The sequence below is a fragment of the Peromyscus eremicus genome, chromosome 13, assembly GCF_949786415.1.
Source record: "Peromyscus eremicus chromosome 13, PerEre_H2_v1, whole genome shotgun sequence".
In the NCBI taxonomy this organism is placed as follows: domain Eukaryota; kingdom Metazoa; phylum Chordata; class Mammalia; order Rodentia; family Cricetidae; genus Peromyscus; species Peromyscus eremicus.
The window spans coordinates 36,638,506-36,705,166 of NC_081429.1; the positions used below are offsets into that span (position 1 = coordinate 36,638,506).

Genomic DNA, 66,661 nt, shown 5'->3' on the forward strand with positions numbered 1-66,661 from the left:
CCAGAGAGGTCCTGAGTTCAATTCCCAGCAATCTCATGGTGGCTCACAACCATCTGTAATGAGATCTGGCGCCCTCTTCTGGCCTGCTGGCAGAACACTGCATACATAATAAATAAAATCTTTTTTAAAAAATAAATAAATATAGATCATGAGATCTACATGAACAGCCTGGACAGGAGTGGGGGTAGTGAAGGGCGAGGGTCGAGGGAAAGAGAGCTTGGGGGAGTGGGAGATCCCAGCTGGATCAAAAACAGAGAGGGAGAACAAGGAATAGGAGACCATGGTAAATGAAGACCACATGAGAATAGGAAGAAACAAAGTGCTAGAGAGGCCCACAGAAATCCACAAAGATACCCCCACAACAGACTGCTGGCAGTGGTCGAGAGACAGCCCGAACTGACCTACTCTGGTGATGGGATGGCCAAACACCCTAATTGTCGTGCTAGAAACCTCATCCAACTACTGAGGGATCTGGATGCAGAGATCCATGACTAGGCCCCGGGTGGATCTCTGGGAGTCCAATTAGCGAGAACTGTTGAGACCAAGGTTGGATAAAGCACAGGGACAAATAGCCAAGCGAACGGAAACACATGAAATATGAACCAATGGCTGAGGGGTCACCAACTGGATCAGGCCCTCTGAGTGGGTGAGACAGTTGATTGGCCTGATCTGTTTGGGAGGCATCCAGGCAGTGGGACCGGGTCCTGTGCTCATTGCATGAGTCGGCTGTTTGAAACCTGGGGCCTATGCAGGGTCCCTTGGCTCAGCATGGGAGGAGGGGACTGGACCTACCTGGACTGAGTCCACCAGGTTGATCTCAGTCTGTGGGGAAGGCTTTGCCCTGGAGGAGATTGGAATGGGGGGCGGGCTGGGGGGAAGGTGAGGGGGGCGGGAGGGGGGAGAACAAGGGAATCTGTGGCTGATATGTAGAACTGAATTGTATTGCAAAATAAAAATTAAAAAAAAAAAAAAAAGAAAAGAAAAAATAAATAAATAAATAAATAAAAACAAAGAGAAAGATGGAACCAGGACTTGAGCTTAAAAATTTTAAGATGAAGTAGCATGAGGTTTTTTGCCCCTTTCCTTTACTCTTGGCTCCGTGGCTTTCTACTCCGTGGCAGTTTAGAGGATCGGTGGAGGAAGAAGGCCGTCTAGGAGGGGTGAGGTTTGTCTAGGGAAGTTGGACTCCCACGGGTTGGCCCTAAACAGGTCGAAGCCCTTTCCTCTGAGCTCTCTTGTCACATGACAGCTGTAATGGTTAATCTTCACTGTCAGCATGACTGATTCCTCTGGGGGGACACACCTCTGGGCATGACTATGAGGGTGTTTACAGAGAGATTAACTCAGTAGGAAGGACTTACCCTGCATGTGGGTGGCATCGCCCCGCGAGCCGGAGGCCCAGCCTGAATAAAAGGGGGAAAAGAAGAAACCCAGAAGAGTGTAGTGCTAGCCCTCTTCTTTCTTTGCTTGCTGATGTATCAAGATGTGAGGAGTCCCGGACGCGTGCTCCCACCGCCATGAACTCCGCCATGCCTTCCCCACCATGCTGGACAATACCCTCTCGAATCTCAAGCCCAAACCAGTCCTTCCTCCTTTAAATCGCTTCTACTAGGTATTCAGTAACAATGGTGAAAAATGTAATGAATACATTGGCCTCCAGCCCCTTCAGTTCTGGAAGGGTGGCCCTTTCATCTATAGGTGCTGGGTGGACTTGTCGACTGGTCAGCAGAGCATCCCCCAGCACTTAGGTACCCTCCTGTTTAGCTTTCTCTATCTCAGCACAGCAAAACAGCCTCTGTCCTGGAGAAACAGAGGAGGGGAATATGGAAAGGGGAAAATGCACTGCACAGAGGCCAAGGCTGGCAGAGAGGGAAGGTGAGGCCAGGCATGGTGGTGCATGCCTTTAATTCCTGCACTCAGGAGGTAGAGGCAGGCAGATCTCTGGGTTCGAGGCCAGTCTGGACTGCAGACTGAGTGCCAGGACAACAAAGGCTGTTACATAGAGAAACTCTGTCTCAAAAAATGAAAACCTAAACAAAAACATAAAGAAAGAAAGGAAGGAACGAAGAGGAAGGAAGGGAGAGAAAGAAAGAGAGAGAAGAAGGAAGAGAGAAAGGAAGAAAGAAAGAAAAAGAGAGAGGAAGAGAGAGAGAGAGAGAGAGAGAGAGAGAGAGAGAGAGAGAGAGGAGAGAAAGGGAAGGTGTGCAGAAAGCTGGGTGGCTTATTTATGGAGATCAGAGGGGCGGGGAGAAAGTGTTTTTTATCTTCACACTGTGTTTTGGAAGTTAATCAACAAAGCCTTTGTGTCAAATGCCTAGAACCCTGGAAGCTGATGCAGGGGAATTTCAAGTGTGAGGCAGGCCTGGTCTACGAAATGAGAACCTGTATCTACAAACACACGAAAGAGAAAACAACTGCCCACAACAAATAGATAAGGAAGTTGAGGCTCAGAGAGATCACGTGACTTTTTCAAAGTCTTAACAGCCAGAAGATAACAAAGGTTAATCCCAGGCCTGTCTGATTTCCCAGCCAGGATCCAAGGGGAGAAGGTGAGAAGACACTTGGAAAGGATACTTAGCACGAATATTTTGTATGTGGTGAAGCCCAAATTGCTAATTGTGCTTTGGCCTCCAGCCCCAGGTTTCCCCCACATCCTTCCTTTTTTCTAACGTGTTGGTCCTTATCAGTTTCCTGAACCATCATTCACTTTCACTAACAACCTTGAAAAGAACAGAACCTGTGTCTGCGGGCCTGGGGAGGATGTGACCACCGGGATCCAACACCTATTATCTTCCAGAGAATCTCAGCTCCTGAGAAGGGGACTTCCAAGGCCAGTCCAGCTTCCTCTTCCCTCCACTCACACCCAGCACCCAACCATACCTTTCCAGGTTATTCACCTTGCTGGGCAAAGTCCAGTAGGCGGGGGCCTCTCCTTGGGAGTCCCCACATCAGTTGAGGTCACTCCATCGAGCTTCCAGGAGGCCGTTAAAATTCCATAGAAACACGGGGTATGATGGTGAAAGGGACTGTGTCCTTTCTTCATCCCAGCTCAGAATCCGCCAAGTTATAAACAGACGGGATTCTGGGAAGAAGTTTCTCATGAATGGAGACTGAAGGACACATCGTTCCGAAAAAGTCTGACTTCGTCATCAGCTTTTTCTTATTGGGGTCCCTAAGGTCCCCACCAAGTCTCGCTTCAAGGGTCAACGCTCTCTCCACTTCTTTCTGGCATAAGTATGAAAAGGTTCCCCCCCGTAAAGTTCAGCAGAGTCAGGCTGATTAAAAAAGAACTTGAGGAAAAACAAGAAAGAAATCATTATAGGAACTCCGAGCAGTATAAACGACATCATGTCCAAAGTGCAGGCTTTTGATTCTGAGAGTCTCGTTCAAACCAGTGAAGCACTCACTGAGTCCCACATCCTTTAATCCCCAGAAAACTCCAGGCTTCCTCGGACTGGCATGACTTAACTGACCTCCTGGCCTGCCCTTCCAGCACTCCTGCTTTCCGCTGGTCCCATGATCTCCCAGGCCAACTCAGGTCGCTTTGTCACTTTGGCCCACCTTACGCAAGTGAACCCCGAGCCTCCAAACTGCTGGTTTATTTTCTGGGTTTGCCCCCAGCTCTCTAAGCTCTCCCTCTATAACCATACCACACCCTTTTCATTCTGAGAAGAAATGGGTTCACGGCTCAGGCAGTAAAACATATTTAATTGCCAAAGAATGAACTTTGAGATTCTCAGCCCTGTCTATGCAGTGAGACCTTTCTCCCGACATGCACACCAATGCACAGACAACAGGGCTTCCCAAAATCCCTATTAGATGTAAGAATTTCCTCATACACTAACTTTTTTTTTTTAAGCTGAGGACCGAACCCAGGGCCTTGCACTTGCTAGGCAAGCACTCTACCACTGAGCTAAATCCCCAACACCACTAACTTTTGACTCTATTCAAATGAGTTAATTCACCTTGATCTTGGGCCAGAAGACACCCTGGAAGAAAATGCCAAAGACATTCTCTTTCACCAGCAGAAGGAACACATTTACAAATCGCTGTGTATAAGAAATAACCAGGGGCTGTTTTCAATTGAATAGTTGTGATCATAAGGAATGATGCGCGGAGCTGAGATCAACAATGTCTACCCCAAGAGATTAGGAATGACTCCCATTCAGGTACTGAGCCCAGCAACAGTATATGAATATGGTTGTCTACTAAAGTAATGACTGCCAGGATGCCCTAAAAATTAGGGAGACCATGTTTACTTTGTGGGGACTGGAAGAAGATCACAGTAGCTGCTACAGTAGGGAAAGTCTGGGAGTCAAGACTGAACGTCAGGACTTAGTGATTAATTGATCCTCACCAAAAGAAGCAGAAACAGGAAGAGGAGAGGAGAGGGAGGAGAAGGAGAAGAGGAAGAGGAGGAGGAGGAGAAAGAGGAGGAGGAGAAGAGGAGGGGGAGGAGAAGGAGGAGGAGGAGGAGGAGGAGGGGGGGGGGAGGAGGAGGAGGAGGAGGAGGAGGAGGAGGAGGAGAAGAAGAAGAAGAAGAAGAAGAAGAAGAAGAAGAAGAAGAAGAAGAAGAAGAAGAAGAAGAAGAAGAAGAAGAAAAGAGAAGAAGAAAAGAAAAAAGAGAAAATGAAGAAAATAAATGAAAAGGGGGGAAGTGCTCATTCGCTTTCTCTGAACTTTGGCTCTTTGGGGTTGCCGTCGTTGCCCTGGGATACCAAGAGACACTGTGTCCCTCGCGTCCTGTATCTATGGAGACGTCAGTATGGCGGCAGTATGAGTTCTGAACGTTGGAGCCCAGCGAGAGAAGTAAGTGTCAAGGAAGGTGTCTGTACCGAGACCCCTTCCTCCAGGAAATCTTGGCGGGTCTTCAGAGAGCCCTTTCGTCGTGGGTGGGATTAATCAGACGCGGGATCAGGGAGACCTGGAGGAGCCCTCTAAGTATAATTTGTTCCCTTCGTTTTACCCGTTTTCTCCTCGACTATACATGGCAACACCCACTCCTCCCACCCCCGTTTTTCCACCGGTTATTTTGGAAAATTTTAAGATCGGAAATTAGGCAAATAAAAGGAGCTGGTGGTATCTTTTTTTCCCCACCTTGAAACTAGAAAATTGGTTTAAAACAAAACCAAAAGGCAAGGCAACAAAATCCCCACAGCTGCACCGTCTTTTCACCGCGAAACGTTGGAAATGACCCCATTTGTCCCTAGTAGGCTCCGTGCTCACTGCCCTAAGACCGGGTTGGACCGCTCCTCTACCCTATTTCGTTTCCTCTCTTCTCTGACCTTTCAGAGATAGATTGATGTGTTGTGTGGGGGCTTTCAGAGCGGTGAGGCAGGAACTGTCTGTCGAATCCCCCGATATCTGAGAGATCAGGGAATAGGGGCAGGACTGCAAAGCTATCCAAAGACAGAGAAGTAACGACTCTTCTCCCCATCCCCAGCTTGCATTTCTTGGATCCCGTCTGGATCACCCACTTTACGGTTGAAGGTAGGAACCTTACTTGTCTTGTCCCATGTCTAGCAGAGTGCAGGCTGGGTAGTAAGTGTTCAGCAAACGCTCTGTGAATGAATGGATGGGATGAAGGCACGAACGGAGACGGTTCCCTCCAGTGGTTGGAGAACCCTCTAGGAAGAAATGAGTCAACAGAGGCTTTCTCTGCTTGGTGAAGAGGGAATGAGTGTGTCTGCAGGAAGTGTGTAAACTCCCACAGGTGATCATGAGACTGTTGAATCTGAATGCACGGAGAACTCAACCACCAACTTGAAAAGGGAGATTTTTAGGTTAAATAAAAGGCAAGTCACAGTCAGTCAGTGATGCATACCTTTAATCCCAGCAGTTGGGAGGCAGAGGCAGGCAGATCTCTGTGAGCCAAGGCCAGCCTGGTCTACAAAGCAAGTTCCTGGCTAGCCAGGACTATATAGTGAGGCTATGTCTAAATAGCAAGCTGAGTAAACCATGGAGAGCAAGCCAGTAAAAAGTGTTCCTGCTTCAGTTCCTTCTTCCAGGTTCCTGCCTTGACTTTCCTGGGAGTTGGAAGACAAACATGAACCCTTTCCTTTCTAAGTTATTTTTGGTCATGGCGTCTATTGCAGCAGTAGGAAGCAAACTAATGTCATGTGTGACCATGGAAGAACATGGTTGCATGGACTTTATGTGTGGTTTCCTGAGTGGCACTCAGGCCACTGAGCCAAAGCTCTGGAGCTTGTGTTCAACCTCGTTTCTCACGGGGCCACCTCAGAGCACTGTCAGAATAGGGAGCATACCTCTCCTCCATCTCAATAATGGTGAGTTTCCTCCATCAACTCTCTTCTTCATGTTCCTCCTCTGCTTCCCTCCCAGTTCCAGACTCCTGTGTGGATCTGGTAGGAATTTCTGACTTGGCTAGATGCTCATCGCACACTCATGCCACACTACGAGGCCCAGGGAGAGCGGAGACTGCACCGTGAATACCGTGAACGATGGATCATGCCTGAGCGCCAGCACATTGGCAAGTAGCAGTGTCACTACCCAGGTGAGGATCTGGTCAGGATGGTGGATCAAGCGTGGCAAGACCGTGAAGGGGTGTTGTGACAGTACAACGTGGTGAGAATCTGAGGGACTGACTCCCCCATCTACACTCTGGCACTTACCCTCCCTAGATGGAGCCCTGGGCAGATATGAGTACAGGTGGGTGCTGGGAATGGACTTGGTCCTCTGCCAGAGCAGCAAGGGCTATTGACTTCTGAGCTCTCTCTCCAATTATGCTGGGCATTTATTGATGTTGATAATCTGTAGGGTTTTTTTCCCTCTGTCTTTGACTGTGTATTGTACTACTTGGTAGTGTGTGTGTGTGTGTGTGTGTGTGTGTGTGTGTGTGTGTGTGTGTGATGTGGTGTGTACTTGTCTATATGGGCATGTTTGGAATCCAGAAATTACTATCAGGTATCTTTCTCTCTCACTCTCCACCTTACATTTTGAGAGAGCCTCTCACTGAAGCTAGGGCTTGTCATTTTGGCTAGACTATCTGTCTAGCAAGTCCCTGGGATCTGCCTGTCTCCAACTCTCTGGCCCTCACCACTGCCCAGGGCTAGGGTTACAGGCACATGCCACTGCAATCAACTTTTACATGGGTGCTGGTGATCTGAACTCAGTTCCTCACCTTTGCCCAGGAAGCACCCCACCCCCTGAGCCTGAGACCCCTGACTGAGCACTAGAGCGGCTTCTTACTTCCTGGTTGGATCTTGACAGATGCACTAACTGATTTTGATGATGGATTCCCCTCCATCATCTGTACCCCCTTTCCTCCATAGGCAATCAGGGAAAGAAAGTATACTGGCCATCCAAGGCTCTTAGGAAACACTGAAACGGAGAATGTAATCTCCAGAGAGAAGGGATTCATGTCTTCTTCACCATCATAGCCCGAGTGCCTCGTACAGTGCCTGGCACATGGCAGTCAACAGATATTTGCTGACTGGTTGACTCCATCTTGTGTTATGGGACAACAGACAAGCAATAACTGGTCAAAGATAAAAAGGCAGTGAGTTGAGTGTCCACGGCAATGGTCATGGCAGGAAGAGGTGTCCAGTTTACCCGTCCTCCATCTTACTGCCTAAGAGGTTTCGGCCTCTTCTCTTCTCAGCTAGATAAGTGATATGGATCAATGGAAGAAGTGGTTGGTTGGTTTGTTTCTGTTATAGTCAGGGAAACACTGGCACACTAAATCTTAAGCAGCGTGTGACCTGGCCTGGGAGGGCATGGTGAGAGTTGGTCACAGGCAACTTGGCTCCTTCCTCTGCTCCAACAGCCAGCTGATGGTCAGGTGAAGGAACTGTGGGATGTCCTGCATTCTGGGGAAATGCCTGTGGTAGATCATTCCAGCTAGGAGAGGCTTCTGGGGAGCAGGGCAGGTTGAGAAAGAGCAGGAGGCAAAGGTTCCTCAGGAAGAGGTGCCTGGGGATGCCCAAGGGACAGAACCCAGCAGCCAGGACCTCCGTCTGCAAACCTGGTGGAGGAGTTGGATAGGGCAGCTCAGGTAAGACCTCATTGCTGGGCCTTTTATGAGCAAACCATTGCAGTGACTTTGGATGTGATGATGCTGGACTCCATTTTCTCTCTAGTCCACACCCCAGGGTGAGGGACGTCATCATCCCTGAAGCGATGAAAGCAGGATGGAGATGGGGGCATCTTCACCTGTTTTCTGAGTCTTAGCATCCTATTCCCGCTGATATTTGCTTCTTCTCTTTATCCTGATGCCTGAACAGCTTTCAAGTCCCCTGGACAGGAAAATATGTGTTGCCAAGAAGCAAAACGAAGTGAAGAAGAGGGTGGTCTGGGGCATCGAGGTCACCGAGGAGCTTCACTGGAAAGGCTGGGAGCTGGGCAAGGAGATCACGAGGAACCTGGTTCTGAAAAACCTCTCCTTGAAGATCCAGAAGATAAAGTACAGGTACCAGAACGAGGGGCCCAGAACCTGAGCTGCAAGCCCCTGAAGTGAGTTCTCTTTAAAAAGAAAACAAAACAACCTTTAAAAACCCATCAATCCAGAAGAACGTTCAAAACACACGCAGTGTGAAAATCCTAGAAATAATAACTGGAGCCCACAGCATGGGACCTTCCTCCCCACAGAGAACCATCCCGCCTCCAGCTTTAACAACTTCCTTGCTGTTTCCAAATGGATTTGCCATATGTGTTGGCCTTAAATAATAGAGTTTAATTTGCCTCATGAACTTTGAATGAAAGAATATGATACGCTTTTGTAACATTAAAAAAAACAACAACTTGATTTGCCTTTCTGTATACACCTCCAGGTCATGAAGATATTTCCCTAGAGTATTTTTCCAAAGAGACTTTCGAATTGTTCTTTTACCTATACGGAATTGCTGTTTGTGAATGGTTTGATAATACACTTCCTCAACTGAACGTTCGGTTTTCTCAGCATCATTTATGAAAGCTGACACACTCCACTTGATGGTGTCTCTGCCACTGACACACATCAACTGTTGATGTGTTGATTCATAGCTGGGAGCCGCTCTGTGCTCCTGACTGACTAGTGTGATCCTGGGCTTAGTCGTTGCAGCCTGAATTAATTAGTTGAATTTACAGTAAACTTGATATCTGGTTGTGTGAGGCCCTCCACCTCTTCAAGATGACCTGTTGTTCTTCTCCTTTTGAACTTCCTTAAAAACTTAAAATCAGCTCAATCAAATCAGGTATTACACACCTACTTTTTGTGTGTGATAATGGGGTTTGACTGAATATATAGACAATTTGGGGATTACACATTACAGTACTGAGTCCCCTTACATCTGGTTCTCAAGTTCTGGAATTATAGACATGTGTCACTGTGCCCAGCTATATGTGATATGCTTAAAGTTGTTTTTGTTTTTTGTTGGTTGATAGTTTTTTGAAGGCTGTCAATTTTTTGTTTGTTTTGAGACAGGATCTTACTATATAGCCCTGCCTGACCAAGAACTCATTATATAAACCAGGCTGGCCTCGAACTTGTGGCAATCCTCCCAGGTGATGGAATTACAATTATGAACCACCGACTGGCTAGGTTTTCTAACATTTTTAAAAGTTGTTTTTAAAATTTATTTTTATTTATATGCATATGTGTGTGTCTGCATATGTGTACATGCATATGTGTTTGGATGACCTTGAGGCCAGAAGAGGGTGTTGGATCTCCTAGATCTGAAGGTAGAGGCAGTTGTGAGTTACCGTGTGGGCTCTGGGAACCAAACTTGGGTCCTGTGAAGGAGCAGCAAGTAATCTTAACCATTGAGCCATCTCTCCAGCCCCTAACATCTTTTAATTGAGATATCATTTTTTTCCTATTTTTTATATGTCGATTATATCAACTGACTTTCTGAATTATTTCTGGATAATTTGAACATTATTATGTTCCTTTTTACTAATATTTTGTTTCTGAGATTAGTCTGTAGTTTTCTTTCTGCCTCTGTCAGGTTTTAGCAATGACATATGGTTGTTTCAAAGACTACATTGGGACTGTTTCTATATTATCCAGAAGAGCTTAAAATTGGAATTATCGGGCTGGAGAGATGGGTCAGCGGTTAAGAACACTGGCTGCTCTTTCAGAGGTCCTGAGTTCAATTCCCATCAACCACATGGTGGCTCACAACCATCTGTAATCGGATCTGATGCCCTCTTCTGGCATGCAGTCATACATGCACACAGAGCACTCATACATTAAAAACAAAACAAACAGAAAACTGGACTTGTCTTCCCTCTAATGCTAGGTGGGACTTGCTTGTGAATCCATCTATTCTAGAACTTTCTCTATAGGAACATTATGCCTACCCTTTCCACTTCTTTAATGGTTTGGGGCAGAGTGACCATAAAGTTCACTGTATAATTCTCGAGTTGGTTTTGTAAGTTACATTTTCCTGTGGATATGATTGTCCTACCTACACTTACCTGACCGTTGCTGGAGTCCTTATCAACATCATGTTCTTCCTAACACTCTGAAAGTCTGATGCTCCCGTGCTACCCTGCTGGGTCCCTGTTAAATCAGGATAGCCTATTCATATCTCTCCATGACCATCATCTTCATCAGACACAGATCTTGATACGAAGGACTGTAGGAGTCAGGTATGGGGACACATACCTGCAGGATCAGGAGGAGTTCAAGGCTCCATGTAGTGAGTTTGAGGTCAGCCTTGCTACACAAGACCCTATCTCAAAAAAAAAAAAATAAGATAAAATAAAAGGAGAAGGACTTGCAATCCGGCCCCCTATTGAGTTTTCTCAGTCCTCTGACTTTGGCTTCCTCTGGTGGTTCTGAGCCCAGCTCCGACATGCTCATCACCTGGCTCTTCTCTGCAGGCCTCCCAAGACCAAGTTCTTCTTCACCATGGTTCCTCAGCCCATCTTCCTGAGCCCAGGCATAACCCTCACACTTCCCATCATCTTCCGACCTCTGGAAGAGGTAAGGTCTGCCAGAGAAGCAATGAAGTATAGGGAAGGGCAAAAGAACAGAGACCTCAGACTAGGAGGATTGTCCAAGCAGCAGGGATTTCCCCACACACCTGTACATCCTGCATTTGAGAAGCAGAATTTCTCTGAGTTTAAGGCTATCCTGGTCTACATAACAAGTTGAATGAAGCCAGTCAAGGCTACAAAATGAGATCCCGTCTCAGGAAAAAAAAAAAATCAACCAATCAAACAAACAAAAAGATATACAGCTTAGAAAGACTCAAAAAAAAAAAAAAAAGGCTCAGACTTTGATCTCATTCAATAGAGGGGTGTTCCCCACTGGGTATGGGGTCATAAAGGCTGTGATTATCACCAGAAAGCTCTAGATTCCTTAGCCTTTTGATCCCTGCAAACTTCTCAGATTTGTGTCTCTCTCCTCTCTCTCTCTCTCTCTCTCTCTCTCTCTCTCTCTCTCTCTCTCCTCCTCTCTCTCTCTCTCTCTCTCTCTCTCTCTCTCTCTCTCTCTCTCTCTCTCTCTCTCTGTGTGTGTGTGTGTGTGTGTGTGTGTGTGAAACTTTTTGTCTTTGAGGATCATTATGTTGAGTCATAGTCTCACTATGTGGCCCAGGTTATCCTGAAACCTCTAGGTTTGTGTGATCCTCCTGCATCCACTTCCCGAATAGCTGCAATTGCAGGGGTATGCCATTGTATCTGGCTTCTTGGAATTCCTTGATTCCCACAGAAGTGGCCCTTTTCTCAGAGGCCAAGACAATATAAGAGTTCAGAAAAAGCCGGGCGGTGGTGGCGCACGCCTTTAATCCCAGCACTCGGGAGGCAGAGCCAGGCGGATCTCTGTGAGTTCGAGGCCAGCCTGGGCTACCAAGTGAGTTCCAGGAAAGGCGCAAAGCTACACAGAGAAACCCTGTCTCGAAAAACAAAAACAAAAACAAAAAAAAAAAAAAAAAAAGAGTTCAGAAAGTTCTAACATGATGGGCTACAACCAAGCCCGCCTGCCAGGGATTTATTGAAGGGATGGCTTAGCAGAGGTGGGATGTATGAGCCCGAGTTTTACCTGGGTACCACTCACTGGTGACTGCCTCTTCCTCTGCCTTCTGTCCTGCAGAAGGAATACACGGACCAGCTGTGGTTTGAGAAAGAAGAAGGGGTATTCTACGTGTCCCTGAAGGCCACCTTGCCTTGCCACATGCTAGACTGCCCATCATCCCTGCAACTGCCCATATGTGCCATTGGAGACACAGTGGAGACTTGGTTCTGTCTGAACAATGTGGGGTGAGAAGAAAGGGCTAACTAAGGTCCTGGAAGGGCGATAGCAGCCCCTGGGAGGAGAGCCCTAGGGAGCGGAGGAGACAAGTTTATGCCAGAGGACAGCAGAACCCGAGGACCTGACCTACCCCCTTACTCGTAGGGACCTGCCCACCTTCTTCACCTGGGAAGTCCCAACCCCGTTCCAGATACTTCCCACTACGGGGATGCTGGAGCCAGGCCTGGGTTGTAAGATCAAGGTGACCTTTGAGCCCCGCATAGCAGTCATCCATGATGTCGAGGCATTGTGCTGGTATGGAAAGGGAGCCAGACAGAAGAACAGCATCCAGATACAGGCTGCAGGTAGACCTGCCTTCCCATCTGTCCCCAGAGACCTTGCACCCTCCCTGGTTTTAGACCTCAGTGTGCCCCTCCCCCCGCAGGACCCTCCTTGTCTTTTCACCTGCTTTATTGTCTATCAAGTCACAGACGATCCCTCCCGGTGGTGGGCAGGGGACAATGACATATGCCTTCTCGGGACTGTTCAGCTGGGGCTATAGAGGTCCTGCTAGGTTCCCCTCAAGCCCCCACCCCATCTCTGCCCCAGCTAAATGTACGCAGCTGCTGGTGAGCATAAAGCACAAGCAGCCGAAGGACCAGGACACGGAGGGCTTCCAGAAGGTGTTACACTTCGGCTCGGTCGCCGTGGGCTGCACCATGGAGCGGCAGATCAGGCTGTACAATCCGTCTGTGGTGTGCATGTACTGGGAAGGGATGGGCAAGAGGGAAGGGGCAGGACTCAGGGACCCCAAGACTCGGTATGCTTATGACCCACCCTTATAACCCCTCCTCCCTCCTCTCCACCCTCAGACCCAAAGCCTTGTACACTAGTGACTGTTGATACAAACACAGGACACACACATGTGTGTGTGTATGTGTGTATGTGTGTGTGTGTGTGTGTGTGTGTGTGTGTCAACAGCCATCATCAGGTGTTCCTCTCTCCCTGTCAGCTGAGGCTGGGTTCAGGTGCCCTTAGCCCCCTGAGTGTCCTGACCCCAGGTCTGAGGCTAGCTCTTATACTACCTTTGGGAGAAGAAAACGATGCCCCCACTTTGGGCAGCCTTGAGGTGGGACACACAGCGTGGCTCCTTTCTCCCTGTGTTACCCGATACTCACATAGGCCAGACTGCATACGAGTTGTCCCTGACCCCTCATGTGACTTCCTCAGTATGAGAAAGACTTCCACAGACTGCCTGAACTTGTGACTAGAACTTTTCCTCCCTGTGACCCCTGACCCGACAGGTTAACGCCCCCTTCAAGATTGAAATGTCTGAGGACATGCTGACCAAAGACCATACCTTCTCATGCTCCATAAGCCAAGGTATCGTGCCCGCAGGAGAGAAGAAATGCCTGTCAGTGTTCTTCCACCCCAAGACCTTGGACAGCAGAGCCATAGACTACTTCTCCATTGTGCCTTCTGGCTGTGCCTCCCAAACTCTGCTCCAAGTCGTTGGTTTCTGTAAAGGTAATGGCCATCCCAGGAGGCTGTACTCCCCAGAACATAAGCATCCCACTAGGGAGTCATTCCCTTGAGCTCTTTGTCTACTCCAGAGAGACCTCTGCTTCCTGGTCCCTCAGCCTAGGTGTCTGCTGTCCCCTGGTGGCCGTGTAGGGAAGCATTCTGGATACCTGGTGATCCTGTCTTTCCAGATAGTGATGGAGGAACTCAGAATTTTGTAGGGGGCCTGGGCCTTATCCAGACTGGCCATCTAGCTCTAGGGCGCTCCTCATCCCAGCAGTGGGACCTCTTATGAGATCTCCTTTGAGGCTGGCACCCCAGCCAACACAAGGAGACAGAGCCCTCTCACGAGGACCCATCTCCTCTGCCTAGGTCCTGATGTATCCCTGCAGCATTACTGCATCAACTTCAGCTGGGTCCGGCTCGGGGAGCGCTCGGAGCAGACCCTGTGGATCGAGAACAAGTCGGACTGCATAGCTCACTTCCAGTTTGACATTGACTGCCAGGAGAGCGTCTTCAGCATCAGGCCCACCTTTGGAACCCTGGCAGGCAAGGCCCGTATGACCCTGCGCTGCGCCTACCAGCCCACACATCCTATCATCTGCTTCCGGAGGGTGGCCTGTCTCATCCACCACCAGGTGAGTGATGGAGAAGAGACCAAGATGGGGATAAACAGGCCATTCTGTTTAGTGAGAGGCCATGAGACTCAGAGATGAAAGCAAGGCTTGGTGGGTTCTCCCCTCTTTTCAGAACATCTAAGGCTGTCTGCCTAGGTCATCTTTAGACTCTCTGCCATGGCTTTAGGGGCAGAGTTTGGCCAGGGGTGCATGAAAGCTCACTAATCCAGGTGGGCATGCCAAGTTTGCCGTAGGCTCTGCTGCTTCCAGGACCACTGGTATTGTTGTCAGCGAGCTGGGAAGGGGAGCTTTGGACATCAGCCCACACCGCACAAGCAGGGTGGGGACTCTGAAGCTAGAGCCCAAACCCAGCCCCTTGGGCAAATGTGATGTGCAGTATCTGGACACCATGACAAAGTTTAGGCTGAGATGTAGCCTGTCCTCATCAACTGGGCTCTGGGCTACACCCCTCTACCTAGGGAAGGGTTTCTTTGCCCGATTCTCACAAATGAAGCATGAGCTCCTGGAGGCCTTGAAGTGAAAGGGTAGAACAGCCTTGGTTTCCACCATCCCCCCTCCATGGGCAGGGCTAAATGCTAGTCTGGTAGGCTCCTGATTGGCCCTGATACACAGGAGAATGCCCAGGACCCATGGGAAGTGGGGGAAAGGCAGGCAATAACTGAGCATCCTATCTCCAGGTGGAGGCTGCTCCTCTTGACTTGTTCTGGAGTCCCACTATCTCCTCAACTAGAGGGCGGCTCTCAGGATGCTCCCCTGACCCTTCAGCCTCTGCTTCCCATCTGTCCTCTGTCCAGCCCCTACATCCCCTTGCCTCACCACCTACCCCATGCTCTGTCTCACACCGACAAATGTCACCATGTGATGCGGACTTTGGTGTCACAGGACCCACTGTTTCTGGACCTGATTGGGACTTGCCACTCAGACAACACCAAGCCAGTCATCCTGAGGCCTCAGCACCTCACCTGGTACCGAACACACCTGGCTCGGGGCTTGACATTTTACTCTCCTGATATCCTGGCTGCCATGTTGAAAGAGAAGAAGCTGGAACAGGATGAGAACGGGGCCCTCATGTTGCCCATGGAGGTATGTGGGGTGCTAGATGTTCCAGCCCCCACAGAGGCAGGCTGCTCTCACCAGGACCCCGGTCCCTTCCCTAGTGGTCATTGAGTAGGCCTGTGTCCTACACCAGTGTAGCTGGAGATGACCCGCACGGAGAGCTTGCAGTCTTTCTGGAAAGGAGGGAGCTGAAGAAAGTCAGCAGCAAGATGAATGACGTTTGAACTCTGTCCCAGTCTCTCCCTGTGCAGGATCTGCAGGATGTGGAACTGCCAGCCACCAAGTACCCCCATATCCCCCCCATGACGGAGTACTTTTTTGATGGCACCAAGGACCTGGCCGTCTTCCCCCCGGCTGTCAGTCTAGAGCCTATTGATGTAGACTTTGGTGCCTGTCCTGGGCCTGAGGTCCCCAACCCTGTTCCCTTGTGCCTGAGGAACCATACCAAGGGCAAGATCACCGTGGTCTGGACTTGCAGATCTGACTGCCCTTTCTGGGTGACCCCAAACACTAGTGACGTGCGCCCACTCAAGTCCGTAGCCCTGCGCCTGCACTTCCAGCCGTCCGCCCCCAACAGCCTCTATGCTGTGGAGCTAGAAGCCTTCGCTGTTTATAAGGTGTGTGCATACAGACCAAACAAGTGGAGAGACTAAGGTCCCTCCCTGGAGCCTGAAGGGCAGAGTCTAGTTACAAGGACGCCAGGCGGCCACAGAGCCCATCCTCTCCACACAGGCTTCTCCTGTTTTTTCCTCAGCTGGACAGTGCCCTCTACTGGTTTGATCGGCCCAGGCTCATGGCCTGACTTGGTCCTTCTGATTCCCACTTCTGTGTGGTCTCCCTCCCTCCCCTCCCCTCAGGGAAGAACTCAGCTGGAATAAAGCACTTTGGGAAAACTTAGTACCCTAGGGAGGAGCTCTCTGGAGGTCTCAGATAGAGGGTCCCTGGTTTCTAGACCTTGAAGACCTAGTCCAAAGCAAAGTCATTGTTTTTATTTGTAGTTTGTGTTTTCTGTTGTTTATCATAGACAGGGTTCCTTTCACTATATAGTCGGGGCTGGCCTCAACTCATTTCAATCTTTCTGCCTCAGCCTCCAAGCTTGGTTGCGGTGTTCTGTTTTGTTTTGTTTTGTTTTTGTAGAGAAGATCTTGTCTAGTGCAGGCCAAGCCTTGAGTTTGCCATATAGCCAAGGATAGCCTCCATCTCCTGAGTACTGAAATTGCAGATATAAACTACCACACTCAGTTCATTTGGTGCTGGGGACCAAACCCAAGGCCCGATGCATGACAGGCAGGCACTCTACCAACTGAACGATACCCCCAGCGTCTTGTCTTGTCCTTCTTTCTTTTTTTATGAGACAAGGTCTCACTGTGTAGCCTCAGCTTGCCTGGAACTCCCTATGTAGACCAAGGCATGGGCCACCATGCCTATCCCTTTAACCGTCCCCATCCTCATGTATTAGCAGGGAAATGAGAGACGGGGGAATAGGATGCTAACTTCTGGCTGGCCAAAGCTGAGCATGTCAGGTTTCAGACCTGTGCTGGCAGGAAAGTCATACATGACCAGTGAACAACTCAGGTATGGTGGTCCAAGTAGAGATGCACCGTGAGTGTAAAATATACCCAAATTTCATAGGTTTAATATGAAAAGAATGTAAACTATCTCAGTAATAGCTTTTATAATGATTGCATGATACCGTTTACCAAGTTAAATAAATGTATTATTGAAATCAATTTCACTTTTTAAAAAATGTTTAAACAAACATGGAAACTTTTAAAATTGCATCATTTTCAGCCGGAATCTGTGGCTCGTGTTGTATTTCCATTGGCCAGCACTGCTCTGGGCCCATTCCTACAGAATGAATGCTGCGTCCACATCTCACCCCACTCTCCTCCCACAGAGTGTGCTGAGAGCCAGTCAGAGGCTCCAGCTGAAGGGACAGGGCACGGCTGGCCATCCTCTGCAGCCTCCCTCCAGCCTCCTTTCTTGCGCCCAATATAGGATGCCTACAGCATAGGACCAGGGAGGGAAGGTGACTGTCCTCTAGGGTCAGACTGAACTCTGAATTTCCTTGTGGCCTGTCCCCTGCAGGTCCTTCAGAGCTACAGCAATATTGAGGAGGACTGCACAGTGGTCCCATCCTGGTGTCTGAAAGTTCGGGCTCGAGGACACAGCTACTACCCTGCCTTAGAGCACCACATCCCCCAATATTCCCTGGATGTACCCAAGGTGAGCACGGCCCCAACCACAGTGGGAGCAGGATGAGAGACCCCCGCCTCTCTTTCTAAAGGCCTCAGTAATACACCCCCATGTCCTTCCTGGCCATTCGAGGGAGCGAGGCCAATGAATAGCATGCTCTTGGACCATGGTCCCTGCACAAGAACGGTCTAAAGACTGGGTACCAGTCCTTCTCCACTCCATCTGGAACCTTTACCTGGTCCTCTATACTTTCCAACGCCTTCATTTGTCCTGCTCACTGAGCACCTGCTGGCTCCCAAGCCCTAGGCTGGACCCTAGGGATAAACCAGCCCAAAGCATGAATTCCCAGACCTCTTCTCAGACAGACCTTGGAGGTATCGTCGGCCCTGGAGGCAGGATAGCACAGGGATGAAAAGTGCATGGCCTGGGGCCAAGTTCACAGACTCCAATTCTGCTGTCCCTTCCCAGCTTCTAGCTCTATGTCAATTTTTCACCGGTTTTTGTTACTGGGAAGGACACCTCTTTGAGACAATGGCATGAGACCATCCTGCTTTCTCCATCGTCTTCCCTTCTGTTCACCATCCCAAGCCTGTGCCTCCTTCATATCCACCTCGAGGCCGCTCCTCCCTCAAATAAAGCTCTCCCTGATGCTCCCTGATGCTTCACGGATGCCTTTGGTCCCTGGCCAGCTCCTCCCAGTGTGACTTGAGGCCTTTCCACAGTCTAGTGGCAGCCTGTGTTGCTTCTGTACTGACTCACATGAGCTTTTTGGCACAGCCAGATAGGAACTTAGCCCAGGGATTATGGGCCTTGGGTTGTGAAGCCTGTTTAGCGTTTAGCCTAGTCCTGGCCTTGTCCAAGATGGCTGAGAAGTGTTTAGGAGCTGGGACTATTGTGGTTGATCTCCCTCTGACACCTGAGTGAGAATCATCTAGAAAGAGCTAATGACCCCCGAGGATGGGTGGAAGTAAGTCTTCAAAGAGTAACTGGAAATCACTGCTAAAAACAACTCCTCCTCTACATTTGAGGACAGGCCTTAGAGACCTGACTTTCCCTGGGACCTGAGGCCACCACATCCCTATGTCTGGAGGTCTTTGGAGGACACAAGTATTCTTTGGTGGCAGGCTGTGACCTCCCTTAATTATCAGGAATTCTTCCTTGCTTGGGCTATGTGCAGAGATCTTGGATCTCCTTGGAGACAGCATCATCCAAACCTGAGTGTCCCTGAATGTGTATCTAGGGTGAAGACCTGAGGAAGGATCCCTTTCCCTCTTATTCTCCCCAACTCCCAGATGTTCCCAGCAGTGTCTTCTGGGGAGCCCTCCTACAGAAGCCTGCTTCTGGTCAACAAGGGCCCCATGCTGTTGACCTTCAGCCTGGCCCCCAACAGCAGCTCGGACATCACCCTGAGACCCTCCTCTGGCCTCGTAGCTCCCGAGGCCCACCAGGTCTTCCTTATCAGCACATGCCCCAAGGGCACCTCATGGAAGCAGCACATTTTCTACCTGCAATTCAACTTTTACCCCCAGTATCTCAAGGTAGGAGGCGAGGGAGAGGGAGACTGGGTCCTTAGGCCACATTTTTAGGGTCCCTGTCAAAGTAGCTGGTGGGAGAGGCTGGAGGCATTTCTCTAATAAAGAGAAATAGTAGGGAGAGAGCCCTGGGCTCCACCCGTGACAACTCTGTTGCTTCTCAGTGAGTTGTCTGATTCATGGAGTCTGGGGCCAGAGAAAAACTGCAGTAACCCCAGACTCCTACTGTAGGTGGTAGAGTGCTGTTTTCAGCCAGTGAAGGGGCAGGGCTAGAAAGCAGACCCACATCCAACCCCATGAAAAACTGATACATCCTTTCTGGGTCCCTGAGAGTTTGATGTTTGTGTTTTAAAGACAGTATATCACAGCCGGGCAGTGGTGGCACACACCTTTAATCCCAGCACTCGGCAGGCAGAGCCAGGCAGATCTCTGTGAGTTCGAGGCCAACCTGGTCTACAGAGGAAGTTTCAGGACAGGCTCCAAAGTTACAGGGAAAAACCCTATCTTTAAAAAAAAAAAAAAAAAAAAGACAGTATATCACTAAATAAGTCAGTCTGGTCTTAGACTCAAGGCAATCCTCCTGCCTCATCTACTCTAGTGCTGGGATTTCTGGAGTGATCTGCCACACCTAGCTCTGGATTCTTCTTAGTATGCTTTCGAGAGAAGCTGCTATGTTCAAGCAGGAAAGCAGCTTTGTCTATCCCCTTCCAAGGGTGACAATCTGCACAGCCATGCCTCCTCCTAAACATGTCGGGAGAGCCAAAAGTTCACAGCCTTGTCCTTCCTCCCTTCCTCTGGCTCAGGAGCTGAGCATTCAGAGCCGAGAGGAGCCCCTGCAGCTGAAGCTGGACACCTGCAAAAGCATCTTTTTCAAGCCCACTTGGGTGGGCTGTTCCTCTACCAGTGACCTCACCTTTCACAACCCCTCACGGCTGCCCCTGGAGTTCGAATGGAGAGTCTCCCAGCAGCACCAGAAGATGCTGGCTGTCCAGCCCTCCAAGGGCATCATCCATCCCCATGAGAATCTTGTGAGTGCCTGGGCCCCATTGCCAAGCGTAGATGAGAGGGTACCTGTCACGCTTACCTTTTCCGTCCCTTACTTGTGGTTCTCATGGCCTATCATGTACACCTACCTGAGCAATCCATAGTCACCTCCCCCAGCCTGAGGTTTAGAAGGTTTTAGTAACACCTTCCTCACCCTCATCTTACAGGAAATCGAGACTCAGGGGAAGAGTACTTAATTAAGATCAATATTAGGAGGGCAGAGTTGGGACTGAATGCGGCATTTGTGACGCCAGGGCCCCAGCAGGTCTAAATTTTATCATTCATCGTATCCAAGCAGCAAGATTCTTGGCAGGTAGCTTGAATTAGCTGGATATGGTCCAAATGGGTGACTCTCTCAGGAAGGGGTGTTCCAGATTAGTACAAAAGGGGGACCCAAATGGGCACCTAAAACAACAAACTTTGTCCCTAGTCTGAGGTAGGTCAGATGCAGAGCAGTAACTACCAATACTTGGTACCCATAAACACCCAGGGACAGGAAACAGGAGCCTGAGAAATCACACACATGTAGAAACCCACTTGAGTTCCTGCCCCAGCCTCCTGTCACCAGGTTTCTGACCCTGGTCCAGGAATTCCACTTCTCTGAAGCTCCAGTTTCCATCAAAATAAGTCTGCCCTGTCATGGGGATGTAGGATTGAGGGGCTTCAGAGACAAGATAATACCATGTGTGCAAAGTGCTCAGCGTTTGAATAAACAGGCAGATGGAAAATGGTGTCAAGCTTTGGTATTGAGATCTCCCCCAGCCAGGAGCCTGGGAGGGGGTGTCCTGGACACATGCATGCAAGAATGAATCATCTCTGTGACCCCAGACACTGACGTGGACCTTCAGCCCTTTGGAGGAGATCAAGTACCTGTTCCGAGTGGGGATGTGGGTCTGGGAAGCCAGACAGCCGCAAAAGACCAATCCCCGAGCCACCAAATACTACAGGATTCGGCTGGTGGGCATGGGCGTTACCGGATGCCTCTCTGTGAGTGGAGGCCCTGGTGGAGGCGGAGCCAGGACCTAGGAGGGAGGGAAAGTCCCAGGTACCCAGCCTTAAGAAGGCAGGGGACAAGATATGGATCCTTGCACACAACCTCAGGTCTGCCTTTCCTTGGGGAATGCTCTGAAGGCTAAGGGTTGGGGGAGCCCCCAACAGCTGGCTGACTGTGATCTCAGGCCAAGCCAAAGGAGCTGGACTTCGGGAACATACTGGTGAACAGCCGGGAGGTCAAGCCTTTGGTGCTCCTGAATGATGGCAACTGTACCCTCTATTACCGCCTGGTCCTGGAGCAGCACAGTCCCAAGGGCCTCAACAACGACCCCTGTGGTACTGGGGGCTGGGCTGGGTCTGGGGCCAGGGAGGAGTGTGTCTGTGTGTCCTTAAGACAGATGACCCAGCCGGGCGGTGGTGGCACATGCCTTTAATCCCAGCACTCGGGAGGCAGAGACAGGCGGATCTCTGTGAGTTCAAGGCCAGCCTGGGCTACCAAGGGAGTTCCAGGAAAGGTGCAAAGCGACACAGAGAAACACTGTCTCAAAAAAACCAAAAAAAAAAAAAAAAAAAAAAAAAAGACAGATGACCCACACCATGTGTGGGTCAGGCAAGACAGTGGAAAATGTAGCATTTCCACTTTGTAACTGGGGCAGACACGCGAATGACATCAAGATGCATAGTTCTTTCCACCCCAAGCCTGCTCTGCTCCCAGGGAGTGTCGTGGTGACCCAGGGGAGGGCATCTGAGGAGGAACATGAGAGGCCTCTGTCCAGTTGCCCACCGATGACCCCTGCACCGTCTCCCAGCAGCTCTAGAATTCAACCGCTTGGAGGGGACCATGCCGCCTCATTCCCAGGATACCATCTATCTGACTGCCTGTCCTAAGAGCCGTTCCCAGTATTTCTGGACCATTAGCTACTGTCTCCTGTCCCACAAAGGTACCTGGGCACTCAGTAGAGATTTGGGGCCCAGAAGGGGAGAAGGGAAGAGGTGAAGTGTGAGATGCAGCCCTAGAGGCATGCTCAGTTCAAGACAAGCTGGCCCAGCGGATGAGGGTGGGATGGACCACGCCTTTGGGATCTGATGTGCGTAACTGCGTCTGTCCCTGTGACACCCATACATGTGTCCCTGAGCTGTGGCGACATGAGAGTCAGCAAACGTGCTGCCTTCTGTTGAGATGACAGGCAAATCCTGAGTCAAGCTTCGGGGCTCTCTCCTCCATGAGATGGAGTTGTTACTGTTCCCCGTGCCCGCTGGAAGTTCCTGGAACTGTCATCGGAAGAACAGTCACCCAATGGGACTGGGTTCTGACTCTCCCACACTTACTGGCAGTATGGTGCTACCTGAATATGCCTCACCTTCCCCGTCAGTAAAAGGGAGGTGATCACAGACTGTAGGCCACAAAAAAGAATAAAGTGATAATGTAGGCCACCGCATTGATGGGCATTGAAAGCACGATGCTAAGTGAAAGAAGCCAGTCAGAAAAAAAAAAAAATCCCTGAATGATTCCATGTTTGAAACATGCAAAATAGATAAAATACACAGCCAGAGAATTGATTCGTGGTAGCTGGAGGTGGGGCAGGCCTAGAGGGGGAGTGTCGACTAGTTGGTACTGTGTTTTTTAAGGGGACAGTAGAAGCTCTCTAAAACTTAGTGGTGGTGGTTGCCTGCCTGTGAATATATAAAGCCTACTGAGGTTGTATGTGTCTGAGTGTAGTTTTTACAGTCTATGAATTATGCTCTGTTGCAACGAGTTTGACAATCAGTGGTGGTGCAAGCGAAGTGCCAGGGTGTGTGTTAAAACAAAGCAGTGCCTGGCACACAGAAAGTCTTAGACAAGAAGGGTCGGCTGCCATGGGAAACGTGCTCCAGACTGAAGGTCAGCCGCTGCTTCTGACCAGGGTTCTGCACCCACCCCCAGGGGGGCTAAGCCCTCTGCTCTTCCCCACGCTACCGCCCTCCCAGACAGCGTGGTTGGCGAAAGGCAGGAACTGTGCCACGTCTCTCTGGAAGCTGTGTTTCCTCTACTCTCCATCCTGGATATCTGCTCCATGGGCAGTGCCGAGGGCATCACCCGGAAGCACCTCTGGCACCTCTTCAACCTCGACGTGCTCAACAGTTACTTGACACGTGACCCCACCTTCAGCGAGCTCACCTACAAAGTGCCCACCCGGCACAGGTAAGACAGACTTAAGGACAGGCAGGAAATACCGGAGATGTCCACGGACCACCTACCAACACTCCGACACCAGGCCTTTCCCAGGAAGCTGAGAGGGGGTGAGGGTGGGGGAGCAAATTCTTGTCTATTCCTAGAGGGACCTGGGAAGGCAAGGACTAAGGAGCTACCTCCCTGGCCCTGAGTTCCAGACTTTTCGCTTTGTGCCTGGGGGTGGGACCCAAGGTCAGAGCCCTGACTTGTCTCCACCTCCTTGCACTGAGCCATTTCTCTGCCTCCCACAGCATGAGCCATACGCCTCCGGTCTTCACGCCTCTGAAACTGGACTTCAATTTTGGAGCAGCACCACTTAATGCCTCGCCGTCAGTGGTCCTGCTGGTGCTGAAGAACAGTGGACTGGTGTCCTTGGACTGGTATGGCTGGGCAGAGGGGCTCTGCTACAAGGGTCTGAGGACAGAGCTCTGTAGGCCCGGAGTAGGGAACAACCACTTTCTGGGGCTTCCTGGGAAAGCTGGGGTCGGCCAGTGGATCTCCCAGTGGCAGGGCAAGGGGGCCTGGAGGAGACTGCAGTTACCCACAGCACTTGGGGGGCGTCACTGGCTGCAGCTGGGCTCTGGGCAGTGTACAGTTCCTGGAAACTGGTTACAGCTCTATCGGTAACTGAAGGAATGCTACAGAACGGGCACCGTGTTTTTCCAGCCTTCCATCCTGGATCTTTATGGTCCTGTGAAAAAGACCTCTCCAGACTTGTTCAAAAGACAGGGCCTGAGGGCCAATGGAATAAGGACTCAGTCAAAGACCTCCAGCTGTTAGAGGCAGAGCCAGGTTCAAATCCAGATGTACCAACTCCAGGGCGCCTGCCGACCCCGGTTAGTCGGCAAGAAGGCTTCAAGTTGCTTCTGTACATCAGGACTGTCTAGGCCCCCGGCTGCCTGCCAGATCCCCAGTTCAGGGCTGGGGTCAGATGGAGGCAAATCTAGGTTAGCATAAAGGACAAGCATCTGCTGCCACAGAGGAGCCTGCCACTGGAGGGCACGACTGAGCAAAGTGGAGGCTGGCCACAAAACGGAGTCACCCCACCGGTCACCCGAAGCCAGGCTTAATGACCCGAGCCTGCCAAGCTCATTCTTCTGTTCTTCTGCTCTCTGGTCAGAGCCCAGAACTCATGCCCAGCAAGCTTCCTGTTTCCACGCCAGGCTTGTTCACATTCCTAGCATGAGTATGCTTAGATTTCTTAGTAAATGTCTATTTACAGACCTTCAGTTCTGGTTGCCAAATGAGAAGTATAAAAGAAGGGTCTTTATCTGAATCAGGCTGAGGGAGACGAGATCCAGCCTGAGGGTGCTGGGAAGGTGAATGAGGGAGAAGACGCAAGCCAGGGTGCCTGGTCAGAACCTGCTGGCCTGAGCAGAGGACGTCTTGGAAGTGGGGTGAGGGAAGGGGCTCTGTACTGATAGGCGTATAATGGTTACCCCTGAACTCTGACTGCCTCACACCTTCATGGTGTTGAGATGGGGAAGTTGGCTCACTAGGCGGCAACTGACAGGAAAAGGCAGGCTTGGGAGTAACTGGAAAGCTTGACGGTTGGGGAAGCCCAGAGCCTGCCTTGGGCTTCAGATTCGATACTGGCTGGGCCCCTCTAACCAGGCCAGGAGCCAGCATCTGTAGAGCTCAGGGCTTGCCCTGTGTCCTGGGATATTTGGGTGGACATGGGCATGTATGTGTAGGAGCAACTCAGCTCACACTCTCTGTGGAGAAGGTCCAGGAGGTTGGCAAGCGGGGCAGGAAAGACCCAGGTGGAGAGTTCACTGGACTGGATTCTCTCAGCAGGAGATCCAGAGTACAGGAAGCTGGCCTGCTTCTTCCAGAGTTCAAGTGGCCCGACTGTTCTGTGCTTTTTGTGCTGTGGTTCATTTCAGTGTCTCAGAAGATTCTTTTTGCAAACTCCAGCATTTCTCTGCTGAGCTCATAAAGGATAGATGGAATCTTCGATTCCTCCCAGGACCAATGGTGCAAGGAGAGTGTGGAGTTGGCCTGGAGGTGAGGGTAGGCAGGACAGAGAGAGACCCCGAGTTGGGAAGGAGGGTCAGAGAGCCATGAAGCTGCCTTTCCCCCTCAATCCTTTTCCTCCTGACACTTCTGCTGTGTTTGACTCTGGGGTATGGTTGCATAGTACCTTGTATCCAAGTGGACCGCCTCAAAGACGTCAAGTACGCAGCTTAACCTTTGTTCACGGTGTGCTTTTATTTCACCGGCTAAATTTGTCCCAGGTGCTTCCTAAAATTAAGCTTCAGGTCGGTCCTGAGAATGGAAATATGGACCAGGCCAGTCCCTGCCCTCTGAATGTAACAGGAACCCAGGGTAGAATGGCCTCCCAGGACCCCAGGATGGGGTAGTGTCCTGGGAAGGAGGAAGAAGTGACATTCACGGGGTCATTGCGCACATTTGGCAGGGTGGTGGTGAGATCTAAAGACTTTCAGGAGGGCTGAGTGTATAGCGGCTCAGTAGTGGAGTGCTTGCCTAGCCTGTACAGAGCCCTGGGTTCAATCCCTAGCATGATGAGGAGAAAGGAAGAAAAGGAGGAGGGGAGTGTTTTTAAGAAATTGAGAAGAGGAGGACCTTGAATGCAGCTGGAGGTACAGGCAGAGGCAGGACATGAAGGGCCTGGAATCTTCCTCTAGAGAGTTTGAACTTAAGTGACTGAGGAGATGGGAGCTGCAGAGCGGGGAAGATCCAGGGGAAGATCCAGAGGATGATGGATTAGTTGGGTGTGGCTCTCCTCCAGATGTGGGAGAAAGCATGCACATTAGAACAAGTTAGGGTGCCGGGTGGTAGTGGCCTACGCCTTTAATCCTGGCACTCGAGAGGCAGAGGCAGGTAGATCTCTGTGAGTTCGAGGCCAGCCCCATCTACTGAGCAAGTTCTAGGACAGCCAAGGCTACACAGAGAAAAGAAAAAAGAGAAACCATCTCTCGAAAAACCAAAAAAAAAAAAAAAAGAAAGAAAGAAAAAAAGAAAAAGAAAAAAAGAAGAAAAGAAGAAAAAGCCAGGGAAGAGGCTGTGAAATCATTTAATCAGGAGAGCAACTGAGTGACTGTGTGTAAAGGAGATGCAGAAACTTCCCAGAGCATCCTGAAATAGCCAGAGTTCCCACTCTGCCTCTGGTCAGCATCCCCCAAATAAAAGCACAGAAGCAGCACTCACCTGCAGTCAGACCTTCCTCCTCAGCCTCATGCCCATGCTGGGGTGGCCAGGGCTTGGGAGTGTGCTCTGCTCTCAGCCTTTGCACCACACGCAGACAGTTGGATGCTTTGCAGAGCGATTCTTTTGGTTTTGGTATAGTGAAGGCACAATACTATTCAGATTTCAGTCAGCATTCTATCAGCAATATCCCTTCCAGAATGTGCACTGTGAAGGAAGAACATACGTAGTAGAGTATATATAGATCTAGTATGTCCTTTTTTGTCAGTTGCATGATATTCTATAGTATAAAGGGACTTAAGTTATTGGCCACCCCTTTACTGGAAGATTTTGTTCCCAATAAAAGGATCCCAAAATGTTTTTCTCTTTTTGCCACCACGAAGAAAGTTTCATACATAAATATAAGTGTGTGGGACTGGGGAGATGGTTCAGTTGATGTACAAGCATGAAGTCCTGAGTTTGGAATCCCAGAACCCATGTAAGGCCAGGCACAGTAGCACATGTCTGTAACTCCCGTGTTCTTGTGTCAAGATGGGACGTGGAGACAGAACAGTCATTCCCAGGAGCTTGTGGGCCGCTAGTCTGACACCCATGATGGTAAACAAAGCCTGTCTCAAACAAGATGGAAGGCAAGGACTGATACCCAGAGTTGCCCTCTGACCAAATGCATGCTGTGGCAATGGGCACCCACACTCACACACATGTACACATATTACACACACACACACACACTTTTTAGATGTTCAGTATGTGTTGGTATATTTTCATGTTTGCATTTTAATCACACATGTGAATTCCTGAAAGCAGGACTTCTGGGTCAAATGTTCACACGTGTGTTTGATCTTAGTAGATGCTGCCCAAATGCTTTCCAAAAGGTAGCAGATCTTCTCTCTCACTCCACCTATGTTTGGGGATGTCTGCTCTTTCTGGACTTTACCAGCACTGCGTGCATCTGTTTTTCAAATTTCCCATGCGAGAGGAACCCGGACAGACCCCTCATGAGTTTGGAGTGTAGTTCCCTGACTCCTGTGGGACTTGTTGGCTCTTCTGCCTTCTATTTCTGGGTACTCTCTGTTCAATCCCTGGCCCAGTTTGCAGCTGGGGCCAGTTCTCTTCCATATCTCTGAGGGAGTCCTATCAAATGGTGGCCTTGGGACCCTTCGTCACCAGTTTTGCAGCTGGTTGGATGGCAATATCTACTTTGCTACAGCGTGAGGCCTTGCAGGGGAGTGGGCGGGTCTCTTCGCGCTCTTGTTTGCTTCCTGATTACCAGCTCTCTGGGAACCTGTTCTCTAGCCTGTGTCCAAGCTAACCTCAACACCCTCCTTCTCAGGGGCCCCTGGGTGGTACTGCCAGCGTTCCCAGGAGTTGCCAATGGCCCCTTCCTGAGACCTTATGTGTAGGCGGAGTTTTTCTGTCCCTGTTCCACCGGCTGGCTCCCCAAATAGCCACAAAGAGACTTATTATTAATATTATAAATGCTCGGCTGGTACCTCAGGCTTGTTACTAACTAGCTCTTACAACTTAAATTAACCCATATTCCTTATCTATGCACTAATGAGTGGCAGTACCTTTTATCAGCATGGCATGTTCATCTCCTGCTTCCTATGCATCTGGCTCCCCATGACTTCACCCTTCTTCCCCGTGCTCTCTTTTCACTCTCTTTTTGTCCGTGAGTCCCACCTAACCTCTACCTGCCTAGCTATTGGCCATTTAGCTCTTTATTAAACCAATGAGAACAACAAATATTCACAGAGTACAAAAAGATTGCTCCACAGCACTTATGGAAGAAGGACCAGTGGCCAGCCCTAAGTGGCTCACCTATACAAGTGACTCCCTTGGCTCCTGGTTCCCAAAGTGAGCGTCCCAGTCTTCACTTTTCTTTACTCATTCTGGCTCTGCTCCTGTCTCTAGTGTTTGTTTGTTTGTTTGTTTAAAGACAGTGTCTTAGTCACTATTCTATTGCTGTGATGAAGCACCATGTCCAAAGCAACTATTATAAAAAGAAGCATTTAATTGGGTGCTTGCTTACAATTTTAGAGAGTTAGTCCGTGATCGTTATGGCAGGGAGCAGACTGGCATGGTGCTGGAGAAGTAGCTAAGAACTCACATCCTGACCTGAAGGCAGCAGGCAGGGAAAGAGTAAGGCTGGGCCTGGCAAGGGCTTTTGAAACCTCCAAGCCCACCCCCAGTGACACACCTCCTCCAACATGGCCACACCTCCTCCAACATGGCCACACCTCTTAATCCTTCCCAAACAGTTCCACTAACAGGGGATCAAGCTCTCAAACATATGAGGAGCCATTCTCATTCTTCAACCCAGACTAGTCTGGAGCTCACTATGCAGCCCAAATTGACTTTGGTTTTCAGCCATCTTCCTGACCATTCACCCAAGTGCTAGTCCTACAGGTGGGAACCCCTGCTGGCTATTCCTAGGTTTGGGGACAGTTGTGAAAGGAGAATCCACCCAGCTACATTTGCTCACCAGAACCTGGGCCAGCGTATGAAATGGGGGGTGCAAGGTGCAGGAGGTGTGGTGAAAGCCCCTCTGTCTGCCTGTCTCTCTGACTGACCTACCCTTTGCATGGCTTCACTCCTCTCCAGGGCCTTCCTCTTTCCAAGTGACCAGCAGCTGGACCTGGATCTGTGGGTGGAGCAAGCAGAGCTTAACAGCGCTGAGCTCCACCAAATGCGTGCAGAGGATAACTGCCTCTTCTTCATCAGCCCCAAGTCAGGGAGCCTGAACCCCGGGCAGGAGCAGATGGTGGAGTTCAAATACAGGTGCTCCGCACCACACATCCTGCCCTTCCTTCCAGAAGATCCCTACCTCTGACTTTTCTCTGTATGACTCCAGGGGACCCTAGACAATCCCCCCCCCCAACCAGGAAGCCATCACCTTCAGTGAAAGTCCATGTCATTTCTGCCTCATCCCAACTGAGCGGTGGTTGACTGGCTCAAAGCCACACTTGTTTTCCCACTCAGAGAAGACTCCAGAACTCACTGCCCAACTTGTCTCCTCCTTTCAGCCACTTGTTCGTTGGCACTGACCGCCTCTCCGTGCTCTTCAAGGTGTCCCACGGACGGGAGATCCTGGTGAGACCCGACACCCTTGTCCTCCTGGGGACTGGCTATGGGAGCTCTTTGGACATCCAAGAGAGGAGCAGGGAGTGGTGCCCCCTGGGGACCTGGGGCCGATATCTCAGCTGGGCATGCCAGTTCTCGCAGGGCAGCATGCCACCCTTGGGCTCTTCATTTCCAGCTACACTTTATCGGTGTGACAGTGAGGCCGGAGCAGAAATACGTGCACTTCACCTCTACCACCCACCAGTTCATTCCTGTCCCCATTGGGGACACACTGCCCCCGCGCCAGGTCAGTGGTGTGTGTGATCCTGTCACCAAGAAGCCTAAGTATGGATCTCTGGGTGTCTGTGTCAGTCTTGACAAGATGACAGACACTGCCCCACACGGGACAACTGGGGAGATTTAAGGCCAAGTCTTCAGGAACTAAAGCACTTCGCCAGGCTCCATTCCCGTGCAAAAGTATTGTTTCCTTGTTAGCAAAAGGGTCTTCCAGCTTCTTTGATCCAGGACCACACTAAGATGTTTTATATCGTTTGTGCTGCTTTCCAGTGTTGACATACACATTCAACTAGAATTACTGCAAATCTGCCCCTACATATAAAGTACACAAATAATGTCTTTTGAATGTCATTCTGTCCTATGTTTTAAGTGCTAGCTATGGCCCATTAGTTCATTTAGACCTGTTTGCCAAGAGGTCTCAGCCACAGCTTGGAAAGCATTGCTCTTAGAAGCTCCTCTTTCCAGAGAGCTGAGGATAGGAATATGAATCTCCAGAAGTCATAAACGTTTTTCTTTTGTGTGTATGTGTGTACAAGTTTATGTGTGTGCGTGTAGAGGTCAGAGCTCTTTTTTAAAAACCATTCTCTGCCAACCAAGCTGGCTTGAGAATACCTATGTTCACCTCTGGCCTCCACATGTATGTGCAAACATGCGTACATGCACCCACATGAGAGAGAGAGAGAGAGAGAGAGAGAGAGAGAGAGAGAGAGAGAGAGAGAGAGATCTTACAGTTCTGAAGTTCTGAGGCCTGGGAATTCCAAAATGAAGGCCAGGTGAGGTCCAAGATTTGGTGGTGTCTAGTGTGTGCCCACCAACCATGGGTTCTAAACCATGAACCAGGCACGCATTTCCTCCTGTGGAGAGGGCTTATAAATCTAGTCAGAAAATATTTGGCTGCCTGCAGAACATTCACGTCATTATTGTGCCCATGGACATATCTTTGCCATACTGGTCCTTCTGTAGTTTGCAGGTTCACGGTTAGGTAGGACTGATGATTTCCTCCAAGCAGCCTACATTGCAACTCCCCATACTACGGAAGCTATGCCAGCAAGGAGGAGGGCTCTGTCAGTACCAACTTGATTTCTGCCCTGGAGATGTTGTTTCAGCCAATGAACTTGGGTACAGAGTAGGCACAAATATTCAGCCTAAAGCCCTGGATCTGGAGATCAATGAGATGGATCATGCTGGAGAAACAAAGTCAACATACTCAGGAGAGAGTGCTAAGAGAAAGGTCCAGGGGCTGGAGAGATGGCTCAGCGGTTAAGAGCACTGGGTGCTCTTCCAGAGGTCCAGAGGTCCTGAGTCCAATTCCCAGCAACCACATGGTGGCTCACAGCCATCCATAATGAGATCTAGTATCCTCTTCTGACCTGCAAGCATAAATATACGAAGAACACTGTATACATAATAAATAAATAAATCTGAGAGGAGAGAGAGAGAGAGAGAGAGAGAGAGAGAGAGAGAGAGAGAGAGAGAGAGAGAGAGAGAGAGAGAGAGAGAGAGAGAGAGAGAGAGAGAGAGAGAGAGAGAGAGAGAGAGAGAGAGGTCCAGGACCAAACCCTGGTGAACTCTTCATTTTTTCTCTGGTTTTCATTCTTAGCTCTTAAAAAACAAGGATTAGACTAGAACAGCTCTGGTTTTTTTTTTCCAAGACATCCTTTGGGAGCGTTCTTTGGTTCTTCAGAACCCTTCCCCACTCTCTTTAAGCAGGGCTTCCTCTAGTAGCAGACATGGAAAAGTGGCAGTCGTCATGGTGGACTAGACTGAAAGTCTTAGACGATAAAGGGTCTGGATGGTGTCTAGGCATATGTGGACATTTCCTCAAATCCCACCGTGAAGGACATTTATATCAGGGCCTTCTATAAACTTGGCAGGCGTAAACTGAGGGCAAATGAAGTAAGCTGCTGTTTTTCCAAACAGAATTGCTGGTATCCTAAAATGTTAGAGACTGAATATCCAAGTATCAGGCCAGAGGGGGAAGTGACTGGGGGGGGGGTGGAGCCCAGAGACCTTCAGGTTTATTGTGAAGATGACCTGCCCTCCCCAAACGGACGGAGTCCTAGGCTCTCCGCTCCTCAGCCTTGAGCCGGCTGACCATCTCCCCATTCCTGCCCTTGCAGATTTACGAGCTATACAATGGTGGCTCCGTGCCCGTGACATACGAGGTCCAGGTCAGCGTTCTGTCACAGGTTCAAGAGAAAAATTTTGACCACCCTATTTTCTGCTGCCTGAACCCCAAAGGGGAGATCCAGCCAGGTACCACCGCTCGGACCCTGTGGATCTTCTCACCCATCGAGGCCAAGACCTACACTGTGAGCAGTGGCCTGGATGATGTTGGGAATGGTGGGGCTTGGCGCTGTGGCTTCCTCACTGTGCCCTGATTTCACCGGTCCCTTCCTCACCTCTGCAACCTCCCAGGTGGATGTACCCATACACATCCTTGGATGGAACTCAGCTGTCATCCGCTTCCAAGGAGTGGGATACGACCCCTGTGTCATGGGTGACACAGCCCCCTTCCACAACATATCCTCGTGGGACAACAGTTCCATATACTCTAGGCTGATGGTGCCTGGGCAGGTGGGAGAAAGGGGGCTTGGAGTGCCTGATGCAGCAGAGTCAAGGGTAGCCAGGACCAAGGGCTGGGGAGGCTAGGGAGAAGAAGGATACAGGTTAAGGAGGGATAGAGGGTAAGACTTGGAATCAGCTTGGCTCCAGCTTTGCAGAGCACCAGCTCTGCAAGAGGCTGGCCCTGTCAGCTGACGTCTAATATCCTCGGTATACTAGACATAGCATGTGTGTATGATGTATAGTATTCTTGGGACACTGCCCCTGCTTCAGCACCCTTGATCCCAGCCTTTTTTGTAAGCATAGGGCTGAGGACTATAGCAAGATGTATAAAGAAATCTTCCTATTCTAGGTACTGTCTTCATATAGAACAATCCCTCTCTTGGGTTCAGGTAGATTTTGCTCAAGATATTAGTGGTCACTAATACTACCTTTAGTCCACATGCTTCTTATTGTTGGGAGGCCTGGCACATTCATCTAACCACCCATTTATTCAATTATTTTTCCATCTACCCGTTGAACCTCATACCACTTACTAATGTCTGTGTCCTTCTATACAACCATCTATCCATGGACCCACCCATCTAATCACTACACACTTGCCCGCTTTTCTATTAAGAGCCCCATTAGACCCCTAATTCAGGATGGACACTGGAAACCCTGGGAACGCAACAGGCTTCAGGGTGAGGCTTTTGGGAGTTATCCTAGCTCTGCATATGAGAGAAATTTGGGAGAGTTGTCTGAGCCCCTGAACCTTCCTAACACCCAACACAAGAGAAGAACAACTGTGCCTACAGCACAGGGCCACTGTGAGGGTCAGACGTGTGGGAAGCGAACACAATAATGGCCCAGTGGGCAACGCACGGGAACTGGTAGTGTTTCTGCGGTTTCTTCTTCACGCCCCCCAAGTTGATGCTACGCTGTCTTCACCAACAGAACGTCTTCCTGTCCCAGTCCCACATCTCCCTGGGAAACATCCCCGTGCAGAGCAAGTGTAGCCGCCTGCTCTTCCTCAACAACATCTCCAAAAACGAAACAATTATCTTCACCTGGAAGCCAAGGCCCTTAGATTTCGGAGAGGTGAGGGTCCATTTGCTCCCCCGATCAGAACTTAGGGCAAGGCTCCAGACTCATTCTGCGCTGTCCCATGCCGTCTCATCCTATCTTGTCACATTCCATCATGCCCTTTCTCATCTACTGTCCCCTCCAACCCCATCCCATCCTTTTCTATCCCGTTACCTCTTGGCCTTGTCCGTCACGTCCCATCTTGTCCATTCTGTCTCATCCCATCCCATCTCGTACCACCTCGCCTCGTTCTATCCTCTGCCATCCTCTTTTCCCACATCCACAGACCCCTTCCCTAAATCAACAGGTATCTGTGAGCCCCATGGAAGGAGAAGTGACTCCCGAAGAGGCAGCCCCAATCCTGGTGACCCTAAAGGCCTCAGTTCATGCCAGCTTCTACAGCGTGGACCTGATATGCAAGGTAGGGACCAGCTACAGAGAAACACATGGGGGGCGGGTGTTGAGACACAGCTCCCAAGTATGAGCTAGAGGAGGGTTCTGAGGTCTCCAAACCCCCAGAGAAAGGCAGGAGCCAGCTCTTGGAAGGGCCCAAGGTAAGCTCTTAGTTGAGAGCCTCCAGATCTAGGCCTCCTCTCCCCTTGTGCTGGTCTCAGGTCTACCGGCAGGAACTCATGCACCAGTACCACAAGGAGTTACAGGAGTGGCATGAGGAGAAGGCACGGCAGGAGGTGGAGTTCACCATCACGGACAAGAAAGTCAAGGTGAGGAGAGCTGAGTGGGCCTCACATTCCCAGACCCCACCGGCCTCAGCAGAAGGGACGGAAGGGACGGGCTGGGCTAGCCCTCCATGTGATTCTACTCACTAGACTCAGGATAGCAGCCCCGCAGCTGTCCCGAGCCACCCAGTGTGAGTGAGGCTGGCTGGCAACCGCCTGCTCCACACAGAAGGATTCCGTGAGAGCCTGTTGTGTGCAGAGTGCTGAAGACAGGAAACGACACGGGGCTCACCTGATGGACGCTGTGGCCTGGTGGCTTTAGGTGCAGGCTCTGGAGAGAGCCTTAGGTTCGACTCTCGGAGTTGACCTTTGCTAACTGTGTGGTTAAGCTACTTAACCTCTTAGTCCCTTAATAATAATAATAATAATAATAATAATAATAATAATAATAATAGTAATAATAATAACATGAAAGAGGGATTTTCTTCTAGATAACCCACGGGTGAGAGACAGGTGAGACCAGATTGGCCATGAGTTGTTAATGGATAGCGCTGAGAGACTGAACGATGGGAATTCTTTGGAGCATTTGTTCCCCTTTTGTGTATAAAATATGGGGATTTGGGCATTCAGTTTTTTAAACAGGGAGTTGAGCTCTTTTTGTCTTAGTCTCTTAAGTGCTTCCATGAGGCACCACACTCGGTCAACAATAAATGTTTTAAAATATGTTCTAATGCTAGCGAAATATCCACTTTGGAGCTACTGCTGTCAACATTAATACACACAGTGCGCCTAGAGTCGAGACTACTATCCAGAGACCATTTCCCAAACACAGGCTGCTCTACTTCTGCAGGGAGACCAACAGGAAACACAGAACACCTTACTTCCTCCTAATTTTCTCGCCTTCCTCCACCCATGTTCTTACCCCTCAATCTCCTCTGTGGCCACCCTCAGAAGCATCTGCTCCCCTGAAGCTTGGGCCCCTGTGAATACAGATCGTATAGGGATGTGTGACTGCTTTCTAACTGGCTTCAGAATGCAGGCTGTTTCCTTGTCTCTCGGAGTCTCAAAGACCCAGGGTACCAAGGGCAAAGCACCCTCAGGGCCCGCCTCCCTACATCTGATCACGGATCCTCCTCCAGCCTTCACTTGACTAAACAGATTTCCCTTGCGTGTTCCCAGGCGGCACCTACCTAGGGAAGGTTCGAGAAAGGAGTAGCACTGGGCAGTGGGCAAAACCCAGAGGGAAGCAAAGTCTGATTATACAGAGAGAGATGGAAGGGGACATGGGGAGGGGACATGCACGGGGCTGTCACATCCTAAGCCGGGCTCTCTCTTACAGAGGAGAGCGTATTGCACAGCCTGTGAACCTGTGAGGAAGTATAAGGTAAGCCAGAAAGCCCCATGCCATTCTTGGGGTAACTGAGAAAAGGTCCTCGTTTGCCCCCAGAGATACTCTCAAGCCCTGAGCCAGCCTCCTAGAAGGGAGGGAGGAAAGTACTAGTGGGCAAGTCCACAGCCCTAGGGAGCTCGGCCAGGGGACCCGTGGGCCGTGGGAGTTGTCGTATCACGTATGCCTGCCTCTTCCTCAAGACCCTGCCTCCCATCACAAACCAACCATCTCTCAGCCGGCCTGCCAGCTGGAACCTGAAGTTGGCAAAGGAGGAGACATCGTGGCCGTGTCCTCAACCGCCTGTACCAGGCCTGCTCTGTCTAGGCCTCACTGCGAGGGCCCATGCCATTGACTACTACCTGGTCAACTTCTTCTCTGAGTTTCCCTGCCACTTCCTGTACCGGTGAACTCTTGGGAAAGCATGGGCCACCTTCCTCTCATCTTAATCCTCTCCCCCCGCCTTGTAGGGCGGCAGTGTCCACACTCAACCTTTAGGAAGGTTTGAAGCAAGAGCAGAGGCAGTCATAGGGCGCCACAGGCCCGAGATACCACCGTTACTGCCTAGGTCCCTTGTGGTTGTTTGTTGGTTGGTTGGTTTGTAGTTTTTTTGAAACAGAGTTTCTCTGTGTAACAGCCCTGGCTGTAGCGCACTTTGTAGACCAGGCTGGCCTCGATGCTTAAGTCGTTTGGAAGAGGGTAATAAAGAGGCCCCTGAGAAATCCACCAAGGCTTCCCACTCTCCTCTTTTGCCGTCTTGGAGCCTCTGGGCCCTGCTCTAACCTGAGGGTTGGGTGTGGCTCTCTTAGGACAGCAACCACATTGTGTTAAGCCCGGGAGTGTGCCCAGCATATTTCTGTCCTCACGACTGGGCAGCTATCATCACGGCTTGTGCCCTGCTGCTACAGCCTAGTAGCAAAAGCTTTCCAAGTCCGCTCAGAATATCCTGGTCTGCCCCAGGGAGCTGCCAAAGAAGAAATCCTCCAGGGAAGAGGCGAAAGCTTTTGAGGAAGAGCTCCCCGAAAAGGAGGGTCCTATCTCGAGGCAGAAGAAGCAGCTTCTGACCGACTGTCTGACCACCATCATCAGGTACCAACTGCTCCGTGCCTCTTCATCCTCACCCTCCCACCCCTCCGGCTGCGTCGGAGAAAGCTTCGGAAACTCCAGGACTCCTCTCTCTGAGGAAAAGAGAATTCCTTTGCAAGATCCCGCTCCTGGAGGACCCTTGGGACAGACAGAACAGGTCTAACAGAGCTGGTCAGATAGACCTCCAGAGCTGAGTCCTGCTGATTTCCCTTTCTACAGCTGGTTCTGATGTTATCTAGAGCCAGTTGCCTATGACCTCGGGAGCCCTGCCCTTTATCTTTATTGTGACTTGCTGGCTCTGCCTGCACCACATCCTGGTCACCTCTAAGCCTACAGGGATCAATGATGCCTTGTTCCAAAGGCTTTCCTCCCAGACCTAGCACTTGATAGTAAAAACAGTAGCCAGAACTGTCCCTTAGGAAGCAGGGGAGCCAGCCAACATTGTCCTAGCTAAAAGCCCTTTCGTTATATTCCATCCCTTCTTCTTTTTTTTTTTTTTTTTTCCTGCCCAGGGGCCTGCTGGAAGACAAGAATTTCCACGAGGCTGTGGACCAAAGCCTGGTGGAGCAGGTCCCTTACTTCTGCCAGTTCTGGAACGAGCAGTCGGCCAGGTTCCTGGCCCAGAAGAGCAGCTTGTACTTAATGCCCATCCTGTCCCTTCCCTCCAGCTGCTTTGAGGAAGGAAAAGACAAAGAGCAGGGGGAGGACAAATATGACTTTGGAAAGAATGCAGGGGAAGGTGATGAGGATGATGAAGAGGAAGAGGAAGAAGAGGAGGAGGCAGAAGAAGAGGAAGAGGAGGAGAGAGAAGAGGAGGAGCTGAGCAAGGAGGAGATAGAAGAGGAGATAGACAAGGAAGTGAAGTTGACCTGGTCAGAGATTAAGGCCACCGCGCAGCCACAGTCCTCTGAGTCCCAGCAGTCCCTGCAGTGGCATTGGCAGCAGGATCTGAAAATCGTGATCAAGGAGGAGCAAGAGAAAGATGAGAAGGAGGCCATTGAACGGTGAGCCGTTGGGACCAGAGGAGGACTGGGAAGAGGCGTACACCGAGCGAGGGAGCGAGGCTGGCCCCAGCCTGTGTGTGACGCTCTTCCTAACTCGGGTCCCAGGGACAACCTCTTGGTGTAGTGTAAGATTTGGGTGGGAGGATTTTCCAAAGAGCAGACCCCAGTTTTATGTAGTGTGTGATACCTGATTTTTTTTTTTTTTTAAGATTTATTTATTTATTATGTATACAGCATATATGACCGCAGGTCAGAAGAGGGCGCCAGATCTCATTATAGATGGCTGTGAGCCACCATGTGGTTGCTGGGAATTGAACTCAGGACCTCTGGAAGAGCAGTCAGTGCTCTTAACCTCTGAGCCACCTCTCCAGCCCCCGATACCTGATTGATAGCAGTAGGGTGGTAGGCTTCAAAGTCTCTCTACTAGACAGGGAGGGCCAGAGAGGACAAGTTCCACTTTTCTGATACCACTTTCTCCGGGGGCTTTGGGGGGGCAGTTTATTCTGTCCCTTGGGATTCCTTGGCCCCACACAGCCACTTCTGCATCCTCTCATCACTACCATCCTCCAAACCTGGCTCTGCTGTGACAACTGCCAGGTTTGATTCTTAGCCACACACCTTAGCATCTGTGACATTGCGGCAGGATGCCCCCCATAGTGTTAGGGCGGAGGAGGGGTAGGGGTTCCAGTGGGAATCTGTGCAGCGCCCCCCCCCCCCCGCACGGCACACGTGCACACCGCTAAGTGGAGAAGCGGCTTGTAGACCTGTCACCTTGCTAACAAGAGCAACACCCTCCTCCCAGGCTACCCGCCTTTGCCAACCTGCAGGAGTCGATACTAGAGAACATGATCCAGAACATACTGGTGGAGGCAAGCCGTGGAGAAGTGGTGCTCACCTCCAGGCCCCGCATCATCGCCCTGCCACCAGTCAGCATGCACAGGTCTCTTGGGGTTATACCCATTGCTTGGAGGGGAGCAAGGCAGGAGATGCATTCAGATGTGGTTGGACGCCCCACCCTCATTCCTACCCTCGGCTTTCTGTTTTGCAGGACAGACACCCTGCTGCCCATGCAACCAGAAGTAATCTGCACTGAGATACAACCCCCTACCGACTGTTTGCTGGTGCCATCATCCAGCCCCTCATACATGCATGTCTAATTTCCCCCTCCCCCTCTTTATCATCCTGCTAGTAAAACATTTAGCACCCCCTCTCCCCATATAATTGGATTTTATTTCCCCCTGCCTGGAGAAAGAAGTATGTTGAGAGGTGTGGAAGGAAGGTGAGAGCTGCTAGTGTGGACCACAGAGACTCGCCATACCTTTAGAAATGGGAGGATGAGTTTCCCCTGGGCTTGTAAGAGTGCTTGATACTTGCAGAGAGGTGCTGGACTTAGTCTGGCCAGTGGAGGGCACTTCAGGAGGGGCACAACTGGTCTTTGCTACAGTGTATCCTGGAAGACAAGAACCCCAGTGCTAGGTCTGGTGGGCTAAACAAATGGCCACGGAGGCTGGATGGACACTCCTTCCCACATCTGTTCCCCAGCACCTCCAAGACCAGCCTGGTTCCTTGAACTCTTCTAAGAGGATAAGAAGAAGCCGAGCAGTGGTGGTGCACACCTTTAGTCCTAGCACTCGGGAGACAGAGACAGGAGGATCTCTGTGAGTTCGGGGCCAGCCTGGTCTATAGAGCTAGTTCCTGAACAATCCATTAGATCTACATAAAGAAACCCTGTCTCTAAAAACCAAACCAAAAACAAAATAAACAAACAAAAAAGGTTAAGAAGTAGGGGAAACTGAGGTACGCAATAGCAGCAGGCACTTTTGGAAGCCACGGGTTAAGGGGCTATGGACGCTGCTAAATGACCCCCATTACCAATCCTCAGACCCAGAGATGGTCTGCCTTCACTAGGACGTCCGCCTCTGTTTTTTCCCTAAGCCCGGCCTGGCAGCCTCTGTCCTCTGCTCCTCCCTGAGCTCAGAGCCAGGTGGGTGGAAAAGTGACATCTGGTGTTGTTCCAGAGGCGCTCAGGTCCCCGGCACCCTCCCCTGCGTTCCCCTTCCCCCCCCCACCCCCCACCCCGCGCCTCCAAGGCCTCTGCAGAAGCTTGGTCTCTGAGCCAGGGCGGGGGAGGGGGACGCTCCGCCTCCATGAGTCAATATTTGCCCCGAGCAAACGGGCGCCAGGACAGGTGTGTGTGTGTGTGTGTGTGTGTGTGTGTGTGTGTGTGTGTGTGTAGGGGCGGGGACTGAACTGGCAGTATAAGAGTGCTCTGAACCCCGGCTAGGGCACAGGCTCCGGGGCGTGGGCTGGGGACGAAGCCAAGCCTGGCTGGTTTGGGCGGAGGGGCAGGAAAGCTGCGCAGGAAGGTGGCCCGGGAGGGAGGGGCGGGCCAGGTGTGCACCTGTGGCGTCCGCCGCTGCCGCCGACGTGTCAGCTCCACCGGTGCGCGCAGGTGAGAGCGGCGGCGAGCTAGCGGAGCGCGGTGTGGCGCTGCCCTCGAGGAGGATCACCCACGAGACATCGCCGACGAGCGCCGCCAGGCCCCGGGTCCTCCGCTCCGGCCCCGCGACGAGCCCCTCGCACAAACCGGACCTGAGCGTTTTGTTCGTTCGGCTCGCGTGAGGCCGGGGCGGCTTCTCAACATCAGCCCCGGGGCTGGCCCGATCGCCACGCAAGCAAGCAAGCAAGCACCTGCCCGCCGACGCCGCCACCACCGCCGCCACCATATGGGTCGCAGAGACTGCGCACCGTGCCCGGGGGACATCCGGCTCCCATCAGGCCCCGCCTGCCCTGCCCGCAGACTCAGAGCTGCCAGGCACAGCTCGCTGCAGGGTAATGCGGGCTGAGCAGGCTCCAGCGGGGTGGCTGGAGTGGGCTGAGGTCCAGAACAGATCCCCTTCTGAAGGTGGAAACTGGGATTCTAGCCCCGCTCGGCCGGGTGAATTCTGTGGCCTTGGGCAAGTGTTTCCCCAGCCTCTTGGTTCTCGCGTTTGCAAAAAAAAATGAGGCAGCCTTGTTTCTCACAGGAGTGAGGGCCTCCGCCAACCTCTTTAACCTGGTTCCTGGGCTCCTACCATTCTGTTGAATCCCTTTAACCTGGCCCTCTAAGAGCCGGTGCCAGAGCTGTGAGGTGTAGAAAATCTGAGTGTCGTGAGCTGAAGACTTCTGTGTCGACTCAAATCTACCTCTCCAGCTCTCTTCCACGCTGCGGCAGCCACCCCAAAATTTCACTTCTACCACCTCCTGGGTCGGTTTTTCAGTCCAATCAAATCTGAGATCAGCGAAGAGGACAAACTCAGGGTCTTCAGACACAGGACAGAGCTCACCATCTTTCTCAAACCCCATAATCTTGTATTCTCTGCTTCCCAGTCCCACAGGCTAGTCTGAGTGAGTCTAGGTAAGCGCTCAACTCAGCCAGAGTTCCGCCATGGATCATTAGTCACAACCCAGACCTGGGATGGGCCACCTCATTTCAGTTACTTAAAATGCTGTGACCTGGCCTGCAAGAAGAGGATTGTCTTACACTCTGGCAGAGGAGCCCAGACTGAGAGCTCCCCACAAGGGGGAGAGGCTAGGCCAGAGAGGAGTGAGTCTGTCCTCTGATTCCAAGTGCCTTCCACGCCCGCTTCTGAGAATGTGTGGTGACAAAGGCCAGCTGTAGGATGACAGAAAAAGCATCCTCGCCCAGCAGTCAGGATCCCTTGGCTGGTTTCCCACTCGGGTCAAGAGCAGTGGTGGAGAGTGGTACCCCACACACCGAGCAATGCCAGGAAGATGGAACACTAGGATCACAGTTCAAATGTCCCCAGAAGTGCTGTCTTGTCCCATCTGCCACCCACCCCTTCACTGCTGCCCAGGGGCCCCCACAGGATCTACTGAGCTCTTGAGGGATGTTTTTAAAGTAGCTCTGATGAGGAGAGGGTGGGGCTCTTGCCTGAGCTAACCCCAAGGCCAGGCTAGATCCACATGTCCTCAGATGGGTATCCGTAACCCCCATCCTGGCCTCCTGGACCGGGTTCATCCCTTGGCACAGTCCTCCTCCCTTGCCCTCGGCTGGCACTGAGCGAATTACCCTTCAGCAGCCCAGATCACCTTCTGTGTCGTTGACAGCACACTCTTCCCCTCCCCAATGATGGCATGGAGCTAGTGCTCCTTGGGCCTTCCAGATCTTGAGTCTGCACAACGGAGGTCCCTCCCTGGAATGGTCCCCAGAACATATAAAAACAGCCCTTGGAAGTAGGGTGACTAAAAAGAGACCACGCAGTGTGCTGAGGATCTGGCCTGGTGATAGGCATGACTGCCCCTTCCTAAATCCTCCTTCCCAGTATCCCCACCCCCTACCCATTTCCAAGATTCACTTTTCCAGGCCATCGCGGGGCATCTGGCCTCTCCTCTGGGTCCCTCCCCTTCAGACCGAGGTGGAGTCTGACAAGCCTGCAGGTGCTGGGGTGGAAGGGGGGGGTACACAGCAGCTGGTGTGCGGGCTGCCCCTCCCCCTTCCTGCTCGAAGCCAGAGCCTGCTTCCTGTCTTCCCTGTCAGCACTCCGGGTTGGGGGGGGGGGGGACAGGTGGGGGGGAAGAGGGAAGGGACAGATGAGTTGAAGTGCTGCCCTGGGGGTAGGGGTGGGGGAGATGGGGAGACCCAGGAACAACAGAGGAGAAATGGCCAAAGGGGCGGCTGAGGAAGAAGAGGCCTGAGAACAGGGGCAAAAGGCAGATGGAGAGTGTAGCTCAGAGCCAAGTCAGGTCAGAACCAGAGGGGAGCACTCAGGCAGGGAAGGGAGAGCTACAGAACCTTCAGACTGTGGAAGCAGGACCTGGGGTGGGGAAACCAGGGGCAGAGGCAGAGAGAAAGCAGACACACACAGGCACACCACACACACACACACACACACACACACACACATACACCACACACACACCACACACACACACACACACACACACACACACACACACACACACACACACACACACACACACACACACACACACACACACGGACAGACAGAGACAGAGAAAGAGCAGAGAGACTGACAGACAGAGACAGACAGGCAGACAGACTCTTATGGAAGAACTAAGATGGAAACTTTTGGGAGGAGAGGACTAAGAGGTCCGGTGGATAGAAGTAGAAATTGAGAGATGTGGTGGAGGGAGAAGACCCTCGGAAATGACCCCGAGGGAGGAGACCGAGGTGGGCCGCGAATGGTACCACCAGGGCTGTACCCGGATGAACACTTCTCACTCCTCTCATTAAAAGCCAGAAGATGGAAAGGCATGAGACTCACATATGCAGTCCCTGAACAGTGTCAGGCACGACTACTCCATCTTTCCCCTGTCAGGTCACTGTGGAGTAGCTGCCCCTGCCCCCCACCCACCCTGATGCATCTGGCTCAGCCTTGGAAACTTCTGGGCTTGGAGACTTCTCAGGGGTCTGCTTGAAATGGAGAGACCGTAGAGGGGGCTCACATCCAGGTGCTAATCCCTATCCAGCCAGGTTGGGACCAGAGCTTGGTGACCTTCTTGGAGATTAATCCCCATGGAGACACAGCTCACCCCCTCACTCTGGCTAGGCCAGGTGGGTAGCTGGTAGGGCCGATTGGGCAAGCCAGGGGCCGGATGGGGAGGGAAGAGAGTCTTCTTCAGACGTAGCAGGACCAAGGTCTCCTCCAGCAGCCAACTTAATTTACAGGTGAAAAACTGAGGCCCCATGCAAGGGATGGAGGGTGGGGGAGGGCTGGCAAAGGCCACTTATGGAGCCAAGAAAACCTGAGGAAACAGGGGTCAGGTCTTCAGCTCTGCTTCTCACCTTTTTTCCCTTGACAGCATAGGCCTGAGCAAGAATGGGGGACTTGGAACATATCCCCTGACCTGTCAAACTTGAGTCAGCAGAGTGGCCCGGGGAGATAGAAAGTGAAAGACCTCCTGTGGAGAACTCTGCTGGCTTCTAGAACCAGGGTCAGGTTGGAAAAGGAGGTTAATGATCCCAGGGCTGTGCTCACTGCCTAACCCCTCCCAACTCAACCCCCAGAGGAAGTGGGGAGAACCCTGAGACAAAGACGGTCACAACCCGAAAATATACCAGCAGCAACGGCTACCATCTGTTGAGTGTGTATTGCAGGGTGGTTCTGTGTTTTACATACATTTAAATCTCCACAGCAGTCAAGACAATGATTCCCCATTTTACAGAGGAGAAAATGGAAGGGTAAAGTGCAGACTAAATGGCTTTTGAACAGTAGAGCTAGGATTTGATCTCGGGCAGCAGCATGCCTCCAAAGCCCAGCTAGCCTTCAGTACCTTCGTGATCACAGCTAAATAGTTAAGATGACGCCTCTCTGGGTTACTGCAGAGGGGCCATTGTGTGCATGTCAAAGCACATGAGGGTGCGCTCCAGTGTGAGCCCCCCCCCCCCACACCATGCTTGGCACATAAATGACTGAACAAGCATTTTCCCATAAACGGGTAGATGCTGAGGTGTCCATTGAGCCCCAGGACAGGGCATATCAAGTTGTGGGATCGTGCCCACCTACCTGTCACTGAGGATGGATGACTCTACCTCCACCTCACAGCGAACCTATGTGCACGTATCCTCGCCCTGACGTCCTAGAAGAGTCTTGTGGCCCTTGTGTTGAAATTGGTTCATAGAGGTGAAAGCCACCTCTCACCTCTTTGGAGGGAGATCAGTTCTCCAGCCCTACTGAGGGACAGATAAGCTAGGGTGGGATAATGGGTCTGTGTGGGTGGGGCTCCCATCTGTATGATGAACTGGGTTTGTCTCACATTGACTTATCTCTGTCTCCTGGGAGACTAGGCTTGTACAGCCCCAGGGAAGGAGCTCATCAGCCTGTTCCAGACCTGAAGTGGGCGGGGCCTAGAGGAGCTAGGAGGCTGCCGAGGACAGGCTGGCAATGGGACTGGGGTGGATGAGGACACCACTCTCAGAATTTGCATTTTTCAGTCCCCAAGGCCCTGGATAATTTCCCTGTGAAATAAGGGGAAGAGGTGGGGTCAAGCCACCTTGAGGGAAGGACATTAGCCACCAGTACCTCTAAACTGTCCAGAGTACTGAGAAACAGGCTTCTTCATGGTTTAAGACTCCATATAGGGGCAGTGCCCCTTCCCTAGGCATTCTCTGGTTTTTTACTGAGATGGAGTTGTGAATGGGAACTCAGGATTGGGTCTGGGCACTTATCTGCAGAGTCCACAAGTTCCCACATGGGATGGAGGATTTGGGTGGAGTGTGAGCTCCTTATGGAAGAAGCAGTCAAGCTCAAGCCTGAAGGTTCTTTGTGGATCCAAGGGTCAACATGGAGTGGGTATTTTCTTAAAATCATGGGGTGGGGGTAGACAGGAGTGGTGATGTGAATAAGGTCTTAGGACTCCTGGGATGTGTGTGCCAAAGGTCTCTATGTGAGATGATCACCTCAGTGGGGTCAGAGAGCCTTGTGAGATCTCCAAGTGATGGGGGGGGGGGGTATAGAGCTGAGGTTGCTGGGTTTCTGGTTTGGTTTTGTTTTTTTCCTGACTGTTCCCTGAATGTCAAATCTGTGGATGTGGAGGAGGTAAAAGGGATGGTACTAAGCTGGCAAACAAAGCCACCTGGGCATCCATCCTTCAGGAAGCTCTAAGCTCAGCCAATCTGGGAAAACAAACAGGAACAGCTGCTGGGGGTAGGAGGGGGGAAGAGGGGGAGACCAGGGGCTGGAGCTGGACCAGCCCGCTGGGGATGGGAGGATAATGGAAGGCGTCTACAGCCCAGCATCCCTTGTATTTTCTTCTGGCCCGTCAGGGGGCAGGGGCTGTCTGGGAGCCTCCTGGTCTCTCTCAGTGGTGTCTTCCCTTTCTCATTCTCTGAGGCTTGGGGGACATGGGACCTCAGTTGCTGTGGGTGGCAGAAGCAGGTGTGGTGGTGACAGATGTGCCATTTAGCTGACTGCAGATAGAACTAAAAACCATGGATGTGTGGTGCAACCTTTATATTTTCCTGATGAGGAAACCCTGGTGCAGATGGAGCGGGGAGGCTGGCTGCTGCCAAGAGAACGTCCAGCTGGAAAGGGTAGACTTTCATAGAAATCACCACCCCCAAAACCAGGATACCCCTAATTCTAAGGAGGAGCTCAACTTCCCTCTGTGTCTTTCCAAATCCTGGAGCGAACACACATCTCTGAGGACTCCTAACCAACACAGGGACTGGAAGCTGCCCCCACCCCAGGCCCAGCTCCTGCTAAACATGACAAACACAGTCTCAGAGCTAACACATGGGCACAGACCACTAAAGCCCCTCTTAAGCACCCCACACACACACACACACACACCCAGGTCTGGCTTTCTGGCCAGTGCAGACTGGCTCCGCCCCCTGGTGGCCACCTCTAGAATTGTCCAATGGAAGGAAAATGATCTTGTATTATATATTTTTTTTCTTTTCTCAAGCCTCACTTCTTGCTGCAACCAGGACTTGTGACACAGAGCAGAATCGAGAATACTAAGCATTCAGGAGCAGCTGCTGTCCTATATGGAGTCAGGACTTTCCCCTATGGTCTGGGAAAAATCACAGTCCTTTTATGTTTGTCTAGCCCTCTCTAGGGAAGAGTCAAGTAGCTGAGCAGTAATTCCGGCTCCACGCTCAATCAAACCTAGTCAGGCTTATCCTATTTTCCACCCATGTTCCCCTGGCTTGGACTATAGCCTCAACTCAAGTTCATGTACATGACTCCCAACAGCCATTTCTCACTAGTGAACAGAGAGGCCAAAGGGAAGTGCTGCCTCCCCCCTCCCCCAGAAGCTCAGAACTCCAGACATGGGATTAGTAGAAAGGGCAAACCATCATCCCCACAACACTGGAGATGTTCTTGTACACTCCTTCCCCGGGGGCATTTGGCCCACAGTTGGCCATCTTGTTAATTCACTTCAGTTTTATTGAATTCCTGCTCCGTATCATGCTAGGTTTGAGGATGATAACTGGGAACAAGGCAAACATAGTTCCTACCCATTTGTGTGGAGCTTACAGTCTGGTGAAGGAGGCGCCGGTGCCTTCATGAACTAAGAGGAGGGTATCTTCAGACTGGCAAATGCTAGAGAGGAAATGGACCCGATGGGTGGTAAGTGTGCTGTGAGTAGCATCACCCACAAAGTGGCAGGGGAGCTGCATGCCAAGAGTGTGTGGTTAAGACACTCCAGGGGATTCGAAGGGCAAATGTAAAGGCTCTGGGCTGGGAACGGACTTGGCAGATTAGGTGAAAGGTGGCGCCTTAAGTAAGCTTCCAGGAGTTGGGGTGGGAGGCAACAGAACAAAAATCCTGGCTTTTCTTAACTCTGGAACTGGCCAGTTGCGAGTTTGCACAGAGCCCCGAACCAGGTTGAGTTTCAGTTTCCACATTTGTGTGTGCAAACCGAACCCACCAGGCTGCTGTTGAGTTTATAAGGGAGGCGCTTGGCAAACAGGAGTAGCAAAATAGTTCCCTCCACCCCCCACCTCTCCTGCTGGGATAGCCTCTCACCATTAAAGAGCACTTGCATTACAGATCTGCAAGAAGCTCGTGTCTAGTTGACAGCTAACAGTGAGGCGAACCTGCACCTACCTCCCTGGGGCTCTAAGCCTTTATTGCCCCCCAGCGCCACCCGCCACCCGCCGCTGCCGCCGCCTACGTCAGGAGCCCCGCATTCTGGGGCTCGAGCGGCCTCGGCTCTCTAGCGGGTGGTGGGGAAGGTTGAGATGCTTTTTCTACCTAGTTCAGTCAATCCTCCTGTTGGGACCAGTAGTCCTAAAATCCAGGCAAACATCAGCGCTCCCGAATGCTTTTTTGTGTTTAGTGCCGCCTGGCGGCGAGGCCTGGTCTGGACCTCGGGGCGGGAGAAGTCTAGTTGGAAAGCCCAGCTCCGAAAGAAAGGGCAGTGATGGACAGATCTTCCAGCGAAAGGAGGCCTGGGGGGCTTGATCCAGGGTCGTTAGAGAAGGGTCTTCTCTTCCTCCGTCCTAGCGACGCCCAAAAGAGATCTTCACCTAGGGAGTTTCAGCATTGAGAAGAACAGTGCTGGATCAGGCTTAGGAAAGGCTAAGTCTCGGGCTTAGCCTTCACGCCTGAGAGTCTGTGTCAGGGTGTGCATGTTCTGCCCCTAGGCTGGGAGTCTCTGCCAGGCTTAAGCCTCCACTGAAAGAAAGCGCAGAGTCAGCCTGGGCTCCTGCGGACACGCGATGTGCGCCTCAGCATTTTCCGTTGTCACCCCAGCGGGCTGGGACCAGATCGGTGGCTCCACTGCCTGTGCAGACCAGGGCTGACCAAAGCCTGCCAGCTGACTCAGCTGGCCCACCGCGCCAGGATCCCACAGGGAGAGGCAGCCAGACGCGGGTATAAAGCGGTGCGCACCAGGCTCGCGCGCAGCCTGTCCATTCTCCGGGTGTGCGGTGCTCACCCATCCCGTGAGTACCTGGGACTGGGGAAAGGGAGGGAGAAACGAGGGAAAGCCCCTGCCTCCGGCAGTCTGTATCTAGACCCAGGCCGGATCCAGCCCCAGGGTCCGGTACACCCTGCCGGGGATGGGCAGGCTTAGGCTAAGTAGAGGGCTCCTGAGAGCTTAGTCAGTGATCCTGCCCTACCTAAACCGCAGCGGCATGAGCAGCGCCCCCGCGCCGGGCCCGGCGCCCGCCTGCCTCACACTCTGGGATGAGGAGGACTTCCAGGGTCGTCGCTGCCGACTGCTGAGCGACTGTGCGAACGTCTGCGAGCGAGGAGCCCTGCGCAGGGTGCGCTCGGTCAAGGTGGAAAACGGCGCGTGAGTGATCCTGCCACGGCGGCTGAACTAATTCAGGGGGTGTCCAGCTTCTCTCATTTCCACCCCAGCCAAAGTCAGAGCCTGGGACTTCAGCCTCCACTCCAGGATGTCCCTAGACAGATTCATCAACGAGAGAAACCTTGGTCCTCTCCAAAACTCCCAACCCTCCCCAAGACAAAGGCGAGACACAATCCACGGGGCACCCTGAAACCCTAACAGGTTTCTTTGTGAGAAGTCAGGTGACTTTGTGGAGACGGATCCTTCCTGCCGGCCCCATCTTAATAGCCTAGAAGCCAGCTTGGGGTCTTGGAGAGAGCTGAGGTTTCTTTGCAGGCCGGAGGGCTGGATGCATCCCTCCGAAGGCACATGAATCCCTGAAGACAGTCCTTGATCTGGTGATGTTTATAAACCGAAGCATTCCTTCTAACCTGTGGACCGTGAATGAGAGGCCTAGGCCCTTCCAAGCCCCGAAAGCACTGGGTTTGGGGTTTTCATTCTCCAGAGGGGCTGGGTGTGTCTGGGGAATGATCTAGAGTTGGAGAAAGAGTTTGGGTCCCTGGGTCTTTTTTTTTTTTTTTTTTTTTATCACAGCAAACAAGGTGATAATGATGGTGAGGGAGACTGGACAGATGCCTCCCAGCTCCCCTTCTCCTTTTTCAGATGGGTGGCCTTCGAGTACCCCGATTTCCAGGGACAGCAGTTCATTCTAGAGAAGGGAGACTATCCCTGTTGGAGTGCCTGGAGCGGCAGTAGCAGCCACCACAGCAACCAATTGCTGTCCTTCAGGCCAGTGCTCTGTGCGGTGAGCACGGCCCACTTCCCCTCCTTTCCTGTCGCCTAGCTCCAGGCCCCAGCAAAAGCGTGGTGCCTTGGAAAACCTACTCCCCTGAACAGGATATGCGAACAAACTCCTGGCGGGGAGGGGCGGTGGTCGTGGCATTACTCCAGAACCAAAAACGTCTGAAAGTTGGGGCTCTGGACACAGTCCTGAATCAGCACCACGGACAGCATCAAAGACAGCCCTGGTCTCAGTCCACCACAGGTGTGAGGAACCTTTGTCATCACGCAGTCCCGGGAGGCTGAGGTGGCTGCTGTTAGCCCCATACACAGTCTTAGAAATGAGACATAATGTGACTTAACAGGGTCAAATGTGTTAACATACAGATGACACCAGGTTGAGAACAGGGTCAGTGTCAGCGTGTCTCTGAGTGTCGGAGGGGTGTGTGTGTGTGTGTGTGTGTGTGTGTGTGTGTGTGTGTGTGTAAAATAATGAGTCAAATGTCCCAGAGAGGAGGTCCTCACTCTTCATCCATGCTCACTTAGGTATTGGTGAGTCCTGGGGCTGATGATAAAGGTTAGTGGACCCAGTCCAGTCCAATTTATCTGTTCCCAGAGGCTGTGAGGGACCATAACCCTGCAGGAGGAAGACCCCTGTGCTAGGAAGGCCAAGTGCAGCCAACACCACCATGCCCACCTGTCTGTTCTGACTGTTCCATCCAGTATCCCTTAGCTGGGTCCCAGTCTGAGAGGGGCAGCGATGGGAAGTTGAGCAATAAGTTGGGTGGTCAATGAGACTCTTAAAGAAATATCCTGGTTAAGGGGCCAGACTTTTGTCTCAGAGACTGTGATTTCCTAAAAAGTAGGCCCAGGGCGAGAGTGCTACATGCCTATAATTCCAGCTTCTTTGGAGGCTGAGACAGTAGGATCACAAATTGAAGGCTAACCTAGCATTCTCAACTGGATTTGATCCCCATTACCACAAATAAAACAAAGAGATGACGATAACAAAAAGGTTCTGTCCCTTCAACACTGAGCTCAAAGAATCCCTGGGAATTGCCTAGTTTTTGCAAACAACTCCAAGTCTTGGCAGGGCCCAGATGGAGTCTCTAAGCCTCCCAGCTGGCCAGACTTACTAGGAGCGGATGAGGTGAACTCTCCTGAAGTGCCTAAGAGGCTGCATGATATGTACTGAGCAGGAGCTGGGTGGCTAGTGTTAAGGTTATATCCATGAACACCCCCTTTGGAGAGCCTGACCTCTCTGTAACCCCCACCCTCTATTTCTGTGCCTCAGAACCACGGCGACAGCCGTGTGACACTGTTTGAGGGGGAAAACTTCCAAGGCTGCAAGTTTGAACTCAGTGATGACTACCCGTCACTGCCTTCCATGGGCTGGACCAGCAAAGATGTGGGTTCCCTCAAAGTCAGCTCTGGAGCGTGAGTCCTGGGGCTGGACCACGGGAGATGGGGAGAGTGGGAAGTGCATGAAAGCAAAAGACAAGATGAGGGGTTGATGGTGGGTGCTAGAGTGAACAGAGGTGTGGGGGGAATAAGAGGATGAAAAGAGTGGGAAGAGGCAACGCAGACCAGGAGCCACAGGAGTATGTGGGAATGGGGGGGGGTGAAAACTTGAGTGGATGGGGGAGACGGAGACAGGCTAAGACAGATCACAAGAAGACCCAGAGCAAAAGGCAGAGCTGGAACAATGGTTTCAGAGCTGGCTGCTGGTAGCTGGGACAGGGGACTATTGAGGGGACCAGACAGAAGGGAGTGATGCAGTGCCCTCACACTACGGTTTTCTTCACTATCCTAGGTGGGTGGCCTACCAGTACCCAGGCTACCGAGGCTACCAGTACATTTTAGAGCGGGACCGGCACAGTGGGGAGTTCCGTACCTACAGTGACTTTGGTACACAGGCCCATACTGGACAGCTGCAGTCCATTCGAAGAGTCCAGCACTAGGCTTCGCATTCCCAGTCATCATCACCCCTAAGATTCTCAATAAAAGCTCTTGAATCTATCTGCCCCCCCCTGTCTCTTTTCTTGGTGTCTTGGACTCCCTTCCCTGTGTGTGCGTGTGTGTGTGTGTGTGTGTGTGTGTGTGTGTGTGTGTGTGTGTGTGATGGAACCTAGAGCTTTATGCATTTGTACGTTCAAGGCAAGTAATCTCAATTCTTCTTCTTTTTGGTTTTTTTTGTTTTGTTTTGTTTTTTGAGACAGGGTTTCTCTGTGTAACAGCCTTGGCTGTCCTGGATCTCGCTCTGTAGACCAGGCTGGCCTCAAACTCACAGAGATCCACCTGCCTCTGCCTCCTGAGTGCTGGGATTAAAGGTGTGTGATGCCACCATCTCCATTCTTATCTTTCCGAGGACTGTTTCTTCCTTCCAATAAGGCCCCAGAACCTTTACCTATCAAGCATGACCTAACTTGGATGAGCATGGGTATGCTCTCGGGAGCCAAAGAGGAACAGCCAGCAAGAGCTGTGGGATCCAACAAGATGCAGCCAGTTCCAGATTTAACGTTGGGAAAAGCCCACCCTCATAGGTCAAAGTATTGAAAGTCCAGATGGCGCCTTTGCCATTCTCTAGATGGATCAACAATCCTACCTTGAAGTAGGATCCACAGCTGAATTTCAACCACCACACACTCCCTGGGTCAGGAAGCACCCTGCAGGACACAGTATTATGGGCCATATGCAAAAGCTCTTCTTGGTTTGGCATCCCCACCCCGGGCCATCTTCAGTCTGTGTCTTCACCCTGGCTTCCAGCCAGCCAGGGAAACCTGCCAGTGTCTTTCAATAGTCCCCTTCCTTTTATTCCCAGGAGAAGCATTAACGGAGGTCCCACTGTTCACTGTTTCCTTCTACAGGGAAGGCTTTATCCTTCCAAGCCCAGACCCAAGACTCTAACAGCAATCATTTGCACCTCCTGTGACATTAAACTTCATCTGCCTGTAAACTGAAGCTTCTGATCCATGCCTCGTGTGTGTCTAGGGGTTGTTGTGAGGATTTAATAAGAACACCCTAAGGGTATGTGGAAGGTTGTGGAAAAGCATTGGGACAGTGAATGTAGGACCCTCCACCTGCCCTGTCATGGGTCTCGGAACAAAGGATCAGAGCTCTCAGTACTCTGAATTCTGAATGGGCTCTAGAGTCCATGGCTCCTGTTGCATCTGATCCTCCAAATAGCCTCCACTTTCCATCTATCTCAGTAACAAAGAAATTGGGGCTTACAGAGGTTACCTGCCCAGTCAGTGGCTAAGCCAGGGTTTGAAAACAGGACCCCGGATGCCAAGTCCAGGTTCAATTAAGGGCAAATTGAGTTGTGGCTAAAACCTCAGGTTTCAATAAAGCCTGAAACATACGTGGGGTTCCTGACTGGTCATCTCTTGCAGGTTGGTAGTATTAACAAAGCTAAATGCATACAACTTGGTCCTTAAGCACTTACCACGTGCTGTCTTATGAAAAGCTCACACCATGCAGATGTGTAAATTTTCAATTTTAAGACAGTGAGACTACGCACAATTCAAATGGGATTTAACTTCCACAATGTCACACAAGTAGAAAATAGACAAGATTCCAGAACCCAGGCCATCTGGGCTTTAGAGCCTATCTCCTCACCTGTTACCAGAAATAGGGAATGAGAGAGAGAGAGAGAGAGAGAGAGAGAGAGAGAGAGAGAGAGAGAGAGAGAGAGAACCCTGGTACCTTCTCTTGGATGAGCAATCCTCCTGCTAAGAGCATCTGTGGTCACTTGGGAAGCATCAAGAAGACACCTCCAGGACCTAGCAGAGGGACCCTGGATAGTTTGCTGAGGGTCTTGGGTTTGTTTGACCCAGCTTTTGCCAGCATGGATGTTTTTAGGTTCTCCTGGATCCAGGAGTCACATTCTGCTTCCCACATCTATCATCCCCTGGCAGCTTATAAGGAGAGGTTGAAGTAATCATATCTGAGAGTTGTAATCTCTGGTTCTCCCATTCTGGACAGGCTGGCGGTCTGTAGACTCTGGAGGACCCATGACAGCTTGGCAGGGAGACAATGGAAGAGAAGCTCTCATTGACCGCTAATATCTGTCATCAGGAGGAGATGGAGAAAGTGGAGTGGGGAGACTTTCCTACACACACACACACACACACACACACACACACACACACACACACAACTCTCCTCCCTTCTGCCTCAGCCTCTTGCTGAGAGTAGTGGATGAACCTCCACGCCTCCCAGCTCTTCCTGGTTTTACCTTCTTGCTGTTGCCGGCTGTCAGTAGTGGTTGGAAGGAGCGATAAGAGGGTGCAGGAGGAGGACTGAGCTGCAGCACCCTGAGGCCCTTTCCTGTGGTGTCCTAAGCTTGTTCCCCCACACACTCCAACCTCTGCATTTGTTCCCATTAGATTCCGTGTCTGCATCCTGAAGTCTCCATCCCTGTCTCGAGAGGATTCTGTTGACTGCCTCCCACAATCCTCTTCACCTTTGCACCTTTGACTAGCAAAGATGAGCTCTCCTGTGACTTACAGCAAGCGAGGGTGGACAGGGTCCCTGCAGAACCCGGGCAGGATTTTTGCACAGTCCTCCTACAGGCACCCTAGGGACAGGGACCCTGCAGGAGGCCTGCACATTTCCAGCTCTCCTAGCTCTTGTGTTTAAGTGAGTGGATGACCCAGAGAACAGCAAGTCTGGCAGCAGATACCCCCTGCCATATACGTCGAATATCACATACCCAAGTGTCACAGGGTTGCAGAAAAGGCATTCCTAACCCAGGGTCCCAACTCCAGTTTCAGGGCTGGGAAGTCTCACAGGTACCCAGACACCCTGGTCTTCTTGGAAGCCACATCATGCACTAGGAAAGGCACAGGTACAGGCTCTATTATGATCCCTGTCACCTAGCAGTTCACCTGTAGTTCAGTCATGACCAGCGTGTTTGTGAGAGTGGGGAAGGGTAGGAGAGAAATAGTTGTGGTGAGAAGTGGGAAAAAGAATAGGAATCTACAAGGGGAGGAAAAAAGCAGCTTATATTCATTCTGTCTCAGGCTAGACAAGAGGGTCCAACGGGCAACCAATTTACAGGAATTGAACAGATGAAAAGAGGGGAGGAAGAGGGGAGGAAGGAGGAGAAAAACGTAGCAGGCACAGGGCAGCAAGGAGACCTAAGAAGAAGCAGAGGAGAAACGACCAACTCAGAAGTTGCCAGGGGAGATGCCCCGGCGTCCTGCCTGAGGCCCGGGGCCAGACGAAGACAGGAAACCAGTGAAAGCAAAGGGGAGACCGAGAAGGAGATCGGGTCTCTAGGGACCAGCAGAGAGTAGGAGAAAGGAGGGAGAAGGCAAGGGGGTGGGCAAAGATAAAGGGAGCTCCGGCAGCGCGGCCGGGAGCGCAGCGACAGGCGAGAGGGAGGGAAGCGGAAATTTAAAAGTGAAGATGCAGATAACGCAGCCTGGAGACGGGGACCCGGGTAGGGGGAGGAAAGGGGCGGAGAGTAAGCAGGGAGAGAAGGGAGGGAGAGGGTTGGAAAAAAAGGCTCTGGGGAGGGGGCCTGAGTCTGTGGCCTCGGAGGTCCGAAGTGAGGCTAGCATTCCCGCCCGGTCGATGTTTTCAGAGAGTCGGGGAGGCGGAAAAGGAACCGCGCTCCTGGGCCCCCCGTCTGAGCGCGGAGCCGGGGCCCATCCCCCGCGTGTCTCCCGGGCTGCGGGGCGCAGGGGGCTGCCGGGTGCGCTTGGCTGAGGCGCTGCGGCGTTGGAGACTTTATTGCGATGGGAAGATAAGAGGGGCGGGGGCGGGGTCTGGGGGGCCGAGGCGGCTGCACTTTAATTAAAACGGAAATTGCGGCCCCTGCCCGCGCGGGGCCGGAGGGCTGCAAGCGGCCCTGTAGCTAGGAGCATCGCTCCAGGACCCCCTCCCTCCTCGCCACACCCTGGCTGCCCGCTCCCGCCAGGCCTTGCCGGACCCGGTGGCGTCTACTCTTCCCCGTCACCCACGGTCGCCTCGGGCGGGGATCGGCACCCTAAGCGCAAAGCTGACGTGCCCCCCCCGTACCGCCCCCCCATCTCCCACCGCCCAGTCCCCCGGCAGCGATGAGACAGAGCGGCGCCTCCCAGCCCCTGCTGATCAACATGTACCTGCCAGGTACCAGGGACCAGCCGTGGGCTGGAGGCACCAAGACCCTGGGCGGGAAGTCTAGGCAAGGGGCAAGTTCGGTGGACCAAAGGAAGGGAATGCTTCCAGAGGGTAGCTTTGTGGGTGTGTGAAAGGGACTGATGGTTGCAATCTGGGGCGTTCAGGGAACCTGCAAGGTAGACAGAGAGCTCTGAGATTTCAGTGTGGGTCTAGATAGGACTTGCAGATTCGGGATCCTAAGAGGCTGAAAGAAGGGGTCTTTGGCGTGATGGTCTCCGGGCTCCCGCTTTGCCTGAAAGCTGTGATCCGCTGGGCGTCGCCCCTGCGCCCTCAAGGGTCCTCACCTTCGTCTTCCGAGTGTTCACACCGGTCGAGCCCTCCAAGCGCCCCCTTCCTCTTTACGAGGGGCTCCGCTAGCTCAGACTCGGCTGGCGCAATCCCCTCTGGGTTTTTATAAGGCTCCAGCCGGCCCCTTTGGAAAACGGATTTCCTTTTTCCTGGACGCGTTTCCTGACTTGGGCGCTACGGAGGGGCTCTGCGCCGCACGCGTCGCAGCCTAGCTTGGGGAGGAGGAGCTGGGTGGCCCGGACCCCTAGAACACTGCAGCCCGGGGCCCTTTCGGTCAAACCCGCAACTTCCGCCTAGGTCTGCTTGACTGTTTTCTTCTGCGCCGCAGATCCCGTCGGAGATGGTCTTTTTAAGGAAGGGAAGAGCCCGAGCTGGGGGCCGCTGAGCCCCGCGGTACAGAAAGGTGAGCCGAATGGTACACTGGGCTGGTGGAGAGAATGGTAGTAGATGGGCGCAGGGGTGCGAACCCAATGAGAAGGATACCCCTGCCACTAGACAGAGGGGCAGAGAGGTGTGCACCCCACGTTATGGAAAATTATAAGACCGTGGGCAGATTGTGCAGAGGCCTTGGGAAGACATTGATTTGTCCTTCCGTGCATTTTCTGAGTCCTCTCGCTAGGTTTTCGGGACAGGTCAGACGAAGGGGACCTTGGCTTCCATATTTCTGTCAAATATGGTTTTTCCAAGCTTTTAAGAGGCTGCTGTGGTGATAAGCATCCTTTTTGTGTCGGTTGTCTGTGGACCAAAATCGTAGCACTTCCGGGGGGGGCCTCTCCAGCTACCCTAGGCTACCAGATGCCTAAACCCCTGGCAGGCACTTGCCGATACCCCTGCCAAACTTTCTGACTCTGCGGGCCACGCCAGCCTTGGCGTTGGGTTTGATACCTAGGTTTACTGCAGCAGGCAACTGACCTGTGAGTCAGTCACCCTGTTGATGGCTGGCATTTCAACTCTTTCTCATATAGTTCCTGTCCCAGCCAGTGCCTTAATCTCACAAGAAGCCACAGAAGGTGAGACTGGCAACTGCTTTTCTTCTCTGAAGGAAAGGGATGTAGCACCCAGCAGGGATGGGGGCCCAATCTCTGTTGTTCTCTCTTGGTGCTGTGTGCACCCTAGAACAAAGCTTCCCATACTTCTGCTCTAAAACTAAGCCCTGACTTCAGGGAAGCCACCAGCTCTTCACTGATCTGGGTTAGAGGAACTGGGGTTGAAACTGTGGAAGAAAAGAAGCTTTGGGGTTCTGAGTGAGCCGCACTGGAAAGGGAAGTGAGACTCACCAGGCTCCACCTGAGGCAAATCCGTTTTCATTCTAAAAAGGAATGGGGGCAGTTTGCCGAGATTTTTGTCGCTTAAGGCTTCAAAGCCGGAGAGTGTGGGTTCTGGGTCACTCATCACCACCTCATCACCAGCATATCCAGGGAGAACCTCCTTGTCACTACCAGCAACCCCGAGATCTGTAGGAAGACCAGCCAGGATTCTCGCACAATCCTTTTGTAACCCTACCTCTTTCCTCGGAGTTGCCCACCAGCCCCATCAGCACACACACACACACACACACACACACACACACACACACACACACACCCCTTCCCCAGCATCACAGAGGTCAGTGACCCGAAGGTGGTGAGGATGGGAAGCCTCCGAGAATCGGTCTCTCTTCTCAGTACGCAGGGCCTCTGTTCTTGTCTGTCATGGTGCTTCTTCAAGCCAGGCCTGTTTTACTGTATGCCTTTGGGTGGTAGGGACTGTCTGGTGCTTGTGCGGATGGGGGCAGGAATCACCATCTATCTACATGCATGCCCTTTCGGCCTGGATCTCCGGACAGGCCCTCACCTGGTTCAACATGCTGCTCCGGGCTGTCTTGTACCGCTGTGCAGACTGTCTTAAATAAGGGAGGTTGGCCCAGGAGGATGAGAGTTTGATGTCTGGCCCTTACCCAGGACAAGCCTAGAGCTTTGATTCACCATTGCTTCTCCACGAGGGAGACAATGCTTCTCCACACCCAACCAAGCCCGAAACAATGTGCCCTAGCTCCTCCGAAATGAAAGACGTTTCCATTGTGCTCTGCTGGTCTACAGTGGTTGACCAGCAGCCTCCTGCTGCTCACCAGGGTGCAGTCGGGAGTGCCCTTGTCCGCTCCGATGGGGATTGCCAGTGGTTTGGGTTGTTTTCTTATATCGCTCCCATCCCCCTAGTTCCAACCTGCTCTGTCCGTGGCTGACCGCTCCCCTTCCCCCCACAGGCAGCGGGCAGATCCAGCTGTGGCAATTTCTGCTGGAGCTGCTGGCAGACCGCGCAAACGCCGGCTGCATCGCGTGGGAGGGCGGCCACGGCGAGTTCAAGCTCACCGACCCCGACGAGGTGGCGCGGCGCTGGGGCGAGCGCAAGAGCAAGCCCAACATGAACTACGACAAGCTAAGCCGCGCGCTGCGCTACTACTACGACAAAAACATCATGAGCAAGGTGCACGGCAAGCGCTACGCCTACCGCTTTGACTTCCAGGGCCTGGCGCAGGCTTGCCAGCCGCCGCCCGCGCACGCCCACGCCGCGGCCGCCGCCGCTGCAGCCGCCGCCGCCGCCCAGGACGGAGCACTCTACAAGCTCCCGGCCGGCCTGGCCCCGCTGCCCTTCCCCGGCCTCTCCAAACTTAACCTTATGGCAGCCTCGGCCGGCGTCGCGCCCGCTGGCTTCTCCTACTGGCCCGGCCCCAACGCCACGGCCGCCGCAGCCACCGCAGCGCTCTACCCCACCCCGGGCTTGCAGCCCCCGCCGGGGCCCTTCGGCGCGGTGGCCGCCGCCTCGCACTTGGGGGGTCATTATCACTAGACGGGGCGGCCCGGGGGCGGCGGGGCCTCTCCCAGACGTCCAGTGGCCAATCCCACCCTCATCCTGGGACGACGTTCCTTTATCACAGATTTCATGGCAGCGGTCGCGCCCATCCCAGGGAAGAAAAGATTGGAAGCTTCGGAGGTCTTCTTAGAACACTAGGCTTCCAGCCCCCCATTATTTCCACCCCAAGAGAGGCGAATGTGCCCCCACTTTAATTTTTCTCTTTCAAGTCTCCAGATTCTGGAACTCTCATGGTGTCTTTATCAATTCTCACCTGCATCCCTGGCTCCTTCTTTATGAACCCTGTTTTTCTGTTTCTTTCCTCGTTTTTTTTTTTTTTTGTTTTGTTTTTGTTTGTTTGTTTTGTTTTGTTTTTGTTTTTCTCCTCTCTCCCACGACCTGCTCCAAACCCTAGTACCTCGAGGCTTCTCACACTCCTCCTTCCCGGGACCCGAGAAGGCTTGATAACCATCTCTGTCGTCCCCCACCCCCCACCCCAACACTCCGACTTTCCTCTCTCCCATCCCCACACTCTGGCTCAAGAACCCAGCGTGTACCTAACCCTTTCACCCCTATTAAAGCTCCCAAGCTCCCTACTGCCTCCTCTCTGTTCCTTGCTGCACCAGGGCCCTTTTCGGGGAGGCCAAGGAGGTAAAGGCTCCGCGTAGGCAGAGCAAAAGGCCTCCGGAGAGTGAGAGCAAGCAGGCCTGGGTGTCGGTGGCCGGAAGTGAGGAGGGGCCGGTGGGTGGGATTCTGAGAGGGTGCGTCTCTCACCCTCACCCCATCCCATCCCAACTTCCAACCCAACGGCCACCCCATTCCACCTTTCTCCACCCACCTATCTTTCTCCCATCCCCTCCCCTCATCTCAACTAGCAACCCACGTCCTTTGCTTCATTCTATCCCAACCTCCCATCAGCCACTCCATTTTACCCTAATTTAATACCTTTCCCCGCCTGCTTCATCCAGTTCTCTTAATGCCTTCTCTCACTTTCCTTCACAACCCCCCTGCTGCTGCTCCCAGCAGCTCTGGCTCCCACCCTGCCCTTTAGATGCCTCTGCTCTTTGAAAGGATTTCTCACAGTGTCTGGGCGACTAGTCGACTCTTTTTCCTCTAGTGGTGCGCGCCCTCTGCTGGTCAGAGAGGGTAGGCCGGGCTACAGCTAAGTCTAGGGACTATTTGGTGGACAGACCATCAGGTGTTTCACCTACCAGCGACAAGAGCACCAGGTTGCCTCCACATTCCCTTTAGCCTTCAGAGTGAGGGGCAAAAGGAGGAACACGGACTTTTCACCCTGGATCCCGCCTTGGGAAGTCTGAGAAGCGGGTAGGGTGAATCTTTCTGACGTTGCCCTGCTCACCATCCAGAGGCACCTGTAACCTTTATCTCTGTTCTTTCCTTTTCCAAACCTATTGTCTGGGAAGCGACCTTAGATGTGTTCCCTCAGAAGAAAACAGGCCTAATCAGGCTTCTAAGCTGAGACCCCTGTCCTCCCTTTCCCAGGGCCCAGGTATTACTTTGCATAAGGATAGCTGTATCTCTTTCCAGAACAAAGGGTTTTCTTCATTTGAGGGAGAATGCTTTGGGTGCCTTGGGCCTCTATTAGGCAGGCAAGCAGGCAGGAGATTTCTCCATGTCCTATGTGCAGAAAAGGTAAAAGAAGGTGGAAGACTGGGTAGTTAGAGTTTGGGGACCATCCCAGATGGACCATCCAGGCCCACTTCAGAAGGGAGTCATCATTCACTTAGTTACTTCCCTTCTTTCTAGATAACACATACTTACTACAGGGAATCCAGTCAGACATGGAGGCACATGCCTGAAATCCCAGCACTGAGGACTAAGAAGCAAAAGAAACTAGAGTTTGAGGTCAGCCTGGGCTAAAAGCAAGACCTTGTCTTAAGAAACAAAACTAAGAAAAACCTTGGAAAAAAACACACCCAAAAGGTCCCATTAAATAATAGTTGGATAAAAAGTGTAACGAGGCACGGTCTGGGAAAGAAATCACCTGTATCCTCACGCAGAGGCCACTCGACCCCTCGGTCTAAGGGCCTTCCTTTCCTCTATGCCTTTTATTTGTATTTTGTCATTGTGTTTGTTTGTTTTGTTTTGTTTTGTTTTAACAGAGTTTCTCTGTTTAACCTGGGCTGTCCTAGAACTAGCTCTGTAGACCAGGCTGGATCACAGAGATCAACCTGTCTCTGCCTTCCGAGTGCTGGGATTAAGGATGTGTGCCACCACTGCCTGGTTCTCTTAGCCATTTTTAAAAAGATTTTTTCATTTTAGTTTGTGTGTATAAGTGCTTTGCCTTCATGTGTGCAAGTCCACCACACTAGGGCCTGGTGCCTGCCAAAGTCAGAAGACGGTGCTGGATTCCCCTGGAGCTAGAGCTCCAGATGATAATGAATTCCCATGTGGATGCTAGGAACTGAACGCTGGTCCTCTTCAAGCAACAAATGCTCTTAACTGCTGAGCCATCTCTCCAACTCCTATTTATGACATTTAAAATCTCAGGATACTCTGCTTTTGCAGCCTCATTCCAGCATAGGCATGCTCCATGTCATGTCCTATAGAGCTCCTGAGATAGAATGGACTCAGATAGTCCAGAGAGTACCTGAGCCAGGCGAAGTCTGGCCTGCTAGGGGCTCAAGACGTACAGGGGGCATCAAGCGATGCCAGCATGCTTACAAACCTGTTTGCAGGGATGAAGCCCACCAGAAGAGACCAAGGCAGGGTGGAAATATCTGAGCTGCCTGTCCTTAGATCTTTATCTGAAACAACAGGAGACAGAATACCAGCCATGGCAAAGTTGGGGCTAACAGGGGCTGTGTACAAAACAGTGTTGTCTTAGGAAACACAGCGAAATGCAGAAAAACTGGGATTTGGGGATGGATGGGGATATGGCATTTAAGGTGAAGATCTCATCTTCTGGAGCAGTGCCCCTGCCTCACCCCAGGAATGAAATCCTCAGTGTAAGCACTTTGGGGAGAAGGACAAAGGGAAGCTACACGGTGTAGTAGACAAGGAAGTGAAAAGGAAAGCCCTGGAGAGACAGTAGCAACAGCACTATAGTCTGGGAAATCGCCTGGGGCAAAGGGTGTGAGAACCATCCTCACTTATCCAGAGGACCATTCTGAGGGAGTGGACCTGCACTCGTGATGGAGGGCGGTGCTGGGCATGTGCTTAGAAGCCACAGTAAAACTGATGATACTTTGAGTTAAGGAAGAACCCCAGGTATGGTACGTGTCAGATCCTTTTGGGAACAGTTGAAAGTGGAGATGGGTGGACTGGGTGACTTCTCTAACCTTGAGCTCCTTGAGATCCTGTAGGCAGATGAAGAAGGGATTTCAGTCACTATGGAAGAGCTGGGAGACGTTCAGTTAATGGGTCTCACGAAATTCCATTCTTTCTTTCTTTCTTTCTTTCTTTCTTTCTTTCTTTCTTTCTTTCTTTCTTTTTGTTGTTGTTGTTAAGGCAGAGTTTCTCTGCATAGCCATGGCCATCCTGGAACTCACTCTGTAGACAAGGCTAGCCTTGAACTCACAGAGATCCTCCTGCCTCTGCCTCCTGAGTACTGGGATCAAAGGCGTGCACCACCACTGCCCAGCCTGAAATCCCATTCTTTTTTTTTTTTTTTTAAGATTTATTTATTTATTATGTATATAATGTATGTATGCCTGCATGCCAGAAGAGGGCACCAGATCTCTCTATAGATGGTAATGAACCACCATGTGGTGGCTGGGAATTGAACTCAGGACTCAGGAAGAGCAAGCAGCCAGTGCTCTTAACCTCTGAGCCATCTCTTCAGCCCCCTGAAATCCCATTCTTACGTCCACCCAACTCTGTTCTTTTCTGTTCCTGTAGCTAGTCTGGGAGGCTGACACAGGATTGGGATCAAAAAACCTGTGTTCCAGTCATGGCTTGTCAATGAACCCGCTGTGAGAACGTCAGATCATCACATTTCTTTTCTGGATTTCCACTCTCACCTTATAAAAACTGTGAGACTAAACCATGGATTTGCAGACTGTTCTGTGGAACCTCGGGGGTCACATGGATTCTTTCTAGAAAGCATTTGCTCAAGGTGATCATAAGGTCAAAGCCAGCCTCAGCATCCTACGGGTGTACATCACTTCCCCTGGTGCATCTCAGTCCCAGTAGCTTCCTTGCTGCCGTGATGTGTATGAGTCTTGAGGCCACTATTCTACTCAAGCCCCTAGGAAGACCCGATGCTGGAAGTGGAACCCAGGGCTCCCGGAATGCTAGGCAAGCCCTCTACCACAGTCTCAGTCCCAAGAAGATATACCCTAACCACATCCAGCTTCCTGATAGTCCAGGAGAACAATAATAAACGAAGCCCCACCTTGTTAAGCGACCTGGCCAAAGCACAGGAGCTTGTCTGGGACCCGTGATATCTGGTGCCCTTGCCAGACCATTTCTCATTCCTCTTCCTTAATCCTGGACACCCTCGATGGCCTCGCTTTAGGTTCACGCCCGTTCAGTGACTCACATCTTCTCTGATGCCCTGTGTGCTTTTGAAGATGGAGTCGGAAGCCCTGATAACACACTGCATGAAGATCTGTGTCCTTGCTGTTTGAGACTTGAGTGACTGTAGAGAACCTGTGCCACCAGAGCGCTGAGGCTGACACAGCACTTTCCAGTGAGATGTCTCATGTGACATAAATATTTCCATACTGGGATGCACTTTCTCAGAGCCTTCTGCTCTTCTGATTTCATTTCCCCCCCCCCCTCTAATATGTCTTTAAGATTCATCAGACCCTCTTTAGCTTGTTTGTTTGAGCTGTTTAGAATTCAATCAGTTTGGTCTGCTGATAATAAAAATATGACTTGTCTTTCATTTAACCTGGCTTGGCACCAGGTTCTACGTTGTGCTAAGGGTTTGGGGTTTTTTTGTTGTTTGTTTGTTTGTTGTTTTGTTTTTTCAAGACAGGATTTCTCAGTGTAGTTTTGGTGCCTGTCCTGGATCTCCCTCTATAGACCAGGCTGGCCTCGAACTCACAGAGATCCACCCGGCTCTGCCTCTTGGGTGCTGGGATTAAAGGCATGTGCCACCGCCGCCTGACGTGCTAAGGTTTTACAAGCAGTCTGCTCTCTGATCTGATCACACCTTGCCAAGTTACCTCAGGTTTTCAGGTGAGGGAACTGAGGCTTGGAGGAGTGAGATGAATGGCCCAAGCTGTGGCCCCGGAGTCGAACTCCTCACCGCTCTCCAGGTCCCTCTCATGCTGGTCCTGTCTGGATTATTTCTTCAAGTGAGTATGACTTGCATTTGCCCATTGCAGTCCAATAGTGCCCACTGTACACTAATCGTCCCATCACAGCGTGAGGTACTTGGGTAGAAAGGATACACCAACAGCTTGTCTCCTCAGCATCCCTACTTAGGCTCCTGACTGACAGGGAAGAGTCACTAGCTGTTTGGTGGCTCATTGTCGCCTGCTAGCCTTCACTTTGCACCCACAGTCCTACAAGCTTGGAGTGGATCACCATGCTCTGGGAGGAGGTGACTCTGATTCTGATGGCGTGTTTTATTTGGGTCAACATGATTTCTCCATGACTCTCCTCCATCCCAGGGTGGTGCATCTCATATTTAGAAGAAAGCGGCTCAATGCCTTATTGGTTGTGATTTTTTTTTCTTTTGATGAGCATCTCTCTGGCTGGAGTCAGTTTTCCATTTCCTCTTTTCCTGTCTTGCTATTCTTGCAATTAAAGAATGGTATAATGCAGCTGAGAGCAAGAGCTATGGGTTAGACTTCCTTAGTTTGAGTGCTGGCTCTCTCACGGACTAGCTGTGGCTTCAAGCAACACATGTCTGTGTGCCTCAGTGACCTCATCTGTAAAATGGATTTGATGTTAACAGTACTTACAGGTCACTATAAAGATTAAATGACCATATAAGTACTCCAGTATGTCTATTAGTGCTCTCCATTATTTAAACAATACAAGGGCCAGTGAAATGGCTCAGCAGGTAAAGGCATCTGTCACCAAGCCTGATCTAGATTCAATTCCTGAGACCCCCATGGTGGAAGTGGGGAACTGACTTTTTCAAGCTGTATTATGACATCACACATGCATGATGGCAGGCATACCTCACTACCATATGTACACGTACACTAAATAAGTAAATGAGAATATAATTATAGCTAGTGGTTGCCTTCTCCCCTACCAGTCTCAATCAGATTCCCTGGGAGGGAACGTGAGTGGCCACACTTACTTCTCCATGGCAGTCTAGACCTGGTCCTAGGTCCAAATGGTGAACCTTCTTGACTGGTAATGGAACACTGGGGTTGGCTTCCTATCCTTAGAGCAGCTTCCTTTTGTGTGTGTGTGTGTGTGTGTGACCTGAGCAGAGAATATACAATACTTAGAACTACAAAATTTCAGCAAGGTTAAAGTTATGTGACTTGGGAAAGCTGTCTCTCCACTTTGAGATGTTGACTTCTCCGCAGGGTAGGTAACTACTGTTTGCTTCCCATTGTTATTGTGTGGACTATTACATGAAAGTCAGATGTGAGTAGCTTTCTTATTAACAGTGATCCACATTAGCATAACTAACATCCAAACTCATGTTCAGTTTTTTTTTTTTTTTTTTTTTTAAAAACCTTCTGTTTTCCCCATTTTATGGATGAAAATGCTGAGGTACCTAAGGGACAGTAATTTGTCTCAAGGAAGGGCAGTGCAGCATCTGAGGTCAGCCTGACACCAGGCAGGGCTCTCTTACCTACAGAGAAGTGCTTCATTTACTTCAGACCTCCTCGAAGTAAGAATAAGGCTGATACTGAAAACTTACGTTCCAGGTACCATTTAAAGATGTTTACATTGTTTTCGCCGTCAGAACACTCTGGGGTTGGTTCTAGCACTAGTTTTAGTCTATAAACAAAGAAAACCCAGGCACAAAATGATCTCACTTGGAATCTCAGACCCTCCCAGTGGTAGCGATGAGATTCAATTAACATAGCCCAGTGTTCACTCCATTTTTTTTTTTAATGTATACAATATTCTGCCTACACACCAGAAGAGGGCACCAGATCTCATTACGGATGGTTGTGAGCCACCATGTGGTTGCTGGGAATTGAACTCAGGACCTCTGGAAGAGCAGCCAGTGCTCTTAACTGCTGAGCCATCTCTCCAGCCTCTGTTTACTCCATTCTTGGCCCCTTGATTAGCACCACATTCATGGTGGAGTGAAGATTCTGAGCTTCTGAGAAGTCCAGGAAGTAACAAGGCCAAAATGCCCACCCACCCACCCACCCCCAGGCCCTGAACAGGTTCCGAATGCCAGCATTCACCACAAGTTCAGGGCAAATGGTAAAGCGTTTTTGAAATCTTGCGACCATTGCATTTCTCTCTAATGGCATGGTCTAGTAGAGGTAGCCAAGCCTCACCTGTTCTTTGGGGGGTTAAGCCTACTATGTTTCTGAGCCTCAGTGACCTCATTGTAAAAATAGAAGTGCTACTAAGACACACCTGTAAACTGAGGACAGCCTGTTCCTGGACAGTTCAGCTCAGAGCACTGCTCCAAGCATTCATTGATCAGTGCAGAAGCAAAGACCAGCCTGAAAGTTATGCCATTCCCGACTGTCTAATCCTCTAATTCTGCATCACACTTTTCCCATGATTCAGAGAAATGCTCTCCTCTCTCTCTCTCTCTCTCTCTCTCTCTCTCTCTCTCTCTCTCTCTCTCTCTCTCTCTCCCTCTGCCTCTCATGTGTATGTGTTTCCACTATTTATTTGTTTTGTTTTGTTTTGGGTGCTTTGTCTGCACGTGTGTCCACACACCACTTATGTGCTGGGTACCTGCAGAGTTACAAACAGCTGTTAACCATCACATGGTTGCCGGGAGTTGAACTCCGGTCCTCTGGAAGAACAGCCAGTGCTCTTAAAGGTTGAGCCACCTCTCCAGCAGCCCTCTGCTTTCTTGAGGCTGGAGGAGGAGGAGGAGGAGGAGGAGGAGGAGGAGGAGGAGGAGGAGGAAGTAGCTAAAAGAGGCTGGAAGGCCAGGACCAGAGCACTAGGTTCGTCTTTCTGGATCAGGATGCCAAGTTGCTTAGCAACGCAGCAGTGATTGTCGTGGAGGCTCTAGGCAGTGCTATCCTTTTTTTCACACTGCAGCATGGAGTGGGGGGGGGTGCGGGAAG

At 51.4% G+C, this 66,661-nt stretch overlaps 3 protein-coding genes across 5 annotated transcripts; all 3 read left to right on the forward strand.

The window, feature by feature from the left end:
- Positions 1-5,394: 5,394 nt before the first annotated feature.
- Positions 5,395-38,894, forward strand: Cfap65 (cilia and flagella associated protein 65). Its single transcript, XM_059278846.1, has 33 exons — positions 5,395-5,490; positions 6,343-6,514; positions 8,244-8,428; positions 10,825-10,927; positions 12,038-12,204; positions 12,341-12,540; positions 12,785-12,930; positions 13,480-13,702; positions 14,069-14,334; positions 15,217-15,417; positions 15,627-16,007; positions 17,479-17,616; positions 18,879-19,124; positions 19,922-20,146; positions 20,991-21,149; positions 21,341-21,491; positions 21,968-22,096; positions 23,124-23,337; positions 23,619-23,747; positions 29,140-29,316; positions 29,562-29,628; positions 29,795-29,905; positions 32,016-32,207; positions 32,314-32,472; positions 33,397-33,540; positions 33,833-33,946; positions 34,140-34,247; positions 35,542-35,586; positions 35,793-35,995; positions 36,550-36,678; positions 37,188-37,679; positions 38,482-38,619; positions 38,728-38,894. Exons 2-33 carry the CDS (start codon positions 6,389-6,391, stop codon positions 38,834-38,836), a joined length of 5,577 nt encoding a protein of 1,858 aa, XP_059134829.1. The 5' UTR covers positions 5,395-5,490; positions 6,343-6,388; the 3' UTR covers positions 38,837-38,894.
- Positions 38,895-40,265: 1,371 nt separating this feature from the next.
- Positions 40,266-51,213, forward strand: Cryba2 (crystallin beta A2). Of its 3 annotated transcripts, XM_059278231.1 has the most exons (7): positions 40,266-41,076; positions 46,623-46,777; positions 47,797-48,096; positions 48,285-48,449; positions 49,110-49,251; positions 50,521-50,663; positions 51,040-51,213. In XM_059278231.1, the coding sequence occupies exons 4-7, from the start codon at positions 48,289-48,291 to the stop codon at positions 51,185-51,187; spliced, it is 594 nt and encodes a 197-aa protein (XP_059134214.1). In that variant the 5' UTR covers positions 40,266-41,076; positions 46,623-46,777; positions 47,797-48,096; positions 48,285-48,288; the 3' UTR covers positions 51,188-51,213. The 3 variants fall into 3 exon arrangements, with proteins under 3 accessions (XP_059134214.1, XP_059134213.1, XP_059134215.1); XM_059278230.1 differs by lacking the exon at positions 40,266-41,076 and having other exon boundaries at positions 45,988-46,777; XM_059278232.1 differs by lacking the exons at positions 40,266-41,076; positions 46,623-46,777 and having other exon boundaries at positions 47,333-48,096.
- A 2,915-nt stretch (positions 51,214-54,128) lies between these two features.
- Fev (FEV transcription factor, ETS family member) lies at positions 54,129-58,508 on the forward strand. The gene is given in 6 exon segments (XM_059278809.1): positions 54,129-54,149; positions 54,817-54,927; positions 55,108-55,281; positions 55,283-55,343; positions 56,011-56,085; positions 57,925-58,508. Coding segments are annotated over 6 exon segments (1,026 nt in total).
- Positions 58,509-66,661: the final 8,153 nt, after the last annotated feature.

Coding starts and splice junctions, on each gene's coding strand:
- Cfap65 (XM_059278846.1), top strand. CDS start 6,389: ATGCTCATCGCACACTCATGCCACACTACGAGGCCCAGGGAGAGCGGA. Junction 33,541..33,832: donor GGCCCTTAGATTTCGGAGAG/GTGAGGGTCCAT, acceptor CTAAATCAACAG/GTATCTGTGAGCCCCATGGA. Junction 34,248..35,541: donor TCACGGACAAGAAAGTCAAG/GTGAGGAGAGCT, acceptor TCTCTCTTACAG/AGGAGAGCGTATTGCACAGC.
- Cryba2 (XM_059278231.1), top strand. CDS start 48,289: ATGAGCAGCGCCCCCGCGCCGGGCCCGGCGCCCGCCTGCCTCACACTC. Junction 49,252..50,520: donor TCAGGCCAGTGCTCTGTGCG/GTGAGCACGGCC, acceptor TCTGTGCCTCAG/AACCACGGCGACAGCCGTGT. Junction 50,664..51,039: donor CTCAAAGTCAGCTCTGGAGC/GTGAGTCCTGGG, acceptor TCACTATCCTAG/GTGGGTGGCCTACCAGTACC.